The 72,089-nt window shown below is 40.2% G+C and overlaps 1 protein-coding gene across 1 annotated transcript; it reads right to left on the reverse strand.

Annotated features, from left to right (window-relative positions):
- Window positions 1-25,248: 25,248 nt before the first annotated feature.
- On the reverse strand, window positions 25,249-31,327 carry LOC124595403 (porphobilinogen deaminase). The gene is made up of 7 exons (XM_047134132.1): window positions 30,965-31,327; window positions 29,899-29,971; window positions 29,581-29,764; window positions 29,398-29,483; window positions 28,696-28,877; window positions 26,926-27,260; window positions 25,249-26,628 (listed from the first exon to the last, which is right to left on the reverse strand). The coding sequence occupies exons 1-7, from the start codon at window positions 31,007-31,009 to the stop codon at window positions 26,451-26,453; spliced, it is 1,083 nt and encodes a 360-aa protein (XP_046990088.1). The 5' UTR covers window positions 31,010-31,327; the 3' UTR covers window positions 25,249-26,450.
- Window positions 31,328-72,089: the final 40,762 nt, after the last annotated feature.

The raw sequence follows: 72,089 nt of genomic DNA on the forward strand, positions 1-72,089 counted from the left end.
AAAAGTCAGTATAACTTTGAAAACTGAATAAATCACAGAATAATGTAGATAGATAGGTACGAATTGACACACATGCTTGGAATGACATGGGGTTTCATTAGAACCAAAAAATACAATTGTTCAAAAAATGTCCGACAGATGGCGCTTCATCTGATCAGAATAGCAATAATTAGCATAACAAAGTACGACAAAGCAAAGATGATGTTCTTTACAGGAAATGCTCAGTATGTCCACCATCATTCCTCAATGATAGCTGTAGTTGAGGAATAATGTTGTGAACAGCACTGTAAAGCATGTCCGGAGTTATGGTGAGGCATTGGCGTCAGATGTTGTCTTTCAGCATCCCTAGAGATGTCGGTTGATCACGATACACTTGCGACTTCAGGTAACCCCAAAGCGAATAATCGCATGGACTGAGGTCTGGGGACCTGGGAGGCCAGGCATGATGAAAGTGGTGGCTGAGCACACAATCATCACTAAATGGTGAGCGCAAGAGATCTTTCACGCATCTAGCAATACTTTTTGTTTTCTTGTTCTAATAAAACCCCATGTCATTCCAAGCATGTGTGTCAATTTTTACATCTCTATCTACATTATTCTGTGACTTATTAAATTTTCAAATTTATACTGACTTTTTGATCACCCGGTACATCCTGCAAATAATTGAGGATATAGGCTGCAGTTACTACTCTGAGATGAAAAGGTTGGCACAAGAGAGGAATATGTGGTGGACTGCATCAAATCAGTCCTAAGATTGATGGGAGAGAGAGAAGTAAAATGGCCAAGGAAAGAGTACACTGATCAGCCAGAACATGATGACCACCGACCTACTATTGATACAGACCTGTCCAGGGGATAGCAGCCTGACCTGGCGAGAAATGACTGCTAGTCAGACACATGCACAGGGCATGTAGTATCAGATGAGTGTGCTGTCCGTGTGTAGAATGGGGAAAGTGCACCATCTATCTATCTGAGTTTGTCCAGGGGCAGATTGTGATGGCCCAGAGGCTTAGCACAAGCGTTTCAGAAAACTGCATGACTTCTCACATGTTTGAGGAGTGGTGTGGTGAGTGTCTTCAACATATGGCAAAACCAAGGTGAAACCACATGTAGACATCATGAGGTTGGTGGCCACCCACCACTACAGATGTCAGACACCACAGGCTGGGCAGACTGGTAAAACAGGACAGGCAGCTAACTGTGGCAGAACTAACATCAGACTTTAATGCTGGGTGGAGTACAAGTGTGTCTGAGCTCACAATGCACTGGACACTCTTAATAATGGGCCTCTGTAGCCGATGACCCATGCATGTGCCAATGTTAATACCACAACATCGGCAACTGTGACTGAAGTGCGCATACGATCATCGGCACTGGACACTGGTGCCATCGCAGAGTGTTGCATGGTCTGATGAAGCCTGATATCTTCATCATCCCACAGTGAGGGCATGAATCCATCTTCTTTCATGGGAACAACTCCTTGACACCTGTGCTGTGGGATGGAGACAAGCTGGTGGGTGCTCCATTATGCTGTGGGGAACATACACGTGAGCATCCATCGGTCCATTGGAGCTCATGCAAGGCACCATGAAGGCCAAGGAGTATCATAAACTGGTTGTAGTTCACATGCAATCTCTACCTTCCTCTACGGTTTGTACCCTCTACAGCTCCCTCTAGTACCATGGATGTTATTCCCTGATGTCTTAACAGATGTCCTGTCATCCTGTTTCCAACAAGATAATGCACCATTTTACACCGCTACGGATGTGACTGAGTGTTTCAAGGAACACACTGGTGAGTTCCAATTGACGTGCTGGCACCACAGCTCACAAGATCTGAACTCGATTAAACACATCTGGGAAGTGATTGAACATGATGTCAGTTCTCATTGCCTCCTCTGGAATTTATGGGAATTAGGTGATGTGTGTGCGCATGTGCATGTAAGTTTGGTGCCCTCTCCCTCCGGCAACCTGCCAAGGCCTCATTGCTTCCATGCCACAATGTGTCAATACTGTTATCCACGCCAAAGGTGGACCCAATGGGAACCCCAAATCTGTTGGGCAGCACTCCCAATAACCCCAAATCTGTTGGGCAGCACTCCCAGTAAGTTTCAGTGCTACAGAGTGTATGCAGATGCAGGATGTTGCTTAATCTGAATAGTGAATGGTTGACTACACAAGTTGTTATTAGACATAAATACTCACATGCCAACAGTGCGTCTGCACATCTTGGATAAGAGGCGATTGAACACCCCTTGTTATAGGCTACATTGATTAGCAAATGATGATGTGGAGTCACTAGATTCAACAGTATTAAGTTTTCAGGTTCGACGGAAAAAAGAAATGCTGTGTGGTACAAGGGCTGGATTTCTTGAAAATGTATAATGCAAAATTGACCTTCACAACACATAGTGGATAGTAAAACATTGTTTTGACTGGGGGAGGGGACAAGGAAGCTGTTGCCAACCACAGGTTCAGCGATCAAGAAGAACTAAACAATTAAACTGCATACAAAGTCATAAAGACTCGATTCGTGTCATAAAGTGCTGCAAGTCGTAAGGAAATTACTTGGGTGTACTACCTGTCAGCATATTTTGTGGGGTGGACCCAATAAAGGAGAATGATGAATTAGGTATGTCACAATGTTTTATATGCAGGAACATATACCTACAAGAGTAGTGAGCATGTGGTTCCCATCAGTGACGATAATTTTGGCACTGGTGAAGTAAGTGTGGCAAAAGGATTGTTAGCAGCTGATTTAACATTCTAGCTGAAGCTGATACAGGTAGATAGAATGTGGACCTTAGCCAAAAACAAACCATCAGTGTAGGTGGATTATATGTGAAAGAAGGCCATTTGAGAGGAGAAGAGAGGGTATCCATGGACAAGCAGCTGGTAGAGTTCTAGTACAAATTTCATCCTCATGGCCCATGGCAAAAGCTGCAGCACTGCACAGGATTCCAATAGGATGTGAGTGAGTCATCTGTGTGTTGGAAACCAATGGGGGTACCCCATCAATTAGAACTGATAATAGAAAAGTTTATTAGCCAGCAGTTGAACACCGGCATAATAGAAGAAAGTAATAGTTTCTTGGAGCACTGGTGATTAATGTACCCAAAAGTCATTGACAGTACAAAGAAATATAGATTCTGTTGCAGTTATCACTGTTTGAACAAACAACAATTACAAATGCTTATTCAATACTGAATATTATGGAGAGACTGGCTAGTAAATACTTCTATGCAATAGACCTAGAATGTATACCATTAATTGAAAGTAGTGCCAGTAGACAGACCACAGATCCCTTGGGGCCATTACTAGTATTGGGAAATACTGTTTGGTTAATGTGTTAAGGGGTTGAAAGTCGTGATAATGCATGGTCTACCTCTATGACATTATTGTATTCGCAAAGGATATTGAGGAGCATGTGCAGCCATTAAGAGAAGTTCTTAGGAGACAGTATTCCACACACCTGGCCATACAGGCTGAGAAATGCCATTTTGCATTAAAGAAAGTAAACTACTTGGGAAATGCGGTTACCCATGATGGTGTGAAAATTGATCCCAATTGATATAGGTAGTGCAAAGTTTCTTGGCACCACACATATGTTAAGAGTTAAGTCTTTTTAGGATTAGCTAATTATTATAGAAAATCTGTGATGTGATTTCGGATACTGCGTGACCACTTACGCATTTGTTGTAGGTTATGAAGTTCCAACGGTCAGCAAAATGTTTAGCCATATTTGGAAAACTGAAGCAGGCACTTGGGCACTAACAACTAGCATTGCGTTAATCTTCCTATATTTATTATACTGTGTGGTGATGGTAGGAAACAGGTGGTGGGTTGTGTTATGAATCGAGAAGAAGAGGGTAAATAACATCCTGTTGCTTACACCTCACTGCAATTGAACAAGGTAGAGAAGAATTACTGGAGCACTGAGAAGGAACCATTGCTATATGTTATCCATATAGCAAAAAAAAAATTAATTGTTGGCAGATCACTCAACCTTAAAATGGTTGTCAGGGTTAAAAGGTCCATTGATTTGACGTATGTGGTGAGCATTGAAGTTAAGTGAGTTTGACTTTGAAGCAGTTCATGAAACAGGTAAGAATCATAGCAACATGAACGGGCTGAGCAGAAAGATTGGACACTGGGGCATACCCTTGCTGAGTGGCAGGTGGCACAAGCCATTGATGCAGATTGCAAACTATTCAAAACATAGCTGCAGTTCTCTGTTCACACAGTTTCTTGTGTAGGTTAATGAAACAGCACATCATAAGGTCTGCTGTGAAATGGGAAAAGGTGGTAAAAGCACATGAAGTTCCTTTTAGTTGGCGTGGAGGACATAGGATGACAGACAGATGAGTAGCTGAGCGTCAGTTGTAGAGAAGATGGAAGCAATATGTGGATGAGTTTGCAAGAAACTGTGTACCACGTGCATAACATGCAAACTTATGTCAACAGCAAGTGCTGCTGCAAAGATCTGCAGAGGACCCAAACAGAGGTGACTGGAATTTATATTTTAGGACCACTTAACCAGACAGTGATACTAAACCACTACACTCTATCATAGATAATTTCTCATGATATATTGCAATGGTCACCATCTCCAGTTGACAGGTGAGCACAGTAACACATGTGATGGTAAATAACTGGTTGCTGAAGTTTGGTGTCCCTGAGACAATCGTGACCAATGCACCAATTTCATGTCAGAGCACATGAAACAGTTGTCACTCATTACATATTCATAAACTAAGAACTGGTCTATTATATCCAAAGCTAACTGCAGAACAGAAATGTTACTTAAATGATCATACTGATGCTGTGGTATTATGTCATTAGCCACCATAATGACTGGGATGTTTATTTATCAAATGAAGGAGTTATGCAGAATTGTAAATCTTGGTGGCCAGTGAATGAATGTGTGATGTTGCAATGCGATTTCATTATGCAGATGGCAAGGATCATAAATGGGGGACAAGTCGATACCATGGCATAAAGGCTTTTGCAAATTTCATTCTGTACTGTTGGACAGTAACTCAAGATACCCAGAAATCAAGATTTGGGAAAGGACGTGCAGTTGGGTTCAAGGAATCCATTAGAGTAATTGATGAATTGATCGACATTGGAATAGGAGTGATGCTACTATTTGATGACGGTGACAGGAATGAGTGAACCGTGGCTGAACACAGCATCAAGAAGGAAGCGATCAACCTAGAGCGATGACAGAATAAGAGTACTGAGCAATCATCAGAGGGGCCCAGATTTATCACTATCATTGATCTGACATTTAACTGGTGCTTCAGTGACCACAAGGACCATTAATAGGCAGCTCACAGGAAGGGCACTGAGCTCACGGCATCCCTAGTGATGAATACCATTGACCTCTGCACTCCAAAAAGCCTGTTTGCCGCATGGTGGGCACATTTGCCTGGAATCTCATTGACTCGAGTAGAATTGTCTTCAGTGATGAGTCCCACTTCAAACTGAGCCCCGATAACCAGCAAAGAATTGTCTGGAGACACTCCAGACAGTGCTGGAATACCAACCTCACTTTTGCCCACCATATTGCTTGACAACCCTCGTCTGGGGTGCCATTTCATTTCATAGCAGGATCCTTTTGGTTATCTACGGCACCCCTAGGGCGCAGCGATATGTTGACAATATTCTATGCCCCATTTTGTTGCCCTTCATGGTAAGCCATCCTGGGCTTACATTTCAGAAGGATAAAGCCAGCCTGCATACATCCAAATTTCTTACTACTTTTTTCTCTCTCGTGCTTGCCAAACTATACCTTGACCAGCAAGATCACCGGATCTCTCCTCAGTTGAGAACATTTCAAGCTTTATGGGCAGAGCCCTCCAACCAGTCCAGGATTTTGATGACCTAATGCACCCTTTGGACAGAATGCCACACAGTATCCCTCAAGAGGACAACCAACAACTCTGTCGATAAATGTCAAGCAAAATAATTGCTTGTGTAAGGACCAGAGGGGGCCAATGCATTATTGACTTGCTCAATGAAGTTCTTTCTCTCGAATAAATCATCCAATTTTTCTGAAATTTTAATGATATGGTGTTTTTTTTCTCCTCAGAATGTAAATTACAAACCTGTGATAGTACTGGAAAATCAGAAGGAATGGGGAACCAGTATGGAATTTTGCTAGCACACTGAAGGATGAGACTGAGCAAGATAGTGCAGAGTGTAGCACACTGGGTTCACATTTGAGGTGACAATGGTTCAAATCCCCATCCATCCATCCATCCATCCATTTAGGTATAGGTTTTCTGTGATTTTCCTAAATTTCTCAACGCAAATTCAAGGAGGTTTCCTTTGAAAACAGCACAGCTTATTCCGATCCCCAGCCTTTCATAATCTGAGCTTGTGCTCCGTCTGCAAAGACCTCACTCGAATCTTCCTTCTTTCTTTTTGAAGAGTTTGTGGTAGTGGATGCAAAAACCAAACACCAAGGCTACTGAACATCAGGAAACAATAGGACAGCAATGAGGCAAAAATACCATCGTCTAGGTAGGTCAATGTTTTATGTTAATAAGGTCATAAACCCTGAATGGTGCGACAAAGTAGTTTAGAACACAGTACCAGGGACTATAACAAGTAGCTGGAATGGTATCATTGATGGATGTCAAATAGACAACTGTTTAGTCAAGTCAAATGATCATTTTCCCCTAACAAAATTGTAAAAGTTTTATTTTCTCAGCAGTTCTGTCTGTTCCTTGGGGTGCTGAATCTGAATTCTATACCTGCTGCCTTGTAGGAGGTCAGGTTCACAACAAAAAACGCAAAAAAAACTCAATTTTTTTCACATTTTTCAGTTTTTCACCTACTTCTTAAAAACTGTGTGGACAATCTTAATTACATTAAAGTAGACAAAGTTTCCTACAGAAAGCACTAGTCTGGTTTGGTTTTATGATGAGTGGTATCGGTGCTAGAGCATGCTGAAAAGCATCCATTTATTGGCCATTTTTTGAAAACAAAAAACGCCATCTCCCATCCCCTACAACTCAAAAAACATACATCTTAACAAAAATCTACCACATGAAAAAGACATTAAATTTCTGCAACACCCAGTTTTCTCATGAGGGGGACGGAGCAAAATGAAAATTATCCTTCTGCGCCTTTCGCATAAAAGACCCCTCCCACGTATCTCTCTCTCTCTCTCTCTCTCTCTCTCTCTCTCTCTCTCTCTCTCTCATCAGCACTAATTTTCAGCATACCACACTTAAGAAGCTGCTTTGAATGAACTGATGGGAAAACGTGTTCAACGACAACTTGAGCAAATTATATTTACAATGTATTAAGTACATGACACTGAATAAAAACATGAATGTGTCATCTGTCTGTGGTAGTGCATGTGCCACGGAGTGAGTGAACATTGAGCCCAGGATTAGATCATCACTTTGAGTAGGTTCTCCATCTGGAGAAGAAAGGAGGCATTTATTAACAGAATATGTGTATAAAAGAGAGATAAGGTGTACATCTGTGCATAACAAAATATCTCTACTAATGCCATGACAACAAATTTTTTTTACTTGTCTCCATTTGGTTGTTTTGTCAATGTCAATGTTTCTTGGGCACTAGAAGGTCCACTTGAAGGGTCTTGGGCACTGGGAGATCCGGGCAAAGTGTGAGTGGCTGTCGAAAGTTCAGACTGGCAAATGACTTGTTGCTGTTCTTCAACTGAAAAATCTGTGCCTTAACTGAATGGTTAAGATGCACAATGCTGCAAAGTATTACATAAGTTAATATCTACTGTCGCCTCAGCTACTTCAGGCAGTGGTATTGTGAGGAGGCCTTCGAGATAACCTACGTCTTCAATATCAAAATTGTAATTGAGTGTGACCCATTACATCACTGGCACTGTTTCATGCAGAATAATCCTGCTTGCCTATAGCCACACTGATCTTGGCAATCCGTCTTGCATTTGGATGAGAGAAGATGTAGAATTCTCATGGGAGCCAGTGGCTTCAGTGTGGTAAGGGAAGCCAATCTAATTTTTGTTAACTTCCACCCTCACTTCATTGGAACTCTGTAGTTCCCGACCCACTGCTGCACCTGATGAAAAACGCTGAAGGAAGGTTGTTGAGATGCAGCTTCAGTGTGAGGTAGGGAAGCTATGTTTTCTGTTTTCTTATAGAGTGATGTCAAGTATCAGAACTCGGGGTGAATCGAGATATGTAATATTTAAGAATGCTTGTAAAATAAATGACCACAAGACAACACTTCTTAAAGGTATAAAAAATTACCTTATAGCATAACCTAATGTGCCTTACTTGAAAATCACTTAAAACTATGTATTAGGCACTTTTTTCAAAGAAATGCTTGCCTATTTCCCGTTCTACTCCACCCATGGGGCAGAATGACAAGGAAATCTTTTTGTGAAATTGTTTGATAAACATTGTAATTATTAGGAATGTCATCTTAAAACCAAGACATAAACTTGTTTAGTGAAGAGCTTAGACTAAGGAATATGGAATTTTTTTAAAAAAATTGTTAACACTAAGAAAATATTGTAATGTCACTTTGAAAATTGTACTTCATTTTTAATGCTTAATACTAACTTACTGTTACTTTGTTTCCCACTGTCGTGCACCAGATGTATTTTCTGACTTGTGAGTAGACAATGTAGAACTGCTTAGAAATAAATCCTATAACCCCAGCTAGAGAAGTTTCTTTATTGAATCTGTGTGGTAAGCTATTTTTCTCTTCTTGTTGACAGTCTAATTATCTCACAGTGTGATGGTTGAGCATTGTCTGTTCGCCATTGACTACAGGTATCTTACAAACTACCGAGCGAGGTGGCACAGTGGTTAGACACTGGACTCGCATTCGGGAGGACGACGGTTCAGTCCCGCATCCGGCCATCCTGAGGTTTTCCGTGATTTCCCTAAATCGCTCCAGGCAAATGCCGGGATGGTTCCTTTCAAAGGGCACGGCCGACTTCCTTCCCTAATCCGATGAGACCGATGACCTCGCTGTCTGATCTCCTTCCCCAAAATAACCAACCAACCTATCTTACAAACTCATCTTCAGGAACATATTTTTTAAACTTTCCATCTGATTTGTCAACTGTTTATTGGGATTATTCTTAGCTTTAATGTGGTATCTGAGCAACATTTATTTGTGCACATCTGTCTCTTTAGATACCTTTAATGATCCCATTTCAGAAGATAAAATGGTTGAAACTGCCATTTCCTTTGATTTAATATCCCATTGTAGTCTATTGGTTTTTGTAGGACATGTTTACACCACCTGGAAAAGAAATATTTACTTTGAAATGTACTTGCATAAAGAAAATGATTAGACAAAATAGGCACTATCCCATTCTGCTCCAAGAATGCACTTCAGGTTAACAATTTTTATGCAGCATAACAACTAACTTATTTAAACGTGTTATGTAACTAACATATAGCGAATGGCGCACATTTTAAGATTACATATCACTTAATGGCATACAATTAACAGCCTATCTTGCGTTGAAATTCACCAAAAGTTATAAAAACACAACTGGAAATGTGAAGGACAATGGTTCACTTACGAATCACACTCCACACCAAGCAAAAATGCCTGTCACACGCCCGCTTCCATTCAGCTACACAGTTACATGTCATTACGATAGACTGCGGCACTCTCCTGATTAGAAAACAGTACAATACTGTTGTGACCCAATTTACTATTCTTCCCTGAGTTCCTTGCTGCTCATAGCTCAGTTTGTTGAATTTTGTGGATGGATAACCTCGTCAGAAATTTCTCGACCAGCAGCTGTTATTTCCTTGGTTAGTTATTTATAATTTGAGATGTAGACTTTTGGCGGTGGTCTTGAGAAATTTAACTTTGTGTTAGTTGAATCATGCACATGTGGACTTCTATTTCACAGAGAAGCGTGTGTGGTTGGCAACACACTTCTCCACTGCATTTCGCAGATGGTGGAGGAGCTGAAGGGCTGTACCTCTCTCTGACTTCCGAAAATTACATTGGGTGGTTTCTGGAGACCCATCATTATGAGCAGAACTTCAACATCTTCCCCCTCAATTGCAACACACTTGTGAACTGAAGCCAGGGATTCTGCCATCTGTTCTATCAGTGTGTCTGCATCATCATCTGCCTGCTTAGAGTCGATGCCACTATCATTGCATTTTTTCATCAGCTTGGTGATTAGTCTATCGCTGTTTTTCACGTTTGACAGAAAAGCTGTTCGTGTCAAGTTGCTGCTAAATTACTTCTCCATAGACTATGTTTTGGTCAATCACTTGCAGTACTTCATAGACTTGGTAGTCTTCTGTCCATCATAGTAACCATTGAATATGATTGTCACACTTTGGTTGCACTTTTAAAGGTGCACAGGATTGAATAGTTCAAGAAGCCTCACCACCAATTCCTGAGAATGGAGTAGGATAGGAAGCTGGAGATACTGGCACTAGCCACACGCAAAGTGCCACAAGCATTAATATTGCAAAAGTAGAGGCGTAGACTAACACATCTTATTTTAAATGCATTCTTTGTTTACTTTTTATTTTCAGGAGTGAATTTTTGTCGATAATGGTAATTAGAGAATTTTTTGCTATATTGTGCATGAACATTTATCATTATTAATAGTAGGGGCACAACTTGACCAGAAGAAGGGATCGGTTGGTAGGACATGTTCTGAGGCATCAAGGGATCACCAATTTAGTATTGGAGGGCAGCGTGGAGGGTAAAAAATCGTAGAGGGAGACCAAGAGATGAATACACTAAGCAGATTCAGAAGGATGTAGGTTGCAGTAGGTACTGGGAGATGAAAAAGCTTGCACAGGATAGAGTAGCATGGAGAGCTGCATCAAACCAGTCTCAGGACTGAAGACCACAACAACAACAACAACAACAACAATAGTAGGAACATATTCTGCAATGGTTGTTTAATGGATTATGTGTAAATTCATAGGAGTTTCATTGTTGTGATTATGTGTAGAGGAAACATAGTATTCTTAGGAATCCTTGCTAACAATTGTATCTTGTTCATGTAAGCTTTAGTTAGTGGGGAGCATGGGGTGGAATTTTATTGTAGTAATTTATTGTCTCAGACAAGCGTATGGCAACATATCACGAGTTAACTATGGGCATAGATCATGAGCATTGGATATTTCTAAAGGGGATGGTACAGTGATTGCAGCCTCCTTTTTTGAGGTAGTGTCGCTACCAAGGATGACGATGAGATGCATCATAATACTGCCAGTGCTGCACCTCTTCTGGACAAAGGGGCAGGAACATTACATAATCAACTGTTGGAAGGAGGGGTACTGTTCTCTGGGCAAGATGTGTCACCCTCTCCAATCACCACTGGGTGCTGAAATTAACATAAAATGCCTGTGAAGTATGGAGGCTGGATGAGGCACTCCCAAAGCTACATCATGAGGCAGAGAAAATGGTAGTGTCATAGGAAGTATGAGAGGAGTACGTAAGGGATCCATGCTGCAATGATTTAAGCTGAATTAGTATTTTAAAAAATCCTGAATTTATTGTACACACTTTTCAAATGATAAGCTGGGTGCCAAGTCTTTCCAGTATTACTATGAACTGGATCTTCCGAAACGGGGAGGCGTGTCATGCCATGCCACAGTTATTTTACTGGGCACAAAAATGTGAAAGGGGATCAGACAGGGGCCAACCAGGTGTGGTTACAGCAGGGACCATTCGCTGGTACTGCAAGTATTGCTACCGAGATGGCGGAGCAGTTACCACATATCCAGTCCCAAACAACAGACTCAGAGCCCTTATATCATTGACACAGCAGAAAGGTGGAAGCTGCCGTGGCATTGGTGACCTGTTTGCCATGTGACTGAGCCACATCTTTGCTGTGGCAAAAGAGATGAGCTACAGTCATATAAATACTATACATTTTAGACAGTGATCAGTTCACCAGCTACGAGGGGATGTCCACAACAGTCAACAAGTCAACATGGGACCACCAGCAGCCACTGTGATACTCTGTCTCCATAGCTGTGGGCCTGGCACCTGCGCAAATCTAGTTGCTGCTGACTTCTGCCCAACGGGCCACCTCCGATTACTGCTGGTTGTCTACCCTGGCAATCTGAGGTTCAAGACTTGGCCATGAAGCTATCAAGCCTGTGCAGGCAAATGCTGTTGTTGATCACTGCGAGGCAGCATACCACACAGTAATTCACAACCAATGTTCCAAGTCCATGGACTGCATCACGGACTTAATATCACTTCCAACAAGAAGTTCTCATGTGTCCTTGGAGCCTTTTGTGGTGGCAGGAGTGAATAAAATCTTTTTGGTTTTCAAGCCACACCAATTTGAATAAAATTCTTGAGCTTTCGATGGCTAACTCTGCCTTTGTTGTCAGGAGTACTACTGACTCGAGAATTTTATTCAATTGACATGGCTTGAAAACTGAGAATATTTTATTAAGGAAGTTCTCATGATTGCAAACAAAATCAAATCAACTATCATGAACATAATTGCACCATTACCTATGGAACAAATAATGAAAGTGAAGGAGTCACAGTTTATTTCAGTGATGATAAATTCTTCCAGCTGTGCAGATTTCAAGCTGATTGCTGTCCATATTTATGCTGCACATGTTGAAAACCTAAAATTATTCTATGAGTGCACTGCAGTAGAGTACAAGATACTTTTAGGTTTAAATAAAACAAGTAGTTTCTCTTTTGCACCAGCTGCTGAAAGATTCATTGATGTTTTCCAAGCATTAAAATCCTACTTCCTGTCCCTTGACAAGTGTCCCATTACCCTAAAGAATTTTTTTTTTTTTTGAAAAACAGCTCTCCATCCTTCAGTTTCTTTCAGGACAATTATGAGTAAGTATTTTGTCCGGTAGACTCTATGGATTGGAACAATGAGGCTGCAAACAAAATAAATACTATGCTCTACAAATTAGAAACAAGAATACCTTAAAGATTTTTGACATCTGCAGTAAAATAGCAGTTACATAAGTTGGAAAGTGAAGGGCTAGTGACAGATGATTAGTTAAACTGTATCACTACAGCTTTCTATGATACCTACACAGAATTTTTTTCTTAATGGTGAGAACCCTTCTGGAAGCACTTTAGTCAAAGAAATGGATTGTACCAAATAAACCATCCGGAGGATTCATGTTCTAGAAATGTACAGTTTTGCAAAATCTAGTGCCTTGCACACACATCTGGAACTTGTGGGCACCTGGGAATGGTGAGTCTATCAGTGCCCTTACCCTCATTAAAGCAAAAGAATGTGAATAAAATTGGTAAAACTGTTGCACACAGTGAGGAGGAAATCTATAAAATGACACTCATTCACTCACTCCCACCTGCCTTATACTTCATCGTGGATGAGGGACAACATTTTGATGAGTGCTGTTGTATAAATAAATACTGTGATGGTAAACTGCTGGACTGTAATATCAAATCAATGAAAGGCATCGGTGAAGTAATATGATATGTCCACTTTTGGCTGAAAATAAGATTTTACTACCATTCTGTGGTTTGAAAATTTCCAGATCTTTTGGTGCTAGAATGAGACCTGTCCATCTGACCATTTCAGAATAACAAAGAGTGTACTTGCTGACCTGGCATGTGAAATACACACAAGAAGTCCACTGTGACTGATGTTACACAAGATAAATTTTTAGACTTCTTGTCCCAGCTACAAAGGCCATTTTGGTGTAACATTTAAAGTGCTGACAGTAAGAAATTTACCATTTTCAAGTACAGGTTCTTTGGCTACTCCACTGAACACAAACATGTAGTGCATCATTGTTGTTGTGGTCTTCAGTCCTGAGACTGGTTTGATGCAGCTCTCCATGTTACTCTATCCTGTGCGAGCTTCTTCATCTCCCAGTAACTACTGCAACATACATCCTTCTGAATCTGCTTACTGTATTCATCTCTTGGTCTCCCTCTATGATTTTTACCCTCCACGCTGCCCTCCAATACTAAATTGGTGATCCCTTGATGCCTCGGAACATGTCCTACCAACCGATCCCTTCTTCTAGTCAAGTTGTGCCACAAATTTCTCTTCTCCCCAATCCTATTCAATACCTCCTCATTAGTTATGTGATCTACCCATCTAATCTTCAGCATTCTTCTGTAGCACCACATTTCAAAAGCTTCTATTCTCTTCTTGTCCATGTTTCACTTCCATACATGGCCACACTCCATACAAATACTTTCAGAAACGACTTCCTGACACTTAAATCTATATTCGATGTTAACAAATTTCTCTTCTTCAGAAACGCTTTCCTTGCCATTGCCAGTCTACATTTTATATCCTCTCTACTTCGACCATCATCAGTTCTTTTGCTCCCCAAATAGCAAAACTCCTTTACTACTTTAAGTGTCTCATTTCCTAATCTAATTCCCTCAGCATCACCCGACTTAATTCGACTACATTCCATTATCCTCATTTTGCTTTTGTTGATGTTCATCTTATACCCACCTTTCAAGACACTGTCCATTCCGTTCAACTGCTCTTCCAAGTCCTTTGCTGTCTCTGACAGAATTACAAAGTCATCGGCAAACCTCAAAGTTTTTATTTCTTCTCATGTATTTTAATACCTACTCCGAATTTTTCTTTTGTTTCCTTCACTGCTTGCTCAATATACAGATTGAATGACATCGAGGAGAGGCTACAACCCTGTCTCACTCCCTTCCCAACCACTGCTTCCTTTTCATGTCCCTCGACTCTTATAATTGCCATCTGGTTTCTGTACAAATTGTAAATAGCCTTTCGCTCCCTGTATTTTACCCCTGCCACCTTCAGAATTTGAAAGAGAGTATTCCAGTCAACATTATCAAAAGCTTTCTCTGTCTACAAATGCTAGAAACGTAGGTTTGCTTTTCCTTAATCTAGCTTCTAAGATAAGTCGTAGGGTCAGTATTGCCTCACGTGTTCCAATATTTCTACAGAATCCAAACTGATCTTCCCCGAGGTCGGCTTCTACTAGTTTTTCCATTCATCTGTAAAGAATTCGTGTTAGTATTTTGCAGCCGTGACTTATTAAACTGATAGTTTGGTAATTTTCACATCTGTCAACACCTGCTTTCTTTGGGATTGGAATTATTATATTCTTCTTGAAGTCTGAGGGTATTTCGCCTGTCTCATACATCTTGCTCACCAGATGGTAGAATTTTGTCAGGACTGGCTCTCCCAAGGCTGTCAGTAGTTCTAATGGAATGTTGTCTACTCCCGGGGCCTTGTTTCGACTCAGGTCTTTCAGTGCCCTGTCAAAGTCTTCACGCAGTATCATATCTCCCATTTCATCTTCATCTACATCCTCTTCCATTTCCATAATATTGTCCTCAAGTACATCGCCCTTGTATAGACCCTCTATATACTCCTTCCACCTTTCTGCTTTCCCTTCTTTGCTTAGAACTGGGTTTCCATCTGAGCTCTTGATATTCATGCAAGTGGTTCTCTTTTCTCCAAAGGTCTCTTTAATTTTCCTGTAGGCAGTATCTATCTTACCCCTAGTGAGATAAGCCTCTACATCCTTACATTTATCATCTAGCCATCCCTGCTTAGCCATTTTGCACTTCCTGTTTCCTTTTTGCCTGCTTCATTCACTGCATTTTTATATTTTCTCCTTTCACCAATTAAGTTCAGTATTTCTTCTGTTACCCAAGGATTTCTAGCAGCCCTCATCTTTTTACCTACTTTATCCTCTGCTGCCTTCACTACTTCATCCCTCAAAGCTACCCATTCTTCTTCTACTGTATTTCTTCCCCCCATTCCTGTCAATTGTTCCCTTATGCTCTCCTTGAAACTCAGTGCAACCTCTGGTTCTTTCAGTTTATCCAGGTCCCATCTCCTTAAATTCCCACCTTTTTGCAGTTTCTTCAGTTTTAATCTACAGTTCATAACCAATAGATTGTGGTCAAAGTCCACATCTGCCCCTGGAAATGTCTTACAATTTAAAACCTGGTTCCTAAATCTCTGTATTACCATTATATAATCTATCTGATACCTTTTAGTACCTCCAGGGTTCTTCCATGTATACAACCTTCTTTTATGATTCTTGAACCAAGTGTTAGCTATGATTAAGTTGTGCCCTGTTCAAAATTCTACCAGGCGGCTTCCTGTTTCATTTCTTCCCCCCAATCCATATTCACCTACTACGTTTCCTTCTCTCCCTTTTCCTACTACCGAATTCCAGTCACCCATGGCTATTAAATTTTCGTCTCCCTTCACTATCTGAATAATTTCTTTTATTTCATCATACATTTCTTCAATTTCTTCATCATCTGCAGAGCTAGTTGGCATATAACTTGTATTATTGTAGTAAGCGTGGGCTTCGTGTCTATCTTGGCCACAATAATGCGTTCACTATGCTGTTTGTAGTAGCTTACCCGCACTCCTATTTTTTTAAATTCATTATTAAACCTACTCCTGCATTACCCCTATTTGATTTTGTATTTATAACCCCGTATTCGCCTGACCAAAAGTCGTGTTCCTCCTGCCACCGAACTTCACTAATTCCCACTATTCTAACTTTAACCTATCCATTTCCCTTTTTAAATTTTCTGACCTACCTGCCCGATTAAGGGATCTGACATTCCACGCTCCAATCTGTAGAACGCCAGTTTTCTTTCTCTTGATAATGACGTCCTCTTGAGTAGTCCCCGCCCGGAGATCCGAATGGGGGACTATTTTACCTCCGGAATATTTTACCCAAGAGGACGCCATCATCATTTAACCATACAGTAAAGCTGCATGCCCTCGGGAAAAATTACGGCCGTAGTTTCCTCTTGCTTTCAGCCGTTGCAGTACCAGTACAGCAAGGCCGTTTTGGTTATGTTACAAGGCCAGATCAGTCAATCATCCAGACTGTTGCCCCTGCAACTACTGAAAAGGCTGCTGCCCCTCTTCAGGAACCACCCGTTCGTCTGGCCTCTCAACAGATACCCCTCCGTTGTGATTGCACCTACGGTACGGCTATCTGTATCGCTGAGACACGCAAGCCTCCCCACCAACGGCAAGGTCCATGGTTCATGCATCATTATCACAATGAAATATAAAGATGTCATGAAAATATAAAGATGTCATGCAGTATGCACCAGCCTCAGAGATGGAATTTTGTAAGAAGTTAGTCTGTTACAGATGATACATACTGTTCATCAGAAGGAGAAGCACAATGAACTTCTTATTAACCTTCCACAGCTATGACTATGTATCCAGTTTCTTTAATTCTCAGATTACTCATGATACTCAGTAAACTGTTAAGTGCTAATGGTTGTTGATTCTTTAGTTACTCATTTATTTGACTCCATATCTAAAAAAAGTTGATTGATGTGAGATTGAGACAACCCCCCCTTTTTTTAAATTCAATAAGTGTCATAAGAAATCTTTGTTTGCTTATGAAATGAGAAATTTCGGTGTGCTGGGGGCCTAAATAAATGATGGAGAAAGACAAGACTAATTTTTTAAAAAAATGTCCAATGTGTGAACAGTTTTTTGTTTTACTATAATTTATGTAAACATGAATTACCTGTTTATCACACCAATGCTTGTGATTTTTAGCATCAGTGAAAAACAGCAGGGAATTTTTGTTTTCAGGAGTGAGTGTGATTAAAACATTAGAAGCTTGGTTGAATATGCACTAGCTGTCCGAGGTTTTAATGTATATATATAAAGACAGTTTTCAGTAATTAAAACTTTGTGGATGGGTGAAAAAAAAAAAGAAAAAAGACAGACTTACATTAGAAACAATAAAATCTCTGAGAATGATGATAACTACATTTCTTGGGCCCTCTCATATGGGCATCTACAATAAAATTCTAGAGCAAATACACACCACTAAAAGTGCTACTCAAGTACTAGTGATCCTTGCTAGCCATATCCCAGAAACACTAAAACTTACTCACACAACACAAATTGATGAAGCTGTCGAAGCACTTGTTACCACGCTCAGGGTACAATGGTTGACACCATTCCAGCCCTCACATGACACCACCATCCAACGGCCTGGTACCAGGAAGTTCTGGGCCTTATCAACATGAGAAATCATGTTAGAAGACACTGGCAGTGAATCAGGCACCCGTTGTATAAACTGCAAGTAAACAGACCAAAGGGAATTACATGGGAGGAGATGTAAAAATTTTGAAACTCAGTAGGACGAGAAACTTACTGAGCTGGATATCACACGACCAAGTGTCTGGAGTCAAGCTCGATGCTTCGAGGGACTGTATACCAACACTACGAGGGCCCAATGGACCTGCCTACTCAGCAGAGAAGGCAGAACTAATGGCCAGAACACTAGCAGTGTCTTTCACACTTAATCTTTCATAATAGAAAGAGACCAGGATGTTACACAACTTGTAGACCAGCCAACTTGTCATGAAATCTGACCACGTACAGCACGTCACCAACAAAGCACATGTGAGGCCCTTCGTGACACTTATTAGGACACTGATAACACCTGCAGCTCCAGTCTAAGGTTATGCAGTTCCAACACATCTGTGCACCATGCAGGTAATACACAAAGTATTATGAATTCCAAACAATGCTGCAAGATAAACATGCAGTGCGGACTTAAATAATGAATTTCACCTCGAGGCTCTCGTGGAGCTATTAAAAAAAAAAAAAAAAAAAACTAGCATATGACTGTACAAGAACTCGAACAGACCTTTCATCTTGAATCTGAACTATGATCATGACCACAGGTGGAAGCATAATAATCCAAAAACTCCTTTCCTTAGGGATAATTGACCAACTAAGGTAGGCTTAAACTAAGCACACAAAATCAACAAACCACTTTATCACAGTAAATATGACTGGCATTGCCACCTGTACTTGGGTAATCTACAAACCAACAAAAACAAGGAAGCTTAACACATGAAATGCAAACCCGCTCCCTAAACTACACAATGAGGACCTGATTTTATAATCAGACTGACCTCTCTGCTGATGTTTTTACCATGTTACAGATACACTGATGCTACAGCTTGCCTGCGAGATATCACCAGTGCCCTGATAAAATGGCTCTGAGCACTATGGGACTCAACATCTTAGGTCATAAGTCCCCTAGAACTACTTAAACCTAACTAACCTAAGGACATCACACACACCCATGCCCAAGGCAGGATTCGAACCTGCGACTGTAGTAGTCCCGCGGTTCCGGACTGCAGCGCCAGAACCGCTAGACCACCGCGGCCGGCCAGTGCCCTGATACAACATTTCCTAACACCCATGCATGAACTGTCGCTAGTAGCACAAATCTGCCAGTAGTAGCTCTATTACCCGTCCCAACTGCCACAAATGTTTTCTTTCCATGGCGCTTGCTGTGTCACTTACTTCACTCTCCTTTTAAAAGCACTACCCTTCAGTCACCTTTTTGTCCACTGTCTCTTTGATGGGACTGTATTAGTGTGCGATCACACCCACATGCACAAACGTCACAGTCCCACATCTTGTGACGCCTCGATTGGCACACTAACAAATTTCACATAGATGTCAGAAGAGCTTCCTGTGCTGGTCACCATGCAGGCATGGAGGGACTCCACTTAAAATTACCAGTGAGTCTATACCTTTATTGTTAATGCAAAATGCTGCTTTCATACCATCATGAATATGCCAAATTCCTTCATTCTTTTGATTCCAGCAATCCTCCTCCTGTTCATTATCTTTGAACTCAAACTCACTATTTTTAGGTATGTTCATGGCTCGCTTACAGCAGTCAGCAGTTATGAACATGCTGATACTTATGAAGAGTATACCTGAAGAGATGCACTTCACCATCTAATTTCCTTGAGACAGAAAAGCTTCTGTCCATGAAACAGCACAGTTTTAGAAAATGTGACTCATGTGAAACTCAGCTTGCCTAGGAGGGTACAAGGTGATTTAGACCAAATTTCTAGTAGGTGTGATGAATGGTAGCTTGTTCTAAATGTAGAAAAATGTAAGTTAATGCAGATGAGTAGGAAAAACAAACCCATGATGTTCGAATACAGCATTATCGGTGTGCTGCTTGAGAGAGTTACGTCCATTAAGTATCTAGGCATAATATTGCAAAGTGATATGAAGTGGAACAAGCATATAAGAATTGTAGTAGAGAAGGCGAATGGTCAACTCTGGTTTATTGGGAGAATTTTAAGAACATATCACGATGGTAGGCAATGAAAATGTTTTGAGAACATTGCAAACTTAAGAAATTCAGTAATTTTATACCATACAAGTTGCACTCACCAGCAGTTTACTCATTTACAAAGAGGAAAATCACAATTGTAGAATTCCATTATGTTAAACTTTACAGGAAAAGCAAAAACAGTTTCTTAAAAAAAGTGACACAGATAATGTTGCTATGTACTTAACTATATAGTAGAGGCCTCGTTATTGACAAAGTAGAGAAATTCATGCACTTTCAAATCTCTCTTTGATATGGAGTCATGAGGTTTTTACAGTCAGATGAAGTTATGAGGATTTCATTGTCTACCATCGGTAAGGCACTAGGACAAGCCATTCTTGAGTACTGCTCACGTGTTTGGGATTTGCACCAGGCTGACTAAAGGAAGACATAAAAACAGTTCAGAGGCTGGTAGGTTTGAACAACATGCAAATATTATGAAGGTACTTCGGGAACTGAAATGGGAATCCCTGGAGGGATGGCATCTTTTCGAGGAACACCACTGAGAAAATTTAGAGAATGAACATTTGAAGTTGACTGCAGAATGATTCTATGTTGCCTATGTACATTTCACGTCAGGAGCATGTAGAAAAGGTAAGAGAAACTATGGCTCATATAGAGGCATATAGGCAGTCATTTTCCCTCGCTCTATTTGCAAGTGGAACAGGAAAGGAAATGACTAGCAGCAGTACAGAGTACCATCCACTGCGAAAACCATACATTGGCTTACGGAACACATATGTAGATGTACCTTAATTATGTGCAAAAATCTTTATAACTTCATATTTTCTTGCTGGTATAAAACACAAATCAGATCATGGATTAGATACTAATTTGGTTAGATCAAAAATGATGATAACCAACTGGGCAGTAGATATTCAGCTTACATGATGTTTTGAGAACATTGCAAACTTAAGAAATTCAGAAATTTTACATTATACAAGATGCATTCACCAGCAGTTTACTCAATTACAAAGAGGAAAATCACAATTGTAGAATTACAAATCACGTTTGTCAAAAGCTACAAAAACAAGACGGAACTTCGGTAGCTTTCAGATGAGTCCTTTCTCAGAGCTACACAGAACGTGTGGTATTGTGTGCACAACACAAATTATAAATAACACTGCACTCAGTAGTGTCAGCTAGGACCGTCAGGAACTGTTTGCTGGACTCTGAGGTACAAGCAACCACGCTTCACCCTTCAATTCATCATTGTGCAACCTGCCTCAAACAATGTAGCAAAATCTGCAGATTGAGGGGCGACTGTTGTAAAGCTGCGGTTAGTGATGACAGTCTTGAAGTGAAAGATGGTGTTTATTGAGTGACACATTGACCACGTGAGCAGCAACTGCCAGTGTGTATCTGGTGACAACATACAGCACCACCTCCAGGCATCACTGGATTATTTCTCATGTCACGCAACTGTTGTGCAACTCGGTCATTTGTCGAAGAAGACCAGCATATCATCGTCCCATCCATTTTTTTTTTCCTGTTTGTATGATGGTGGAGGAAAGCTCTGGGTCTGCTGCACAAACTACTCACACTACCCAGGTTGTTATGAGCTCCCAGATATCTTCTACATTGAATGTGTGTGGCACTAGATCAGACGGTATCTGGCCCAGTCTGCATAATTGGCTGCATCCATTGACTATTTGTACAAAGTGAAAATATGAAGGAACAATACCTCTCAATATGAGACTTGTCATATCTATCAGCATTTCTACAGATGATGTGGACTTCATATGGTTAGATAAGACACTGAAATTGTTGTTTAAGATAGTCTTCCTTTAGGTGTATGACCTGCATTTACAGTTGTGTATAGGGTTCTACCTGTATAATGCATGGATAAAAGTTCATTCAGGTCAGACCACTGTTTGAGTGTGTTCAATTTGGCACTCTAGGATTATTAAAGAGTCGGTTCTTGCTAGGTTCAATGTGATTAGAAAAGGGGAGGTAGATCACATGGAGATAAACAGAATAAGTTTCATAACTCTAGTGGAAGCCACAAAACTAAGTACAAAAGTGTGAAAATACTTCTCTACTGAATGTTAGCTGTTCAGGTATTCAAGGAAGGTGCATTTTATCTTTCTTTTACTTATATGCTGAATTGCATAGTAGTTTGTATTAAGGATTTACTTCGTTCTTTCATTTCTTTGTCCTCTACCATTCGTGTATTGTCTACTCATAATCCTATTATGTACTTTATAACTCAATGTTCATAGTGACTTTCCCTCTCCCTCGTGTCTTGCTCCCAACTTACCAACCACAAATGAAATTTCAATGTTTTTAGCCTCTCATCCTTCTTACAGTAAAATCCCACTCTTATTTATCAGTAAATGTGTGCCTTCTGTATTGTTAAATTTTGTGTGTTCCCCGCTCTCACATTATGAAACAGACATCCTTTAGTACTGGTTCAACTTTGAAAAAGGGTGAGGGAAATTGGTAACATTGTAGCAGATAGAGACACTGAACTGTGACACTGACTTATTGGTTAAAAAGCAATAACAGTTAGTAATGGTGGCAATTAATGTGTCATTCAACAATGATTTACTGTGGTTTAGTAGTTCCAATTCTGGACACTAACATAAGAAAATTTAATTAGTACATGTAAGTTGTTGGTCCTGGAAGTCCCAGAAACAGTATCTGACATGAGCAAGTGCCATGAATTGGAGTGACATGGTCACAGGTGCTCAGGTCTCATTTCGAGCCTGTTGTTGAGGTAATCGCTTATGAGGATATTTTTAGCAAAATGTCGTATTGCTTTCAGCTATGGACCCACATTACATGAAAGTAGCTTATGAGAGTGTTAAGTTGGTTGACTTCGATGATGATGTGCTTAACTTTTCTCCTGCAAAAATAAAGTCGCCTGAATAATCTCATTGCCTTCTCTAGTTTCGCAATGTAAATGTTGTCCAACCAGAGTAAATGTGAGCAAGGGTCAAAGATCTCTGTCTGAAACAGACAGTACTGACACCAATGGAATCTTGAATTTAGTTTGATGGTATATGATACTCAATATGGAAGTCAAGGGTAAAATGGCTTTTAAAAGAAAGTATCATGAATGGAAATTCATTCGAAGTTGGTGGATGTTTATAAGAAGTCTGCTGCTGCATTTCCAGAAAAATAGATGGCAGAGAGCAGAGACTGAATGTGGCTACACTTTGCTTGAAGTTCCATCAGTACAAAATAAGATACTTAACAGCAGGTTGAATAAAAGTGTGTGAAACAGTTGAAAATACAGGCATACAAAATGAAACAGTATAGTACACTTTACTTGAAGAATTAAACAGAAGAAAGCAAAGAAAGTGTCACATTAGACGAATGTTCACCATAGCCCAATATGCATGCACATAAAGTTATTTTGGCAATGGGAAGATTTGAAATAAAAATTATTTGGAACAACACCCGTATTCATTTTTCACCCTCTGACTACTGTAGATAAGTATTTTGCAGAACTTTCAAAATAATACTCCACAGAAGAAATTTAGCTACAAAAGTGTGTTGGACATCGTGCATTGCGACAAAAGGGGATTATGTTGCAAAATAGTGCACAAAATGCCAGGCAAAGAACTTTTCACTGTCCCTACATATGTTTCACTGGGTGCATATTTCATTTGAACTCTGTGAATTCACAATCAATGAAAAAACATGGATGCCATGACATTACATCAAACCAATATGTACTTATGTTGGACATTGAGCAACAATTTTCAAGGTATTTAGATGTCCTTCTGAAACTAGTCATTGCCTCCTCAAGAATCAATCTTCTGCAATTATGATTCTGTTTCCCATATTATAGTAGCTATCTTCACTGGTGTACTCGTGATGTTTTTGTTGTTTACATTGCAAGATTTGGTTGGGACCAATTTCACAAGTGCCATTTCTTGTCGGTATGTGCAATGAACATCCCCGAGATGATAACCCTCTTAACTCTCTATTGTAATGTGCAGTACGGAGCAAGAACAGTAAACTCACTCTGTAAGAAATGACCCAATCTGCAAAATTACTTGCAGATGTTACTCTTGACACCAAGAAAGCAGTTTAAGACATACTTGTCTCTCATACCTTTCAAAGCACCATATAGTATAAAATCAATCATGGACACTGTATGTGCAATAGTTGTCTTAATATATTTACAACATACAACATGGGTTGAGCTCATTTTATTTGTGTGTTCAATAAAATGTGAACTTTCTCAGCAAGTAACTTCAATTGCTTTCTAGTTTAACGAACAATACGATAGATTTATTTTAGTAATCTGTAACCACTGCATTCTGAGCCTAGGGTCGTAAATCTTCAGATGATTCATGGAAGGTATTTACACTGTAAATACAAGACGGCTTCTTGTTAATGCATTGACTGCAACAAGGCCAACGCACGGTCACAGCAGAGCTCCACATCTGATGCTATGGCCCGACCTGCCAGTGAAATGGACGTCACTATGCTTTGCTGGTAGTCAACATATTAAAAGACAAAGAGATGACTCATGACTATTTGATTATACCAAACAGCCCTTTTAAGTGGAATGGTACACCCTTTCCAACCAATCTTGTAGAATCAGTGCTGTTCATAGGCAACAGTTTAATGTAACTGCAGAAAATTGAGCCCAAGCACTGAACTTGGTGGCAAATACATTGCTTTTTCTCAAAGAAAACTTCCACAGAGGGTAAATACAAATATACATAATTTCAACCATTTACAAATCTTTTGACAGGGTCAGGCTTTACACAAATAGCAAGTCATTCATTTTCTATTTCATTCATTATTATTGGAGGCACACTTCTCAGAATGAAAATGAAACATCACACAATTTATAACTCCATAAATATAAAAGTTTATTTACAGTTTTATAAAAATAAATGTCTTAACACACACACACACACACACACACACACACACACACACACACACCCGCGCGCGCGCGCGCGCGCGCGCGTTAAGCATTTGTTTTGTGCACACGAGATCATCCAGATGCAAATGCACATCACAACTATATTACAACACTGAAATTAAATACTTAGAACCAAGCAACTACAAAACCATTCAGTCTAATAAGGAACAATGTTGAGAAGTTAAGCATCTCTCTGCTGCAGAGCTGCTTTTTACACCTGAGTATGTATCTGTTGTCCACATCACATTTATTTAACAAACAGACATTACCAACATATGTGCAAATTTAAACCTGCTCCTGAAGTTAACACTTAGATCTTGCAGCAAGGAATTTTTTCTCTAGGTGTCTACCCCTGTCTCAAATAACAGCATTATTTCCTGACTGGCCACAATGCATCACTTAATAATGGTAACTTTACCATGCAAAAAATAAGTGAAGAATGATCTCTATGATGTCCGCTCCATGGTGTGAGACTTTAACTGCAACAGGTATTGGACATTAAGTACAGCCCAGAGTTTTTGTCTGCTCTCCAAAATCACAAAAAACCATTCTGCATTTCACTCATTACAACAAGGCAGCTTTGAATTACAATTCATTATAAATACTGACATTAGGGACTCTTAAATATGTTTCAAATTGAAGACAGCTGTAGCTGGATACAATGGAATGCATATCTGTGTTTACAGCTAATACAGAAAAAAAACATGCCTTATTAACATTTAGTTTTGACAGTTACAAATGTTCACAGTTTGAGCAGGCTCTCTACTTAAAAGGCATATTTCAAGGGCAACTTATGTCAGAAGAAAATACATGCGCTCTCCCTTTCCACTCCTACTCTCTGTCCAATGATAGTATGTAGCACTTGATCCTGGTATCAGAGTTCAGCACCTTCTGTCACATCCCTCCATTGTAAAAAAAGGCCTGACAATTTTAAAAATACAAATTGATAATTTCTGTAGCAGCTATGAATATCAAGCAGCAGCTGGTCTGTCATCAGAACTAGTATAAATCACAAATTTTCAAATCGCAGAACAGCAGCACCATTGTCATTATGATTTAACTATGGTTTTTACATCTCTTGATTTTGACTGAGCATGACACTGAATACAGGATGTGAAAGTGCCACATGGTATGAAGAAGCTTACACTATACACACCAATGCAATAATGTTGGATCTTGAAACAAAATACTTGTACTCAATACTGTGTTCAACTGCAACAAATGAACACTGCATTACATCCATCCAGGGTCAAAGAACGCTTTCCTCAAGCATAAATGCACTTAACTGCAGTTAACACAACAATCACTCCGTAGTTTTGTGTTTCAGCGAAACAACTGATGTTCCACAAATGAGAGGGCATTGTGCACATACACAACTTTACAGCAGAAAAATAATTTAACAACAGCTGACTACTTATATAAATAGTATCAACTTGGTGTTGTTTCATTTTTCTTCTTAGCCTCAGCCATAATGGTGAGGGCTCCACCTTTAATCATGCTCATTGCCAGATCTTCTCCAAGCTTCTCTGCTTCTTCAAGGTCCATATATGAGAGAGATGCTGGTGCCATGCTACAAAACAGTTTTGGCATTCGGTATGGGCATTTGCTGCAATATAAAATTCTTCCATTAGCTGGTGTATTGCTGTGGTATGTTTTACAAGAGCTACACTTATCTTCGATCACAAAACTCAGCTAATGACACACAACAAAACCCGCGTTTATACCATTCAAATACAGTAATACTGCCATACATAAAAGGAAAAAAAACTACAACCAATGAAATTTTCCATATTTTCTTTTGTCCATTTTCCTTGAAAGTTCATTATTAGTGCTGAAAACTTTATATTCCACAGCTATTCATTTGATACCTCTAATTATTACCTGTGCAGGTGCAAGTACCCACCTGGGAGGCTCACCATCATCATCTTCTTCATGATACCGTACGTGGCATACGGCTCCTCTCTTCAAAGTTTGTGAACCATCCAGGCTCCAGACGGCGCCAGTTAATGACAGTGTGGCTCTTGGTGTGCCATCTGTGTAAGAAGATACTACAGCTACAGGAGCGGAGCAACCACCTTCTAATGTACGCAGGAATGCTCGCTCTGAGAGTGCCCTCAGGGCTGTGGCACCATGATGCAATGGTTCCAATAATGAAAGTACCTCAAGGTCATCCTCACGGCACTCCACTGCTAGGGCACCTTGGCCCACAGCGTACATGAGTTCATTTGCATCTAGCATCTGTGGGAGGCAAAGCTAAGTAAGTATATGTGGGAACCACACACACACACACACACACACACACACACACACACACACACACAGAGAGAGAGAGAGAGAGAGAGAGAGAGAGAGAGAGAGAGAGAGAGAGAGAGAGAGAGAGAGAGAGTACTTAGCAGATCCCTGAAACAATATTTTACCTCATTATATTTAATTATTATTTCAAAAGTAAAAAGTTTTCACTCTACAAGTTTAAGGTTCCAACAATATATCAAAACACACTTGAAATGTGTGAATTATACACCACTAAAGTGAAACTAAAAGCTAAATGAAGGTATACCATTTAGGTTTTTGGATTAACTAAACGCTTTACCAAACTGTCATCTTTCAACCTCATCTAGTCCTCGAACTACACTGCAGATTGATATTTCACCACAGCCAAGTTTTCATATGCACATTCGTAGGCTTTACTCACTCACAACCAAATTGTCAGCATCCAACCTAACCTATACCCCAGACTATGCCAAAGATCAGTTTTTCAGCACAACTTACATTCCATCATGGTGTTGTGGACTTTTAATTTGTGTATGTCTATTGGGAGTCCTGAATGTTTTGGCTCCTGAAGGTACATACTGGGAAGAAATTCTGCCTCACAGTTTAAAGGAATATATATTTTTGGTCATGTAAGGCAGCCTCCCTTATATCTTCCCCTTTAAAATGACCAACGAGTACACATGATCACAAGTAATGTTTCCATTTTACACCATGGGCAAATAAACATTACTGGCTTTTTTAAAATAAATTCAGAGGTTAACTAACACAATAAAGTCATATCTGTTAAGAGGCACATTTCGAAGTCCAAGCTACAAGATGGGGGAATGACAAGATTGCCTTATTTATGGTGTTGTGATGGTCACAATACTGCCGTTCTGAACAGATTAGTGATGTCACTGCTCTCACAATTTTTGTAACATTAGGCATTTGTTTTTCCTAATCATCTGCATTAAATTAAATTTTTCTACATTTAGAGCTACCTGCTATTCAACATACAACCTAGAAATTTTGTGCAAGCCACCTCTTTTCTTCCCACAGCCTCCTTGCCGCTGGTCGTCAACTACACTACATGATACTTCAACTGGGCACCTCCTCGTGATCCTCAGCTGATGATGCAAGCTCGAAATTTGGCAAGTGCCAGTGATCGAAGCTGGCAGATTGTATCACGTTCTCCACTGCTTCAATTTATTTGTGTGCAGTTTACTGACACACAGTTTGTAAAGCTCACCAGGGGACATGCCTGAAGCTGACTGTTTCTCTTCATTACATCCAAGAGTAGCTGTGACCATGGTTATGAAATGACAATTGCATATATTTACATCCATTTATCACTTATGGTTCTGTTGGTAACACAAATAATTTAATATTAGTCTACTAAAAATACTTGTTATATCTTCCTTACCTCACTGATCCTCTTCTCCCAGTCCATCCTTTTTATACCAGCAGCAGCAAGCACTATGGCATCAAATGTGTCACCTTTGTCAAGTTTTGCCAGTCTTGTGTTTAGGTTTCCCCTTATATCTATGACTTTCAAGTGTGGATACTTCCTGTTTAACTGAGCCTTCCGCCTCAGTGAGCTAGTCCCTATAAAAATAAAATAAAAAATAGGTGTACCAGTATGTGTACACATAATATATTGTTATGTATTCATTAATCAATACAACAGAACATAAGAAACTCTTATCTATATCCTAGTGCCTGCAAGAGAACATACAATAACCAAGAGAGAGACTACACACAGATTCATTAAGAAATGAATCTAATCACAAGATCCTGTAACAATCAACATATAAACTAATAATTTTAATAAAAATAAAATTGTCTGTCACTGATATCACACCAAAGATGTAAATAAAGGGTCAAATAATTCACCAAATCAAATAACTACTGAAAATCATGGGGACATTCTGATGACACAAAGAGGAAAATAAACATAATTGAAAGTAAAATAGTAACATCACAACGAATCCAGATTTCCAACACTGTTTCCTATCTCACTCAGATATTGAGAAATTCAACAGAAATCATGCCAAAATCTCTCTACATAATCTGCCTCACTTCCATTGTTCCTTTAAAGATCATTTAAAACTTTATAGGCTCTTACCTATAACGCTTCCTTCTGGCAATGTTGATAACGTCTTATTACTGTGCTTTTCGTGCATAACTACTGCATCCCTCGGATCTTCTCGACTGAAAAAAAAAATAAAAAAAATATTTGAAGTATTAAAAAATATAATCTTAGCATAATTATTAGAATGATGATCTTATAAGATGCATTGAGACATACCTTAAGACCGCACCTATACACATTCCATATGGCAGAGTTGTTGGAAGATCTTTCAAAGAGTGAACAACAAAATCTACCAATTCATCCGCTAAAGCTGTTTCTAACTCCTTCGTAAATAAACTTTTTTCTCCTATTTTTGTTAAAGGTTTGTCTAATATTTTATCGCCAGTTGTGCTCATAGTGACTGGAAATAATAATGTACATTTTGAATGCCTTCATAATGATGCAACTGCTAAACATATCTTATAAAACCAACTGCAAATATTGATTTGAAACTTATTGTCGATAACATATCAACACAAAAAAATAGTATCTTACTGATTTCGAACTTCTTTTCTGGGTACCTCTCCTTTAGGCACGATACAACATATCTTGTCTGAATGAGGGCCAGCTGGAGGAAAAGAAAAGAAATGTATTAAAACATGTTTGCTGGGCTGTTCATGGTATTTTCTGAATATATATCCACACTTACATAGTAACTTTATAGTAAGCTAAAATACCGCACAGAAATTTAATGAAGCCCATAGGCTCTACGGAGAAATGCTTTCTGTAAGTGATGCTTACTTTGACATTAGGATAGGCAATTCTGCTACAAATGACACGAGTTGCGAAAGGTGTTAGACAAAGAATTTACTGCGATCTTACAATGCGATAGGTGTAACTAGTGAAATTATCAGTGACTCCATGGAAACAAATTCATATATCAGTGATGTAGAGGGACTTCGTACTTTCACCTGAGGTGGCTCTTTTTTTCCTGGTATGAAATAGCACACTGCAGTTTCAATTTAAGGTGACATTGGCGTTGTCGAAGTATTTCTACTTACGCATGGTAGAATAAACGAGGAAATAGAACAGACGTGTATCAAATTATAACCAGGTCGAGGCAACCTCTCACCGTGATTCGATTCCCTTAGAATTTTGAATTGACGCTACATTATCGTCCGGTATTAAACGAAACTAATGTTCCACTCGTTGGCCTTGCTCTAATACTTGATTAGGCCCTAATTAAGGATCTCAGTTCCAGATTTGCTCTCTCACCAGATCATGACACAAGAAACTCGTCCTGCGAGAAAATCAGTTAGTAACGGTTGACATTCCACGTGAAGACTTTCCTCCATTTTTAGTCTAATGGACATCACTACTGTCATCTGAGGGTGGGGGTGGGATGGTTGCTAAAAAATCGTGGTCATTCGTTCACAGCGAATCTAGCCCAAAAAAGCAAATCAGTTGCTACGACGGGACGCTTGTCAGTAATGAGTATTAATATAATTGCTAATGGCTACTAGAATACACACTTTAGTCTGGTAACAGTTAAGTTTTGGACACCCTCCGTATTTTTCATACTTCAAGTATGTTAATACTTAAACCACTATTAAAAACTCACCTCACTCTTCCTTGATCCGACACGGATGCAGTTGTCTCCCCTCATTTTGTACTATCTTTTAATGTAGTATATACAGCGGTTTTACTTTCGAAAGCTGCTCTAAACGAAGTAGGTCACACTTCCAGGCGATGTAATCACAACTAAGCACCAGATACACTATCACTAATTTTTATTCACATTCACCTTAAATCCACAATTACTGACACTGCAGTAGATTGTGGAAGCTAATATTATACGATTTGGGATTTCAAGTACGTCCTCATCAGTAAGCCATGGTCATTCATAAACATTTACTATACACAACCACACTCCAACCACTTCACTCCGCTCCTGTAGTGCTACTGGCGGACACTCACTGTTTCAAGGATATTTACGTCGATCTCACTCCTTATCGATATGTTGTGTCGACGCTGACTTGCTTTGTAGCTTCGGCCCCCTCCATGTTCGGCCCCACAGTACCGAACTCGCACGGAATCACCCGAAGCTGCTCGATAACTGCAGAGCAGCGAGCTCATTGTTACAGAACACAGACCCAACATCGTCAAATGATGAGGCTTACCTTTGCGCTGAGAAGACGGAAGAGAGAAGAAGGCAGTTGAGAAGAAGGGGCATTATATAAAGTCGGCAAAAACAATTCGTGGAAAAGTTGAAGCATCACTTGCAGAACTTTTATTCTTTATTTATCTGTAACTAATACTTGCAGCTCGCGTCAGATAATCATTTCTGCTCTCCTCGAATACACTGCTGGTACCAATACACTGGTTCAGTCCAATATTACCGGATCTGTTAAAATTGCATATAAACTAGGAAAGGAATACCTACTTGGACTGAAAACTCAGTTGTTCTAAATGGGAGGTTAGTAATATCTCTGTACATTGCGTACCGTACAGTAAGCTTTTTTCAGTAATAATCATAATACCAATGTCACTTCATTCGTATTCTAGCTAGAGAATCTAATTAACACATGTATGCAATGCAAACTTGCAACAGTTATTTTATCATCAGCGCTTTAAGTTTGTACACAAATAGGTGATTTGAGCTTGACAAATATTTCTTTTGCTTATTCTACACAAGTTCGTTTTATTCTTATTGACATCGTCACATGGGTATAACTTGCAGTTATACTGTTATTCCTGTTGTTGTTGTCTCTGACACTGAAATAATTTTTTTCAGGTTGTTGGATATTCTTGACGGTCCTCACTTTTCGTCTGATCTTGCAAGATTTCTTCTTGACACAATATTATAATATGAGCGATTTCCCAAGTTGTTACAAGAATATCCCTTTCTTGTCTGTCAGTTACATTCCAACTATTGTGTACAGAAGTCCACAGAATGTAAGTGTTGCAAACAGAAACATCAAGACTGTTGTAGAAAGAAATCTTTTGCCACCAAATTGTCTTTCGTTTGCAGCAGCCACTGTTCCAGTTTGTAGGAAATAAAAAGTCACGTTCTGATTTGTTAGTTCAGTGATGAAATTAAACGCAATCATGATATCTTGATAGTTTTTTGGGTGGTGAGGAGGGGGGGGGGGGGGGGTCTGGATGTATTTACTTTTCCAGTATACAGGGTGAAGAAAAATTCCGCAGTTGGAGAGTGGCATGCGATTCGTCTTACAGATTCAAGGTAAAATTTTATCTAGCAAAATCAAAAGGAAAATATAAAGGCTGTAAGACTGGGATGAACGTCCTGTCGACGTCGAAGTCATTAGAGATGGAGCACTAGCTCGGATTGTTTCAAGGATGGGGAAGGAAATCGGCCGTGTCCTTTCAGAGAAAGGATCCCAGCATTTGCCTGGAGCGATTTAGGGAAATCACAGGAAACCTAAATCTGGATGGCCGGACATGGGTTTGAACCGCCGTCCTCCCGAATACGGGTCCAGTGTGCTAACCACTGCTCCACCTCGCTCAGTCTAGCAAAATCAGATTGGGTGAATTTCGAAAACAGATGTATGAAAACGAGGAGCTGGCAACACTGTCACACTGTGCAGCACATCGGAATGTATAGTGGAATGTGTATCACCCTATTTTACTGTACTAGCAGTCGTAGCTCACAGAGTAAACTACTGGGACATCAACCATCATTGTTCGAATCCTCTTCAGGTTCCTTTTTATTTTTAGATGTCCATTCCTTAGTTCTCGTCGTTTGTAAGTAGGAAATCATTTTGTCACATGACAGTAGCCTATCACACGACAGTGCGATCCATCAAACTGCATGCATATGTCTACCAGCTGTGAAGTGCACAACCATAACTGCTCCTGTGACGTTCATGTAGGGCAGCTTCACGATAGAGTACACGATAAGTATGTTGATAGGCTTTTGGTGCTGGATGCATCCGATAACAAAGCTACTGCTACTGCTCGTGCGTACGCTGCACGATACCCTCAAAAATCGCGATAAGAATGGTTTTCGTCGCCTGGAGCAATGCCTTCGGGATATCGGTAATCTTCGTCCACAAGTAACAGACAGAGATCGTCCAAGAGCTAGACATACTCCACAAACAAAGGACGCACGTATTGAAACAGTTCACCAGTCACCTCGGCGAAGAACCTGTGATAGTCCAAGATAGTTCCAGATACTTCAAAGATCGGTCGCTGAGCCGCGCGGTCTAGGGCGTCTTGCACGGTCCGCCCGGCTGCCCCCGGCGGAGGTTCGAGTCCTTCCTCTGACTTGGGTGTGTGTGTCGTCCTTAGCATAAATAGCTTAAGTTAGATTAAAATAGTGTGTAACCTTAGGGGCCGATGACCTTAGCAGTTTGGTCCGATAAACTTTACCACAAATTAAAAAAAAAAAAAAAACAAAAAAAAACAAGTTACTGAAGTGTTACACGATGAAGAACAGCATCTATATCATTACACATGAACTCAACACCAGTGGCCAGAAGACTGCACTCGACGAGTACAGTTTCGTGAATGGCTTTTGCACCAAGTGGAAGCTAACGAACATTTTATGTAAAACATAATGTGGACTGACGAATCTAACTTCACTCGTGAAGGTATTTTCGACCTCCACAACAGACATTATTGGTCGGAACACCGCCCACATGTCGCCCATGAACGTGGCTTTCAGGCACGCTTTGGCATAAACCTGTGGGCTGTAATTGTGGGTGGAGTGATTTTGGGCCCTTACCTATTGCCAGACAAGTTGAATGCGCCTCCATATCCTACATTTTTTTGCAGTACTTTGACACATTAGAAAGTGCTCCACTGGATGTTCAGTGACATCTATAGTTTTAGCATGACGGTGCATTGCCACACTTCGGAATGAATGTACGTGATAAATATTTAAATGAACAATTTCCAGGGAAATGTACTGTTCGCGGACGTCCAAAGCTCTGGTCTTCTCGTTCTCAGGACTTTAATTCACTAGAACTTTATTTTTGGGAACACTTAAAGGAACAATTTTATAGTACCCAGCCATGGGTGTACCAGCCAGTTCAGCAATGGGGATGCAGGTGTGTTGTGTAAGGTCCAGCAAAGTATGATCCAACGAGTGGTGAAGTGTTTGCAAATGCAAGGTGGTTACTTTGAACATCATCTCCAAAGTGAACATTGCTCATACGTTTACATACCGGCTCTGTGAAGATAAACCTGAACTCAAACATACAGAATGGAATTATTTATATGTAGCATAATGTGCAGTCTAGTGTAGCCTACCTATTGTGTTTTTTGTACCTCATAGGTTACAGACGATGTTACTGTATCCACTGCTAATTTCTACTGGCTTTATTTGTGCCATGAACAAAACAAAATCTCAGGTAACTGAAGCCAGCCTTCACTTGCCTGAGATTGCAGTCGTCAGTGTGTGTGTCTATTTTTGACGAAGGCCTTATCGGGCAAAAGCTTTATTTGTGACAGTCTTTCTGTTGTGCCTATCTGCGACTCAGCATCTCCGCTATACGGTGAGTAGCAACTTTCCTTTTCATAATATTGTTACATTCCATCCTGGATTTTCGATTGTTTGAACAAAATGAAGTGGTAGTTTACGTATTTAAGATGTTCGTGCTATGTCTTAATGTTTAAATAAAGGTAACAGCAACAGAAGGAAATACAAAGACACAACATCGTGGAAATGTAAATTGAATACAAATTGATGCTTTAACTGAAAAAAGGATGTTTGGCGCACACACCAATCGAACATCAGCGAGTCTACATATCGTTCCCGCGACATTGATTGCCTCATCTCACTGAGTTTTTAAAATTTTTGTATTGGTCGTCGTATCTGTTCAGAATGGACGTCCCATGATGCTTGTTCAAGTTCATCATTGATCCATTCACTTAGTTTGTTTTTTATTACAGAGGGCAGCTAACCTTCTGACCGAACACGGGCTGAGCTACCGTGCCGGCCGGCGCTAATGGGACAGCTCCGGCACAATGTACAGTTTATGCTACCTGTTCTTGACCACACTGCACGCAGTTATAACGTTGCCAGAACCTCGTTTCTTAATACATATTTCTACTAAACATATTGGCAGGACTTGGTTTTGCTAGATACACTTTTATATCGAACTGGGGAGAGGAATCGTCACAGAGTGCTCATGCTTTTATCCTGTATTTTACTGACTTACTTCGAATATACTGTCTGAACAATTTGGGAATAACGTTTGACCATTTTACTCAAATACTGAAAAATGCCCAAAGATTGTTAGAGTGCTGCTTTTTTCTGTGGTAACTTTTTTTATCAATACACAAAATGTGGTATTTTACAAAATATTTCCAGTGATATTGTTGTCAGAAATATATTCAAGTGCATTTCCTAATCCCACAAGTGTTTTGTAGACTGGCTATGAAATCGATATGCAACAGCAATGAACAACAACCTGAGATATACTTAGTAGAGAAAACTGACAAGAGTCATCCAGTGTTGGCCATAACAATGCTTGTACTCGATGTTTGTCACATCAATAAATTCATTTTAAAGTGCAGTATAGGATATTGATCCTAAATAATATTTCAGTCATTTTGGTAGTTGCAGGCACTTTAATTCGAAGTGTGGTCTTCATGATGTTGAGCCTATAAAGCTGTCTGAGCTGTAGAAATGGACATATAATTCAAAATCATGATTTCGCAAATGACAAGTTTGTGTTGCATTGGCTGTAGGGTTCATCAGAATCCTCACTCTTAGAACCATTACTTATATGATTTTAATATTGAGAGACTGCATTTCGACTATCAGAAGCCTTTACAATCTCTTCTGTCTCGCAAGAACTTAAATAACTGTTTGTGATGGTGATTAATCACAAACTGTGTGTTAACAGTATAGCGTTCAAGTAAGTTATAGAAGCCCCTGTCTGTGGAGTCCTCAATACAAGTCATTGTTCATAATACTTACATTATTGTATGTAATAAAATCTTTGGCAAAATAACAATATTGGAGAGAGTTGGACCTAGAAGATAGTATACCTAGGAACACATGATGTTTTTGAGTGCTACTTAAGTTTAGTGTCTGATTTTAGAATCACATAAAGGAATCCGCACTAGAGTCTGCCATACACAGTTTCTGCCGTTTTCTACAGTTTTTGTTGTTGTTAGACATGATAATGTGTTTTGTGCACATTTGTAAACGATTTTCCATTCTACACATGTAAATCTTGTATAATATATTAAAGCTATTAGGAATATGTTTTAACTCTCTAGGTACAGAATTTTATGTTGAGTAAAACGTTATATATTTTTAAAACTATTTATGTAACAAGAGGATAGCTAAGTCATACTTCATCTGTCATAAACCATATTGTACCTTGAAACAGAAGAAGGTGTTTTACTATGAAACATGTGATACTTGCAAATGAACCTAATTTCTTTAATGTATTAACAATTTTACCTATCCTGAAAATGGAAATTTATGTTAGTTTCCAATAGCTTCTACTTCAAAATATTGTTAACTAGTTACTAGTTTTTGATAATACTTCTGTTTAATTTGAGTTCACTTACTGATTAATGATGTGAAGTAGACTAATAGTGCAAAAGGTAGACTATTACATACAATACTGACAAAATTTGCTCGACTGCAAGGCTTTTAAATTTCAATTGAATACTTGTTTCTAGGTACACAACCAAGTTGTACCTTGAAACACGTTTTCACATTTGGAAAAATCTTAATTATCTGGAGTAATTTTTGTAATTTCAGAAAGAGAGAGAGAGAGAGAGAGAGAGAGAGAGAGAGAGAGAGAGAGAGAGAGAGCACAATTTACATTTTTAACAATTAAGGGAAATAACATTTTCGTAACTACACTTTAACATTTTCTTAATTACACATTACATATTTTGTCTTCTTTTCACATGAAATATGAAAAAATCTAGGTTTACACAAAGGTTTATTAAAAAATCCTATACGGGAAATAACATTTTCTTAATTACACTTTAACATTTTCATAATTACTCTTTACATATTTTGTCTTCTTTTTACATGCAAGATCAAAAATGGAGGTTTACACAAAAAATCAAAATATGAACACTATCTGTTTGGATAGCAAAGAAATCATCAACATTATAGAAACTCTGACTTAATAGTAGCCTCTTTAATTCTATTTTAAATATATGTGAGTTTTGTGTGTTTTTTGGTGAGGTTTTGAACATTATTTTGGGTAGATATATCACACTATTTTGGTACAGGGCTTTTGATTGTATGTTCCTATGGAAATAATGCCTGTTTCTGGTTTGATGGAGGCAGAAGTCTGAAAAGTATACCAAAGTACAAAATTCTGTCCTGCAAAAAGACCCTAACGTCTGACAGTCAATTGAAAAGATTTCTTGTTGTGTCACACTGATATGAACACAATGTGCATTAATATTACCATTTGGGGTAAAACTTTTTTACCATCAGAAAAGAATTACCAACAGTTCTTTGTAAGTCTGTAGGTCTTCCAAATTTCTCATTGTATATAAAAAATGATTTCAACAAAGAGATACTTGTTCCAGGTCATATAGACCTGAGCAGAACAGTAGGGCTTGTAAGCAAGACACAAATTGCCGTCCTGACTTTGTAGCTTTGTTGTTCAAAGAGGAGTTTTGTATCATCCCACTCTAGATTTTAACACCTTTACTGCAACTGCAGTGCAGGCACAAATCCAGTCCAGAAATTAAAAGATCATTTTGAACACTACAAAAAGAAGAAGTGAATAGCCATGCAAGTCTTTCCGCTTCTTTTAATTCCAGATAATTGACAACACTCCTCATCATCTATTAAAGCAAGTCTCCACTTTGAACTACTATTTTACAGATAAATAAAATTCATAGATCTAATAATTTAGAACACATAGCATTGAACAGTTTCTCAATATGTAAGAGACCCAACCAACAAATATTTTAATTTTTGTTATTTATTACAATATTACAGATATTTGAGAAGTAAATGCAGCACAGACATTTTCCAATTTCGATGATAACTTAGATATGTGTGGAAACTGAATAAATATTGTGAATTCTGACAACCAAATGGTATCCACTGTAGCCAGATTCAAATTTTTTGAAAAGATAAAATAAGTTTAAAATTGTGGGAAATAGAATATAGTGAAAAATTTAGCATACACAAGTGGCAGACTTAAAAATGACAAGAAATGCTCTCTGTTATGCGATTCCTAGCTGTGCAGATAGGGTGCTGCATCTTCTCCATGAGGAAAGTTTTCGACTTTGCTCATCTTGTAGATTTACCACATTGGTATTGTAGTTGTACATTGTTTTGTAGGGTTTAAAAGATAAAGTAAAACAATTGTAAGTGTCAGTCGCTTTTACCTTCTCCCATCTCTCATCTTCAGGCGACTCAACATATTTTTGTTTGTAGGTTATAGCCATTTGTCTGTTTTGAGTGTCAGAAACTACTGGCTACATCCATCAAAGAAAAATATAACGTACTCCATTGATTCACTTGAATGTGTGTCTTAAACACTCGAAATGTGGCATAGGAGAAAATAAAAGTGACTTGCGCAGGTAATTGTTTTCATTTATCTTTTATGTCATAAACAGTCACAGTTTTTAAACCACAGTCCAACATGGACGGCATAAGATTTGTTACGTAAGGTTTATCCCAAATGCAGATTGATGCTTGAGTTCTCATGGGGTGGGGTGAAGTCACAGTTTATTACTGTCTATTACACCTCCCTTATGCCAAATGCAACTTGCAGTTACTCTCACTTTTAAAGTGCCACATATACTACACATCTACACATCTACATTTATACTCCGCAAGCCACCCAACGGTGTGTGGCAGGACTTTAATAATAATAACAATAAAGTATATAAGACTAGTGACCTGCTCCAGTTTCGCGCAGATAGCACAGGTGAATGACTTGTCTGACATAGCAGCAATCTGGTGTAAGGCCACTGTGTGGAGTTACGATTAAAATTCAGGAAGCATTACGTAACTGAGTATTACAATTTTCATTCAACTAAAAAAAAGAAGAGGAAATACAGTTAAAGCAGTGCACACCAGGAAAGTTCTCAGGAGTCACGAATGTTATGTGTTCCACATTTAATTGGCGTTTGGAGTGGCATCTTATATAATGATGGGAAATGCGGTCCGCCAGAATTCAGTGCAAGCTATGGCTTTTTGCCGGTCTCCCGACTGCAGTGCCAGTACAGCGCAACCATAACGGAGTTCAGTGCAAGCTACAGCCATTTTCCAGCTGTACAACTGAAGCGCCTGTCTGGCATGAGGTACATTTTCCGCATGACCACATTTCTCTTCACATTACCCCCCCCCCCCCCCCCCCATGAACCATGGACCTTGCCGTTGGTGGGGAGGCTTGCGTGCCTCAACGATACAAATGGCCCCGTACTGTAGGTGCAACCACAACGGAGGGGTATCTGTTGAGAGGCCAGACAAACGTGTGGTTCCTGAAGAGGGGCAGCAGCCTTTTCAGTAGTTGCAGGGGCAACAGTCTGGATGATTAACTGATCTGGCCTTGTAACATTAACCAAAACGGCCTTGCTGTGCTGGTACTGTGAACGGCTGAAAGCAGGGGGAAACTACAGCCCTAATTTTTCCTGAGGGCATGCAGCTTTACTGTATGGTTAAATGATGATGGCGTCCTCCTGGGTAAAATATTCCGGAGGTAAAATAGTACCCCATTCGGATCTCCGGGTGGGGACTACTCAAGAGGACGTCATTATCAGGAAAAAGAAAACTGGCGTTCTATGGATCGGAGCATGGAATGTCAGATCCCTTAATTGGGCAGGTAGGTTAGAAAATATAAAAAGGGAAATGGATAGGTTAAGGTTAGATATAGTGGGAATTAGTGAAGTTCGGTGGCAGGAGGAACAAGACTTTTGCTTAGGTGATTACAGGGTTATAAATACAAAATCAAATAAGGGTAATGCAGGAATAGGTTTAATAATGAATAAAAAAATAGGAGTGCAAGTAAGCTACTACAAACAGCATAGTCAATGCATTATTGTGGCCAAGCTAGACACAAAGCACACGCCTACTACAGTAGTACAAGTTTATATGCCAACTAGCTCTGCAAATGATGAAGAAATTGATGAAATGTATGATGAGATAAAAGAAATTATTCAGGTAGTGAAGGGAGACGAAAATTTAATAGTCATGGGTGACTGGAATTCGTCAGTAGGAAAAGGGAGAGAAGGAAACATAGTAGGTGAATATGGACTGGGGGGAAGAAATGAAAGAGGAAGCCGTCTGGTAGAATTTTGCACAGAGCATAACTTAATCATAGCTAACACTCCGTTCAAGAATCATAAAAGAAGGTTGTATACATGGAAGAATCCTAGAGATACCAAAAGGTATCAGATAGATTATATAATAGTAAGATAGGGGTTTAGGAAGCAGGTTTTAAATTATAAGACATTTCCAGGGGCAGATGTGGACTCTGACCACAATCTATTGGTTATGAACTGTAGATTAAAACTGAAGAAACTACAAAAAGGTGCTAATTTAAGGAGATGGGACCAGGATAAACTGACTAAATCAGAGGTTGTAGAGAGTTTCAGGAAGAGCATAAGGGAACAATTGACAGTAATGCGGGAAAGAAATACAGTAGAAGAAGAATGGGTAGCTCTGAGGGATGCAGTAGTGAAGGCAGCAGAAGATCAAGTAGGTAAAAAGACGAGGGCTAATAGAAATCCTTGGGTAACAGAAGAAATATTGAATTTAATTGATGAAAGGAGAATATATAAAAACGCAGTAAATGAAGCAGGCAAAAAGGAATACAAACGTCTCAAAAATGAGATCGACAGCAAGTTCAAAATGACTAAGCAGGGATGGCTAGAGGACAAATGTAAGGATGTAGAGGCTTATCTCATTAGGGGTAAGATAGATACTGCCTACAGGAAAATTAAAGAGACCTTTGGAGAAAAGAGAACCACTTGTATGAATATCAAGAGCTCAGATGGAAATCCAGTTCTAAGCAAAGAATGGAAGGCAGAAAGGTGGAAGGAGTATATAGAGGGTCTATACAAGGGCGATGTACTTGAGGACAGTATTATGGAAATGGAAGAGGATGTAGATGAAGATGAAATGGGAGATATTATACTGCGTGAAGAGTTTGACAGAGCACTGAAAGACCTGAGTCGAAACAAGGCCCCGGGAGTAGACAACATTCCATTAGAACTACTGACGGCCTTGGGAGAGCCAGTCATGACAAAACTCTACCATCTGATGAGCAAGATGTATGAGACAGGCGAAATACCCTCAGACTTGAAGAAGAATATAATAATTTCAATCCCAAAGAAAGCAGGTGTTGACAGATGTGAAAATACCTGAACTATCAGTTTAATAAGGCACAGCTGCAAAATACTAACGTGAATTCTTTACAGACGAGTGGAAAAACTGGTAGAAGCGGACCTCGGGAAAGATCAGCATAGAAATGTTGGAAAACGTGAGGCATTACGACTTATCTAAGAAGAAAGATTAAGAAAAGGCAAACCTACGTTTCTAGCATTTGTAGACTGAGAGAAAGCTTTTGACAATGTTGACTGGAATACTCTCTTTCAAATTCTGAAGGTGGCAGGAGTAAAATACAGGGAGAGAAAAGCTATTTACAATTTGTACAGAAACCAGATGGCAGTTATAAGAGTCGAGGGACACGAAAGGGAAGCAGTGGTTGGGAAGGGAGTGAGACAGGGTTGCAGCCTCTCCCCGATGTTATTCAATCTGTATATTGAGCAAGCAGTGAAGGAAACAAAAGAAAAATATGGAGTAGATATTAAAATCCATGGAGAAGAAATAAAAACTTTGAGGTTCTCCGATGACATTGTAATTCTGTCAGAGACAGCAAAGGACTTGGAAGAGCAGTTGAACGGAATGGATAGTGTCTTGAAAGGAGGATATAAGATGAACATCAACAAAAGCAAAACGAGGATGATGGAATGTAGTCAAATTAAATCGGGCGACGCTGAGGGAATCAGATTAGGAAATGACACACTTAAAGTAGTACAGGAGTTTTGCTATTTAGGGAGTAAAATAACTGATGATGGTCGAAGTAGAGAGGATATAAAATGTAGACTGGCAATGGCAAGGAAATCATTTCTGAAGAAGAGATATTTGTTAACATCGAGTATAGATTTAAGTGTCGGGAAGTCGTTTCTGAAAGTATTTGTATGGAGTGTAGCCATGTATGGAAGTGAAACATGGACGATAAATAGTTTGGACAAGAAGAGAATAGAAGTTTTCGAAATGTGGTGCTACAGAAGAATGCTGAAGATTAGATGGGTAGATCACATAACTAATGAGGAGGTATTGAATAGAATTGGGGAGAAGAGAAGTTTGTGGCACAACTTGACAAAAAGAAGTGATCGGTTGGTAGGACATGTTTTGAGGCATCAAGCGATCACAAATTTAGCTTTGGAGGGCAGCGTAGAAGGAGACCAAGAGATGAATACACTAAGCAGATTCAGAAGGATGTAGGTTGCAGTAAGTACTGGGAGATGAAGAAGCTTGCACAGGATAGAGTAGCATAGATAGGACTGAAGGCCACAACAACAACAACAAACTGAAACATTAAATCTGTTTAAAATATCTGTTCTTATCAGCTTAATATCCGATATATCCGGCACTGCAGTTCGTTTAGGTTGCAGTGAGGTGGCCTTATGTCTATCTCCCGTGCCCAAAAAACCTTCCTTGTGTATCAGTCTATCTATAAGTGAAAACTGTACCAAAAGCCCTACAGTAGTTTCTGAGATTAGTCTTCACATACGTTCGGAGAATGAGTTCTGCCATTCACCATTAGAGGGAATGACATCATTTTCAGAATGGCAGAGGCCATATACACACAAACTTCAGATCAGTCTATCTATCAGTGAAAACCGTATCAAAACTCCTACAGTAGTTCCCAAGACTAGTCTGAACATAAAGACTGAAACTTTGGCAAGGGGACTATTATTATGTATGTGTTGAAGAAGATAGAAGAAGAAGACATAACATAACTTCATAGTATAACGATAAATTGGTTACAGCAGTGCTTAGTACTTCAGTTTATCATAACTTCCAAAAAATTACAGTCCACAGATATATATAATTTGAAAAGCATTTGTCCGAAAATTTGTTTGTACTATCGGGGAAATAGATCGTTATCTGTTGGTATCAATGCTCTGAAGCTGACAGAAAATCTTGTTATTCTTGTATTCTTTTGTTTAAGTTGTGAAGCCATGGCTACTGTTGCACTGTTAAGGGGCGATTAGTGGTGATCATATCCGTGTGTTTGTGTGTGTGTGTGTGTGTGTGTGTGTGTCCACGAGCATCTATGGGCAGGGAAAGCAAAAGTAATGACCGAGATAATGAGTGTGTTTAGATATGTAGATTTGGCAATCTATATATCTAAACACACTCATTATCTCGGTCATAGCTTTTGCTTTCCCTGCCCATAGACGCTGGTGGACACACACACACACACACACACACACACACACACACGAGCGTCTATGGGCAGGGAAAGCAAAAGCAATGACCGAGATAATGAGTGTGTTTAGATATATAGATTGCCAAATCTACATATCTAAACACACTCATTATCTCGGTCACTGCTTTTGCTTTCCCTGCCCATAGACGCTCGTGGACACACACACACACACACACACACACACACACACACACACACACACACACACACACACACAGACACACGGATATGAGCATCACTAATCGCCCCTTAACAGCGCAACATTAGCCATGGCTTCACAACTTAAACAAAAGAATACAAGAATAACAAGATTTTCTGTCAGCTTCAGAGCATTGATACCAACAGATAATGATCTATTTCCCCGATAGTACAAATTCAATAGGAATGTGGGGACTTCTTGGACTCCCTGTACGTCTCAAATTTTCGAACAAATGCTTTTCAAATTGGCACCACCTCGTAAAGCAACTTTACTTGATTGAGAGAAAAGTACTATCGTTTCAAGCAGTGTCTAGGCAAGCCGGATATTGGATTTACAAAAATGTGAGAGGAGACCTGTGCCACTGGCATTCAATCAACTCAGTCGCTTCTAGTGATATCTCTCTAATGATATCCATTCGCATAACGGCAGCTGAACTTTGTGTACTGAGGTCAACGAAGCTTGACCACATTAAAAAAAGATTGCAAAATGAAAGGAATTTGGTAGAAGACTATGTATAAATTATCTGACAACGGTATGGAGCAACGTGTTGTGATTTTTATTGGCATAATTTGCAAATGCTTCAACTCGCTTAAGATTGATATTTTCTGATGAATGAATGGCGTATCACAGTTGACACAGGAGGAATGTGGTTTTCTGCTCGAGGGAAAATCCCCATTATGTGCAAGAGTTGGAACACATTCCATATTACGGTATGGGCCAGGTTATCCATATTACGGTATGGGCCAGGTTATCATCACTATACCTTTTCAGACCATATTTTTTTAAGGGTGCGTGAATGGAAATTCTTACTAGGAGCCACACGGTGTAGGCGTGCAAGAATCTCATGCAGAGCTTGTGGTGGAAAATCAACAACAGTATCAAATTTTACGAGAATGACAGCGATGAAGATAGCAGAAATATTCTTTATAATTGGGCCAAAAACTGCCAATCTAGGTATTCTTAAAGACAGACTGCCCATGGCACTAACATTTCCAACACCAGCTAAGTTTATTCTATTTAATATTTGATAAAGTTACAGTAATTACTATGAAATAACATTACATTTATTTTATCATGGCACCCAAATACGTTCAAAGGCCATTTATGACAGATGGCTTGAACCATTTGTGGACATACATTATTTGAACTTTCCTACTGATATTAGCTTAAGGAACCACTCATAAATTCCCAGTCCTGAAAATCTGTTTTTCAACACACAATATAGTAATATAATTAATAAATACCACAACAAATAAAATTATAGATACAATAGCATAACTTGAAGTTAAATGGGAATTTTGTGAGTTCCAAAAATATTACTTTCAAGTAGAACTTCACTTGTTTCCCTATCTTAATTAATCTATGTGTATCTGTTTCTTCCTCGTCGCATATTTCTTCAGTTTACATCTGTTCTTTTTCTAAGAAGGGATGTCATGAAAAGAGGCCAATGATTTTTACCAGATGATCCCATGAAAGGTCTAGTAGTTGGATATTGGATTTCTGAATTAGTGATTGTAATAAAATTTAGCTCAAATGGGAGGATCAAATACAAAGAAGCACCTTACTAATGCAATGGCTTAAGTGCATGGTACTGAATGGAAAACCTATAATCTTATAGCGAAAATATTAGCTGTTGTGCCATTGCTTGTTTAACAAAGGGATGCCATGACCATGTTATTTGAAACTGATACAATGACAGAATAATTTGAAGGCATCGGACTTTGTAATCCACAAACTAAAGTTTGAGAAGACGTGGCTCTCAGATACCTTGGCTGTGAAATTTGCACTAACAGCATTGACAATTTCTACTGGCCAAATGCATCTCTTTGTTATTGCTATCCAGCGACAGTCCCACAGGAAATCTAAAGCTGTAATAACAAGCATGGATAATTGTTTGATATAATGATGATTAATGTTAATTAAATCATTAGAACAACTGATTGAATTAACTTTACCTGATTTCTTGAATTATGGGTATTCTGATAAATTCCTTCCGTGGAGATGTTAAAAGCGGTAGCTATTTCAGCCAGCAAACTTCGCTTCTTATCTCAGTTTCTGCAGTCCAGTAACTGCACATTCCATAAAGCTGCCTTTCCTTGAATAAACTAATTAAACGCACAACTTCATCCTAAGCCAATTTCCTGGCACAGGGTTTTGCCATCACGTCGTCCCAGCTCTAATCAAGCGACCTACAAAAAACCAGAACTGGAAGGCCAATGGGAAAGTGCTGTGTTTCATGCGCGTGCATTTAAACTGAGATAACTTCGTGATTGGAAACAAGTAATTGTTGTTGCCCATCTAAAGCACCGCCGCTTCTTTGAAAATTTGCCTATTTCTGTGAGAAAAATGTTTCCCCTGGAAACTTTATTTATTTGCGATAACTGTACTTACTTGTGAAAATTATGTTTAGTGTTTTTTTCGTATTACTGTTTTACACAATGAAATTAGATGAACTATTTGTGTATGAAGTGAAATCTGCACTTTTTAGAATAGTTTCTACCACAAATGTTTGGTGCACTTTACAGCTGAATGTTTGTTAGCGCAGTGGTAAAAACAAGCACTGTATCGTGAATGCTATCAAATGGGCGCCAAATAAATTATTTGAAATGCAGTCATTTACACAGTGTGGAAACGCATAGCATTATATAGAAAACTGGTATTTCTCATAATAATGTCTGATACTGTATTCAACACAGCATATAAATCAAATGGTTCAAATGGCTCTGAGCACTATGGGACTTAACATCTGAGGTCATCAGTCCCCTAGAACTTAGAACTACTTAAACATAACTAACCTAAGGACATCACACACATCCATGCCCAAGGGCAGGATTCGAACCTGCGACCGTAGCGGTCGTGCGGTTCCAGAGTGAAGTGCCTAGAATAGCATATATATTGTAATTTGACACATTTGTTGTATCAAATACTTTTACATTTTGATGTAGATATTTGGTAAAAAAAATTATTCTGTTACAAAATGTAGGCTTTAGTTACGAAAACTAGATCTCCTGATGTTGTTTCAACTGGATCCCTTACATTTTACGTTTAAGGTCTTCAGGTATTAGAACATCCTCTTACTCTCTTGGAATTCTCTTACTGATTCCAACAGGGAAATAGGGAGGATTGATCAAAGAAAGTGGAGTCTGTCTCACATGACTAAAGCTGCTGATATAGTTCAGAAACAGGTGAACAGGAAGAAGACCAGTGAACTGTTTAATGTTGCAAAAAAAACTTTTAATGGGATGTCCAACAAGAAGTACAGTATACCTGACGAAGCAGCAAAAACGAAAAGAGGCAAACCAACACTTTTGCATAAAGATAATAAAGAAAACTGGTTTAGTGTTGTCTTGCCATGGGAACTTCTTTCTCCATGCTTACTCGCAATGACTTGTGAAGAACTGCCACACAACTGGCAAAGAGAAATAACACTGAACACTCATTCATAGACGAAATTGCCGGAAAATGTGGGGTAGTTTTTAAACGAGACCAAGCCAGATTGTCAGAAACAAATCCTATAGGAACATCCTATAATAGGGCTCCTGGGTTAAGTCAGGAAAACACACATAAATTCTGTAGCTTTCTAGAACATATTATGGTTGTTCTTGCTTTGAAACTAGGTTTTTTTCTCCGGTTTAATACCTACTAATGTTGTTTAGTCTTATTTTGATTATTTGTATAGGGAGTCCGATTTTGATAGCTATTTTTGAGACTCGCTAAATTTAAAGCTTTTAAGAATATTTTTTTCATAATAACTTTTTGTTTATTAAAATGTAAATGGTGCATAACATTATAAAGTTATATTACATCCTTTTAAAACTATTGTTAGTATTTACAGTTTCTTTAAAATAAACTAAATGGGGTCAGCTTTTAGGGATTTTCCTGTCTAAATATCATTGTTGCTCGTTTACTCACGACAGATTAAGCTGCAGTCTTAGGTTTCTGCCTAACGACGTTCATGGAAATAGCAACGTAGTCGAAAAAAAAAAACAGCCAAATATGTCTGACAAGTAAGAATACAAATATCATTGCTGATCTCAGAATCCAACACAAACGCGAAGATGAAAAAAAGACAAAATCTTTCCATTGAACAAGCAGCGAACCTGAGACCTTTGTCACGGCAATACGATGCCTCAAACCATACAACCGAAGCAAACGTTGAATACGATAAACAAATTTATTTTTCCGTCGATGCATCGTTAATTGATAATTGGGTGAGATGTCTGTGATAAATCTTCTATGCGGTAAAAACAAATTTTATAAGAAAACGAAAATAAACCTGCCCGCGGGTGGAACATTGCGCTTGCCAACTTGCCTTCCAGTACTGGCTTCTTATTGATCACCTGGGTAGGACTGGGACGACATGGTGAGTACAGCGCAAAAAACTGTCGTTTCCATTTTCGTAGTCATAATGCATTTCCAACACCATAATTGTCTAAAATGTCCTGATGGTACTATTCCAGGTCTGTAAAGCCGCTTGATGGATGTGGTGCTGTTGGCAGCGTGCTAGTGTCACATTCACGTTTTCGTGTTAATTTTGGATCGAGTCTCTTCAGTAACAACTGTCGTTTGTTAATTCTATGCAATACATCTGTGGTGTTTTTATATGTTATTTGCTGCGTAACACTGTTTAAGTCTTATAACTTTTGAAATTTGCTAACTGTTCGTGCTGTTCACGTAGAAGGTAAAACGGGTGAGTTCTTAGTTTCGAAACATGCAAAGACCACACATTACGACCTAAAACACGCAGTTTCGTGGGTATTTCTAGTTAATGAGTGCTTGGGAACAGCAAAATGTATTACCAAGTCGTGGTAGTGCACAAACTGTGAAATACGGCACAAATCTGGGACGCAGTATGGCCGCTCAGAACTCTTATCTAACCGATTTTTAACATTCCATTGTGTTCTGTGGGCCAAATGCTCCTCAAATTGCTACCGCAGATGCAGAACGATGCGCCAGAGACATACGCCAAACACGGTGGTCTTCCCTTTCCGTAGTGCCATGTGGCCACTGTGGTGACCGCAAATTCGCGTGGTCACCGCTGCCAGCGATCATGTCTTATGCGACTGGCGTGAAATTTGAATAGACATCATATCTCAGATGTAGAAACACGCCTACCAACCTTCGTTTATGTCGCACAACTCCTTCTTGTTTTTCTTCCGTCAGTGTACTACTTCTCAAAGTTTCCACTGGTTTCTCACAGTCTTCGTGTGATCTTCATCCTCCAATCGTGATACGTGGATATTCTCTTCTCTTATGAATACAGTTTATTAAGAAAGTTTCTCAGTCTTCTTCTCGCTCTTGCTTCTGTTCTTCTACTTGTCAATCTCCCCGTTCCTCTTCCTGATGCCATACGATTCCCATATAGCTAATGTCCCGCGTTATTCACATCTGAACTGCTTCTGTTGTATAACATCTAGCGGAGTGTACAGCAAGAGGTGTACTCCTCCACCAAAAATCTCCCTATACTTCTTGACCATGATTTAATTTCGTTCCTTCCGACATGCCTGCCTGTCAAAGCTGAAACTCTAACGGCCAATTTGAAAGTGTTAACTTGGCACGGACATATACAGTCCCATCATACGTTCATAACATGAATAATACACCCCAGGAGGTAAGTGTCTCCAAATTGAACAGTACATCACCGAATATATGCAGTAGGAAGTATCAGTTGACCTCCGTGGAGGAAGCAAATAAAGCAGCTATATCTCTGGACACCGATAACGTTTTAATCACAGGTGGGCATGACAATGTCATGACATAAGAGTGTCATCTAGTATACCAACATCGTTTACTGAATAATACATACTCCAGTCAAATAGTATATCCTTCACCAGGAAGATAACATTTGGATTTATTTAAAGTATTATGTTTCGCATTCGGTCTCTTCGACAGATCCGACGTCACAGAAAGCCTTACCCAGTTGCCACGAAGAATCAACGTCTGTAGTTAGTAAGGTCATTCTTAGAACTCCAAGAATTCCTTGATAAAATTACCATTAGTCTGCTGGAAAATCAAAATTGGAGGTGATAAATGTCAGTAAATTATACCTGTTATGTTGAATCTGTTACAAATGCTAACAGAAAAGAAAAGCTATGAGGACGGGTCGCGAGTCGTGCTATAAAACTAACTTTTCTCACCGGATTTTGGATCGTCCTCTGCAGACTTCCAAGCGATATTGCTCCCAATCGCCTTGAAGCAGTCGTGGGAAATTTCGCTACATTCCTTCTTATCTTCAATTGTGCTGACGGAATACGTTCACTGTACCATTACTAAGATGTTTCATAATTCTTGGGTGGATTTCTAGGCGCGTGCAGAATCAGATCTATCAGTTTCTGAACATTTCCTTGTGTGATCCCAGCCGAGTGCCGACAGGAACGATCGGCATTATCGATCGATATTCGCCTGTTTTTGGAACGCTTACAGTAGTCGTTAAGTCTGCTCTGAAAGCTTGCTTCAACATGAGATACGTTTCTGCAGCGGTTTTCCCAAGTTTAAAACAAAATTTTATACTGTACAGACACGTTGTTCTTTCGCGTCAGCTGCAAAGTCACTGTAATACTACAGTGAAAATATGCTCACCCACAACTAACCAAACCACTATGGTGTACTTTAAGCTCAATTTGTTTTCTTATGTAAATATGTTGTTTTGATAGTTTTTGTACATAAATGTGTGTTTCTGTTTGTTTCATGCCGTGAGGACGAGTGTCTCAATGCGGCATCTTCGTGGCTGGCGCCAGAGATAATAATACACCGACCACTGCCACACAATAACCGATAGCCAGCACGGAGAAGAAAATCTACTGTTGCCGATCTCTGCCCTCAGTTGAATTACTTACGAAAAATAACTGTAACTGAAAAATAAACGAATGTCGTTGCGTTAACTGACCAACGTGTAATGAGACTATGTATCAGTAAGCTGACTGAGGTCTTGCTGTCAAGAACTGTTATGAATTTGTGTGTAAATAAAGTCCCTCAAGACGTGAACATTAGTTGCTCGACTTATCATCCAAGAAGAGTACAGCGGTTAATCACTTATAATATTAGACAGAAAGTTGTCTTAACTATACTGATTCAGAAGAACTATGGAAAACTGAAAAAGGTTGAGTTTTATATTTACGTAAATATGACAGTTCAGCCAGAGATTATTTACAGCACTGAAATTCAAATTCAAAAATGGTTCAAATGGCTCTGAGCACTATGCGACTTAACTTCTGAGGTCATCAGTCACCTAGAACTTAGAACTAATTAAACCTAACTAACCTAAGGACATCACACATATCTATGCCCAAGGCAGGATTTGAACCTGCGACCGTAGCGGTAGCTCGGTCCCAGACTGTAGCGCCTAGAACCGCACGGCCACTCCGGCCGGCACTGAAATTCCAGAGATAGGCTTTATCATTGACAATTTTCGGCGAAGTTAACATTTTTTCACCAGGACAGTTGAAAGTGCTTTTTCTCAAGATAGTCTTTCGAAGTTCGAATCTGGTGAATTGTTTATCAGAAAGCTCCGAAAACTGAGTTGTGTCTTACACCCTGGGGTAACAGAAAACCCAACTCGGTCAAAAAAGATTAAATCAAATATTTAGTTGAGTGCAAGTATGGTCAATTGAGAATCGAGCTTTTCTTGTAGTTACACATCGGAAACAGGCGCCATAACGCGGCACCACTCATTTCGTAGTTAGCAGTAGTGTCTGCAAGTCACAAGTGGAAACGTCACTGATAAGGAAAATTTGTGTCAGGCCTGAGGCGTGCTCGGTTAACATAATGGTTAAGGCATCCTCATGTGATAAGCAAGAAATCCGTTTTCGAGTCCCTGTCTAGTTCAAATTTTCCTTAGTAACGATATGTATTGTCCCTGACAGCTTCCTCATTCCATCCTAGCCAACACTGAACTAGTTCACCATGTGTTACGACCACATCATCAACGAGTCAATAGATTCCAACCTTCCGCTAACTATTTTAAGTACTTACATTAAATCACTGTTATCCAATCAATAAATGTATGTTGTAAAATCTCAGACATTTGGCCACACACTATATTTACATTTGTATCCATACTCTGCAAGACATGTTGTATGGGGAAGGGTATTCTGTGTACCATTGACACTTCTCCCTTTTCCTGTTCCAGTAAGCTTCCATGTGGGCTCGAATCTTTTTATGTTTATCTTCTCAGTCTCTACACGAGATATACGTAGGAGCAAGCAATGTATTCGTTGACTCTTCTAGGAAATTACGCTTTGTGAATTGTAACACTAGACCATGTCGTGATTCAGAATGGCTCTCTTGCAGCGTCTGCCACTGTAGTTGGTTGACCATCTCTGTGACACTTCCATGCTTCCTAAATAAACCAGTCAGCTCTCCTTTGGATCTTCTCTATTTCCTCTATCAATCCTGTATGGTTCAAATGGCTCTGAGCACTATGGGACTTAACTTCTGAGGTCATCAGTCCCAATCCAATCTGGTACAGATCCCATACTGACGAGTAATCTCAAGTATTGGTCGAACGAGAGTTTTTTTAGGCTAACTTATTTGTTGACAGAACACATACTTCCCATGAATCTATCTGGCACCTGCCTTTACAGCAACTAGTTTTATATGGTCGTTCCACTTCAAAGCACTCCATACACATACTCCTACATATTTTATGGAAGAAACCGCTTCCGGTGATGTTCTGTAATCGTGTTATCATACAATAATGGGTCTTTCTGCCTATGCATTCACAATACGTTACATTTTATGTGTTGAGGGTCAATTCACACTCCCTGCACCAAGTGTCGACTCTCTGCAGATCGTCGGGCATTTCGCTACAATTTCCTAGCTTCGCGACTTCTCTGTATACAACAGCATAATCCGCAAAAAGTCTCATGGAACTTCAAACGTTATCTGCTAGGTCGTTTATATATATTGAGAAAACTAATCGTTCTATAGCACGTCCGAAGTTACGTGTACGTCTGCAGATTTCTCATCCTTCAGTATGACATCCTGTGTTCTGTTTGCTACAAACTCTTCGATAAAATCACAATGTCTGTCCAATATTCCGCATGCTCATATTTTTTTTCACTATGCAGCAGTGCGGAACTGTACTGGACACCTTATGAAGTCAAGAAATATGGCAGCTACCTGTGAGCCTGTGTCTACTGCTTCTGTTTTCGGAACCCAAGTTGATTCCTACAGTGGAGGTTTTCGGTCTGCAGAAGGTCATAAAAAAGCTAGCACAAAACATGTTCCAAAATTCTACAACAGACTGAAGTCAGTGAAATGGGTACATAGTTTTATGCGTCTCTTCGATGACCCTTCCTGAAAACGGGAGCAATCTGAACTTTTTTCCTATCATAAGGAACATGAACACTTCCGTCCTCCAGAGGCCTACGACACGCTGCTGCTAGAAGAGGGGCAAGTGCTTGCACATGCTCTATATAGAACTGTATTCATATCCCTTTCCTCTGTTGAGTGATTTCAGTTGCTTTTATTTGCCAAGTCCACTGCGATGTTTCTGCTTCTGGTTCCGATGTATAAGTATAGGAGAAGATCGATTTTCAGCTGATCAGCCTTGCACTCAACTAAACATTTGACTTAATATCGCTTGACCGTGTTGGCATTTCTGTTACTCCAGGGTGTAAGACAGAACTAAATTTTTTAAGTTTTCTGATCATCAATCACCAGACCCAAACTTCAAAAGACTCTGTCTTTAGCAAAAGCACTTTCAACTGTCATTGTGAAAAATATTAATTTCACTGAAAATTGCAAACGATAATGCTTTTTCTGGAACGGACAGCGCCATCAATACGAGAGGCATTCAATAAGTAATGTGCCGTAACTAGCTCATGCTATGCGCTAGATTAAACCTTCGTTGTGATTCTGCGTTTAGACTCCCAGTTATCGTCATTATGCTGTTATCCTCTCCTTCCACGGGTGGAAGCAGCGGTGTGTATTGCTATGCGCACCTTGGACTATCTTTGACCTGGCGCTTATAGTTTCCAACTGGGTGGTGTGCAAGCAGTTGGTCAGTTGGTGTGGAGCAGCGAGGAATTCTCGGCAGGGCGTAGTTTCACTGGGCCCGCTGGCACTCTCTACGCAGTGTAGGAGTGTGTGGCGCTGTTCCCATTGCTACGAGGACCGGTGGCTTACCGACCCTGGACACGAAAGCTTAGTTTTGATTTAACCTACCAGCAAGTCAAGACTGTTGACATTGTGTCATTTGGAGTTCATTGTCGGCAGTTGGAATATTCCCGCTAGCAATAACATGGTTTTAAGTTGAAAAATTCTAGCCACCCTCCAGTGGCATTTAAAAAATTTTAATGTTCTTGAATTTTTTAAGTCTTGGGCCTTCAGGCGATTTTGAGTTTGAGTTGCTGTGCTTTTAAGGCCTTCAGCCTAGTTTAAAGTACTGTTTCGTGTAAGCCCTTTGGCATTTTAAAACTTTTAATGTTGTTGAGTTTTAAGTCTTGGGCCTTCAGCCGATTTTGAGTTTCATTTCTTTTGCTCTTAAGACTTTCAGCCTAAATTAAAGAACTGTTTCACACAAGGCCTTTGGTATTTAAAAAAAATAATGTTATGGAGTTTTTAGTATTAGACCTTCAGCCGATTTGAATTTTACTTGTTTACTTCAGTCCAACTAAAGAAATTTTAACATAAGGTTAGCCTGTTAAATTTCTGATTATGCTTGCATTTTAAGTTATTGGCCTTCAGCCTTTTTAAAATTAAAGTGGCTTGCAGCTGGTAATTAAGTCCCAAGAATTAAAGCTGTGTTTTTAAAATTTTTTTGTGATTCTGCAATGTTTGATCAAAAAATCAAGTTGTATGTAAAGTGTAGCTGACAGCCCTTATTTTGGATCCTTTCCACAATTTATACTGTCTGTCCTGTCCTGCAGTATTAGCAGTCAACAATGTTACAAAATGGTTGGTGAATGATGCAACCAGCCACAAATAATTTTTAAATGTCATTTCTAAGAAGCTGAAAAGCTTAATGATTTCCTTGGCACCTTTTATGCATTTGAAGACAACTTCTCAATCAGAAATCCCCCACAATTTATTAATGATGTAAGTGATGTATACATGGCAGACAGTGCCATATTTGCATTCCTGGACATTGTGAACCCATACAGAAATATGCATGTCCATGAAAGTATTGAATTAATTACGTACAACTTTGCAAAGCACAGATATACAAACTCATGCAGATGTTGGAATTAAGTCTAGCATGTAACTACTTCTCATTTGAAAATCTAAATGCAGCTAGATGGTTTACATGTTAGCAATGGGAAGCAGCCTCACAGGTCTTTTAGCTGATAGTTACATTGCCTGTTTGTAAAATAAATTTTTCAAGGTCAGTATCCATTTAAAAGATATACTGATTTATTACAAATCGTATGTTGATGACACAATCATCTTGTTCAGTAGTACAGTGGATTAAATAGAATCATTTGCAAATGTCATGAGCAACATGCATCCCAATATCAAATTCATTGTTGAACATCAGACAGAAGAGGGTACCAATTTTCTTCATCTTACAATTAGAACAAAAAAGATGTAATTATAAATAATTCTTCATGGCATCCTACACAGCACAAAACGGGTTATTTCAGATAAATGTTAAACTATATACATAAATTTCCCCTTATTTCATCTCCCAAGGAGAAAGAAATGAATATTATCAAATAATTGACTGTCTCTACAATAAAATAAAGATAATAAACCACCTGCAGTAGCTCTAGACTAAAAAAATAAATAAATCAGCAAAAAATCTGAATTAAATAAATCTATACTCTGACTCAATATGATCGCTCTGTTTCTAACATTAAAGACATGTTACTGACATCACATAGCACTAACAAAAGCAACAAATGGACCTCTTGGAGAAACTAGGAATATATATCCACACTCTCAGTTCACCCCAATAAACTCTAAAAGAGCAGTTAGAAGGAGCCAATAAACAATTTTATTGGGCTGTTTACAGAAATGAAACACAAGCTGTATCCCCAACAGTCACACCACTGAAAAAAATTCTGTTTAAGATATCAGTATAAAATTTTATGAATGTTAAGTATCAGTATGAACAAATGTGTTGCTCTCATCCCACCCTCCTACTTTTTAATTTTGGGTTTCTTTCAACTAACTTATAAACTGTAGTTATAATTAAATGTTTATATACATAAATGTGTGTTCATATATGGCTAATTTATTGTATGTAATCAATTGGCTCTGAAGTATTTCATCACAATTTGCACTGACAGTTCCATTAAAAAACACATTAAAGCAATTTGTACCATTGTTTGTAGAAAATAAATTTACTCCTGGAATTCAAAATATTTCTATTATTAACATGCTGCATTTTGCACATCCCACACATCAGGTTTGCACTGTTTACATCCTTGATCAATAGAAAATGAATAATATCTTTATATCTTTCCTTAGTGATATCTGTGATTTGTAAACAAATCATCATCTGCCTAGCACATGTGTGATGCTCAACCCAGATGTTAAGAATGTTAAGAAGTGTGCCACAGTAATTTATTTACAATATTTGTGCTTTGTTAAATTTAACAACACATGTATCGACCTGGAAAACCACTTGGCCCACAAGAAAACAAGTCGGTATCTATTGGAACATATCTAAGAGAACACAACTATTTCACATCATACCTAGAGAAATGCAAGCACTTAAGCGTATTTTTGTTAATGAAACAACTTATAAAGTGGCACTAAATACTCAAATATTCTTGTGCAGTGTGGGAGCAGATGACATACTGCTGATCAAAACATCCATTTAACTGAAAATATTAGCCAACTGAAGATGTGACTGGTAGCCAGAGGCCAGTTATGGTTCTAAAACAAAACATTTAAAAAGTGTATGTCTTGTTGTGTCATTCATCAATTATCGTTAACACAATCAAACATGGATAAAATAACAGTTAAAACAACTTATACCTGACTGTAAGTGATTAACCACTGTATGCTTCTTGACTGATAAGTCGAACAACAAACTTTCACTTCTTGAGGGCATTATTACACACAAATGCGTAACAGTTCCCGACAGTAAGACCTTACCCAGCATACTGATCCGTAACCTCCTTACATGTTAGCCAGTTCACACAATGATATTTCCTTATTTTTGAATTACGATATTTTCCATAAGTACTGTCATTGATGGCGGAATCATCAACAGTCGCTGGTAGGATTTGCTCCTGTGCTGGCCACCGGTTGTTGTGTGGCAGTGGTGAGCTTATTATATCTGATGGCAGCAAAGAAGATGCTGCCATTGGTGCATTGCGACACTCTTCCTCGCGGAGCGAAATGACAGAAACAAAGATTGATGTAGAAAAATTATCAGACCAACATATTTAAATGAGAAAACATATTCGGAATCCAGTAACTTAATAGTTATTCTACCATTAACATGTCTTCTCACCTGCACACACTAAAGCGGTAAGAATACTTGTGTAACTGCCCCTAATTTCCGTTGCATCGCATCACTTATTTCGATCTCGGTGATTTTGTTGTTAGTATCACGCTTTAAAGAAGGTTCTACAATGCAATCTCCTCAGTGAAACAGTTTTGGAAAAAGACGTTTAGCATTTCGATTTTTTCAGTGTCATCCTCCGTTACAGTATCATTATGCTCGTCGAGTGCCTGTACAGATGGCTTCGGTTCGTTTACTGACTTAACATAGGACCAAAACTCGTTAGGATTTTCTGTCAAGTCGGCAGACAGAATTTTACTCTTGAATTCGTTGAACCCTTCACGAATGTTCCTGCTTATGCCAATTTTGGCTTCGTTTAGCTTTGTTTATCTGTGAGGCTTTGGTTACGTTTAAATTGGAGATGAAGCTTTCTTTCTTTTGCTAGCAGCTTTCTAACACTGTAGTAGAACCACACCAGGTCTTTTTCATCCCTCACAACTTTGCTCATCACGTAGCGTATTGTGCAGGGCTACAATAAATGATTCAATAGTTTTAAAATCTCTATAATTTTCTTAGTGTTATATTATGTACATGATGGATACCTCATCATTAACTCACTAAGCTTACATTTTCACTCTGCAAATCGTAATGCTGCCTTATATTTGTACATGTGAGGATTTTATAAATGTTGAGAAGAGAAAGTAAAATGTTTGCGAAAAGAAGGCCACATCACATTGACAACAGCAAGAGAACAATATAATCGAGGAAAAGATCATAGGCTTTGAAATTAACTGATGTAATCAAACTTCTCCTGCTTCGTCGAACTGTCTGTAGATCAATAAATACATCTGTAACTATGTATGATTTTCATGACGGACAAAAGTCATTGTTTCAAAGTGGGGAAGCTTGGTTACACTGAACAGTGATAATGTTAAATTACAATAAAACAAATAATTTGATGATAATAACGATGATAATCAGACTTTGATTGCAGGCTTGTCTTGTAAAAGTGAACTGATGGCGTGTGATCATTGTGGCACAAAACCAACCACTTCCAACTTATTTACCTAGCTGAAACATAGATACAAACTTTAAATATAATTAGTAGATGGAATTAACAACTGTATTATTAAATGAAGACATAGTTAAGCTTAGTTATTCTTATTATTCAAATCAAGTTACAAGTAATGAAAGACATACGACACTACAGCGTAGTGGTCTGGATACGAAAGGTAGCAACAAGAAGGCTTACCATATTTCATTTTTTGCAAAAACGTAAGATGAACAAAGAGGCAAATAAGATATTATTTGGTTTCAAAGCTACAAGTTCTGCTTTAACATAATTATTCGATCGTTAACATTGCGAAACATACGGATTCCTTACAAAATGTTCTTTGAGTGCTCCTCTGGTCACACGAAACATGCCTAAATGGTAGTCAAGTTAGCTACATATATTGTATGGCCATCACTGCAGCACTGATGCATTCTCTGAGCTGTTCCAGTGCTCTTAGCAGGGGGTAAGTAAGTACTGACCTTAGTGAACGCTAATTCACCACTATGCACAATCCAGCAATGTTGAAGTATGCAGTTTACTTAATGATGAACATTGATGCTCTAGTGAGGATGTGCTCCATCTAGTTGGAAGATGAAACTCTCGGAATCAGCAGTCAGTTGTGGAAACAATCACAACTGCAATATATCAAGGTAAGAACTAGTAGGTAGACAGTGGCAGTTCATGCATGCTCTGCATTGTTGCCAATTTTCCCCACTCCCCCCCTATGACGTTATGCACTGTTGCTAGATATCCCCCTCCTAACCCTCAGACATATAAATTGATGGGAAATTCAAAATTTGGATGGAAATACAAAAAATCCAAGATCGTGCATTGTCATGTTTGAAATCAAGATGACTGACGAGCGATACTGGCCCACACTGCATTGTTGCCAGACTCCTGGGTTGTCCCCTGACATCACTCACCTGAGAGAAAGGATGTTTGTTTCCTCTGCATGACTGCTTGTTATGCAAAAGGTGTCAGTCTGAGCCTGAGGTTCAGGGACAAAGGCCATTGTCTCACAAGGAGACTCATCCCCCCACCCCACTCATACTAGATCAAGGACAAAGGGTCTTTGTTTCTCCTGCAGGTCCAAGCCCATATGTGAGACAGAGCATACCACTCGGGACCTGTGGATATGTAAACACATTTTTCGCCCTACAAGTAGTAACCTACCTTCAACAATATGAAAAACCACTTATTATGTTTTCCCCGAAGCTATTATTCACTCAGGCATATTGGTTCCTGCAATCATGGTTGTCAGATGACTTATTTAAGTGTATAATTCAAGGTGGCCATCGGTATTCCCCTGACATTGGACACCACCTCCCTTGAGTTAAATTCCAGCTGCTTAAAATTTGAACTGTTCTCTTCTGACATCACCCTTTGTTTTGTATCTTTTGACTTGCACAATTTTTATGTCTTTAGCATCACTCTGGAGGAAAAAGGGCCGACCCAGAGCCGCCACTAGTACCAAAGTTCATTGTCAACCATGCACTGACTTCCAGGGCCATCCACGAGCCTCTGTGGAAACATGCAGAAGCCATATTGGACCGCCACCAGCAGCTGGAAATAGCCATAGGGTTGTAAGCCACCAAGCTGCAGTACTCACTGCACCACATAAGGTTTTAGGAGACGTATAACTCTGGCACAATACCAACCATGTAACCGTGAGTCGGAACCCCGTCTGCCACATAGACGCACAGAGATGTATGCTACCGTTTCAGCTGTGTAATATGAAGTGAAGGATAGTTGTTTCGATTTTTGTCACTAGTATGGTGTTTGTAATGACACTACAGTCACAACCCGATGTGCTCTGAGACAAATTTTGGCATGAAAAATGCAAACAGCACATTTGTACTTTAATCCCTATTGAAAAATGACAGGGGAATTCAACAGTCGAAAATGACCTAAGCTACTTCGCTTGTAAAATTCAAAGCTATGATGGAAGCTATGATCATAGCCTGCTGCCACCAGCACCATCCAACACTCATCAAAATATATATATCCGCCATGCATTAACTATATTTGCGAATCACACATGCTTATACTTATTTGCAAGTCGAATCATAACTGTCAGAAATGCAATAAAAACATAAGATAGAAAAACAACTACATTTTACGGGAATATTGGTCTGTAACATTGTTGTGTTCAACATTTCAACACGAAACACCGTCAACAGCTGCGGGTGCAGGGTCCAGACACCTCCTATAGGAAGAGAAATATAACTGTTTGGCCCAGTCCTGCATTCCTCCATAGTAGCACAGCTCACTCATATACATTCAAAAGACAATAATGGGGCTCAGGTATATTGCCGAAAGGTTGGCACATTTACAGTCTGTTTTTGTGACTGTAAACAATTTGCTATCAATGTAGAACGTATGCACAGAATAGAGCATACATATAACAGAAGTGTAAATTCACTCTCCACCTGTGGGTCTTCTGCCTTTTTAAAACGAATATTGTACCAACAACACTGAATTTTACGGTGAAAACACTGAATATCCGGGAGAATTGTCAGATTAAGGTCTACCCAGGTTTTTCAATCATTCACAAAGAACGCATAATAGCTTTCAAAAGTTCGAGAATGGTTGTCAGTAAAATATATTTCTTGATGAGCAACACAGCAAACAGAACAGGTGGACATTAGTGTGTATAGTTCAAATATGTGGCAGTGCTATCCACTGAATTATCATGTTCAGGTGTTCCCATTTCTGCTACAGACTCAAAATCACAACAACCAGGAAACAGAGAGTTCCACACACACACATCTCTGGCGAACACTGGTACCAATGATAAAACAGTTTGTTTATGTTTCGTATAAAGCTAAGTACTTATTCCGCTCCTCCTGTACTTGACGAAGCCGAAGAACAACTTAACCGTAACTGTGAAGGGTTTTCATTATCATAATCGTAGCAAAAGTTTCGCTCAGTTTCACATACTTAGGAGTACTACATCTTTCAAGTAGGCTACATTATGTTTACGTATTTAACTTCTGAAATACCTTTCAGTTCTCTGAAAGTCTCGAGGATGATACTATTCACAGTGTTCACACATTTCAAGCTTCATATCTCACAGTACATTTTACATTTCTACTATGACTCAGAACTCACAGAACAGGTGGAAATTAATAGGTGAGCTGTGACATATTGTAGTGCTGTCCGCTGAATTATCGCATTAAGATTCCCACATTTCTATTACGAAGTCAAAACCCCCACAACTTGGAAGTTGGAGTTCCATACATATTCCTGATGAACATTGTTGTTAGCTGCTTTGGCCAGCTGGACATACATCTATAAACGCTTTATAGATACTTGACGTTTTTCCTCAGAACATACCGTAGATGGAGCTACTTGACAGAGTATATGCAATTGGATCTGATGGCTACAATAATTTTTCACCACTGCTAAGTTTACTTCATGTTACAAAATGCACAGTTCATTCTTAATAGCTATAACCCAAGAAATATTTTAACGAGTGAAGTGATATAACGATTTGCTACTGCATTTCTCAAATGAAAGTTCTTGGAAAATGAGATGTCTAATATGACAGTTTCAGCATCTGTTACCCTATAAATATAACTTGATGGACTTTCTAACGATACAATCGTACGAACAAAAGGCATTGAACCAGTTCAGAAATGTGTGGCCTTTCTTTTCCAAAACATTAATGCAAAAGTGGTAAACTATTATCTTAGCCTTTTGTCACAGTTCGTTACCATTACAAAAACGAGTATTATGATTACACATCTCACTGACGAATGCAATAAAAACGGACAGACACACAAAAACGGAAATAGACACATGCAGGACAGCAGCGTTTGAGGTTTGAACTTATGTAGCTTCGCCTCGAACGGAACAGATCACCTCGGCCTCTCTTATAATAGCTGTCAAGCATATGGTTACAGAAATGTGTGCATAATACCAGCAGAATCTCACCAATTCCTGTCACTGACTAAGAATCGCGATTTCGAAGTTTGGTATAACCATCCAAACGGAGATATCCCCCTGTCGTTCATCAACACATAACTGCAACACCCTACAAGAACAAGCACATAGTGAAGGTTGCTGGTAGTAGAAGTGTCATGGGTGTATCTGTTAGACTACCATCACAGTGAACTATATACACCATCAAACTAATGTAGCATGGTTCAGCACTTGTACCACAGACATCGGTCCTGCTCGAAGACAGAACACAGTTCGTTGTACTGGACAGCAAATGTCCAATATCTCAATGTACATAAGCGAGAGACATAAATATCAAATGTTTCGAAGGGATATCTAAATCTTTTGTGATAAACACTGGTGTTTGTCGCATTGAATCTTATACCACAGTCAATTATAGCGTGAAAGTCTTATACTTGCAATTGTTGCAAATAGTTCTACACGCAGCAGAGTAGCCCTTTTGATTTGGACTGTGAACGTCACACATCTCAGTACACATAAATGACTGACATCAAGCGTTTAAAATGGATTTCTAAATCATTTCTGATGAATTATAACGGATTTTGTTCAGGAATAAGTTCTATAACAGTTCATAAAGCTGTATGGTTGGTGTAGCGCATTTGGTAGAGTACTAGCGGTTCCTGTTCCACAGATTCAAATAGTAGGCCCAACAGCGAATTCAGTAAGGCAGATTTCCATGTTCCTGTAGTGGGTACATAGCCACAGTTCTCACCCAGGTGTACCACAGTGACCACAAAATCTTTTGATATGTGACGGTATTGTTTTTTAACTAACACAGATTTTTCGTTGTAGGTAGGCCTTGGTGTGATGGAAGTGTGACGATGTAGATGAAACGTTAAACTCAATCATTCTAACTACAAACAGAAGTGATCTAATTTTCAGGCTAGCACTGCATTTTCAGGTGATTCCTCACATAAATCGTGTTTTACATTACACGTAAGACATACAACATTTCTACTGGATTTCTAAATGGTGACAGATGGGCGTACTGAAGATGTGAGTGATATGTGAAACATGTTCGTAATAGATTGGTCGGGTGGTGGTACTTCGATTATACATGTTCCTGTACGACATCTAAATCATTTTCCAATGATTGCCTGTATCATTGCTCCAACAAAGGCGCTGCTATATAAGATCTTTCTCCAGGCTATGATAGTGGGTGTTGGAAGATGTTAACTGAAACACCGGTGTGTGTGATATTGGTGAAATTCTACAAGCCTGCTAGGTTTGAGGACACTGAAATATGTCCAACTATGATGAACTGCTTCTGGCAATCGTCTAGCCTAGAGTTATTCAAGGTGATTAGGATTTTAATTTTATGTAGGATGTTCTGAAATGTTTCGGACGACATTTGGACTTTGAATATTCCATATGAAGCAGGAATGTGATGGGAAATTAAACGAATTCTACACTGCACAGTGGAGACTAGATAACACTTCGCCCATACATACACTCCTGGAAATGGAAAAAAGAACACATTGACACCGGTGTGTCAGACCCACCATACTTGCTCCGGACACTGCGAGAGGGCTGTACAAGCAATGATCACACGCACGGCACAGCGGACACACCAGGAACCGCGGTGTTGGCCGTCGAATGGCGCTAGCTGCGCAGCATTTGTGCACCGCCGCCGTCAGTGTCAGCCAGTTTGCCGTGGCATACGGAGCTCCATCGCAGTCTTTAACACTGGTAGCATGCCGCGACAGCGTGGACGTGAACCGTATGTGCAGTTGACGGACTTTGGGCGAGGGCGTATAGTGGGCATGCGGGAGGCCGGGTGGACGTACCGCCGAATTGCTCAACACGTGGGGCGTGAGGTCTCCACAGTACATCGATGTTGTCGCCAGTGGTCGGCGGAATGTGCACGTGCCCGTCGACCTGGGACCGGACCGCAGCGACGCACGGATGCACGCCAAGACCGTAGGATCCTACGCAGTGCCGTAGGGGACCGCACCGCCACTTCCCAGCAAATTAGGGACACTGTTGCTCCTGGGGTATCGGCGAGGACCATTCGCAACCGTCTCCATGAAGCTGGGCTACGGTCCCGCACACCGTTAGGCCGTCTTCCGCTCACGCCCCAACATCGTGCAGCCCGCCTCCAGTGGTGTCGCGACAGGCGTGAATGGAGGGACGAATGGAGACGTGTCGTCTTCAGCGATGAGAGTCGCTTCTGCCTTGGTGCCAATGATGGTCGTATGCGTGTTTGACGCCGTGCAGGTGAGCGCCACAATCAGGACTGCATACGACCGAGGCACACAGGGCCAACACCCGGCATCATGGTGTGGGGAGCGATCTCCTACACTGGCCGTACACCACTGGTGATCGTCGAGGGGACACTGAATAGTGCACGGTACATCCAAACCGTCATCGAACCCATCGTTCTACCATTCCTAGACCGGCAAGGGAACGTGCTGTTCCAACAGGACAATGCACGTCCGCATGTATCCCGTGCCACCCAACGTGCTCTAGAAGGTGTAAGTCAACTACCCTGGCCAGCAAGATCTCCGGATCTGTCCCCCATTGAGCATGTTTGGGACTGGATGAAGCGTCGTCTCACGCGGTCTGCACGTCCAGCACGAACGCTGGTCCAACTGAGGCGCCAGGTGGAAATGGCATGGCAAGCCGTTCCACAGGACTACATCCAGCATCTCTACGATCGTCTCCATGGGAGAATAGCAGCCTGCATTGCTGCGAAAGGTGGATATACACTGTACTAGTGCCGACGTTGTGCATGCTCTGTTGCCTGTGTCTATGTGCCTGTGGTTCTGTCAGTGTGATCATGTGATGTATCTGACCCCAGGAATGTGTCAATAAAGTTTCCCCTTCCTAGGGCAATGAATTCACGGTGTTCTTATTTCAATTTCCAGGAGTGTATGTATGTTTCAGTAAAATTTATAAAAAAAATGCCCTTCAAAACTTAACAAAAGATGACAAAGCTTGATAGAGTCTGCATGATGAGCAATCCATGATAGCGATCCTAAGGGTATTGGTGCAGTCTGTATGGTTCTAAGCCTAGAATCGCCATCCTGAGTTCTAAACTTAGAACCATACAGACTGCACCACTTCCCTCAGGACCACTGACATGGATTGCTTATCAAGCAGAGTCCATCAATCTTAGTCAACTTTTTTTTAAGTTTTGAAGGGCATTTTGTTACAAATTTTACTTAAACATACAGATGTATGGGCGAAGTGTTATCTAGTCTCCACTGTGCAGTGTAGAATTCGTTAAATTTCCCATCACATTCCTGCTTCATATGGAATACTCAAAGTCCAAATGTCGTCCGAAACATTTCAGAACAGCCTACATAAAATTAAAATCCTCATCACCTTGAATAACTCTAGGCTAGACGATTGCCAGAAGCAGTTCATCATAGTTGGACATACACTCCTGGAAATTGAAATAAGAACACCGTGAATTCATTGTCCCAGGAAAGGGAAACTTTATTGACACATTCCTGGGGTCAGATACATCACATGATCACACTGACAGAACCACAGGCACATAGACACAGGCAACAGAGCATGCACAATGTCGGCACTAGTACAGTGTATATCCACCTTTCGCAGCAATGCAGGCTGCTATTCTCCCATGGAGACGATCGTAGATATGCTGGATGTAGTCCTGTGGAACGGCTTGCCATGCCATTTCCACCTGGCGCCTCAGTTGGACCAGCGTTCGTGCTGGACGTGCAGACCGCGTGAGACGACGCTTCATCCAGTCCCAAACATGCTCAATGGGGGACAGATCCGGAGATCTTGCTGGCCAGGGTAGTTGACTTACACCTTCTAGAGCACGTTGGGTGGCACGGGATACATGCGGACGTGCATTGTCCTGTTGGAACAGCAAGTTCCCTTGCCGGTCTAGGAATGGTAGAACGATGGGTTCGATGACGGTTTGGATGTACCGTGCACTATTCAGTGTCCCCTCGACGATCACCAGTGGTGTACGGCCAGTGTAGGAGATCGCTCCCCACACCATGATGCCGGGTGTTGGCCCTGTGTGCCTCGGTCGTATGCAGTCCTGATTGTGGCGCTCACCTGCACGGCGCCAAACACGCATACGACCATCATTGGCACCAAGGCAGAAGCGACTCTCATCGCTGAAGACGACACGTCTCCATTCGTCCCTCCGTTCACGCCTGTCGCGACACCACTGGAGGCGGGCTGCACGATGTTGGGGCGTGAGCGGAAGACGGCCTAACGGTGTGCGGGACCGTATCCCAGCTTCATGGAGACGGTTGCGAATGGTCCTCGCCGATACCCCAGGAGCAACAGTGTCCCTAATTTGGTGGGAAGTGGCGGTGCGGTCCCCTACGGCACTGCGTAGGATCCTACGGTCTTGGCGTGCATCCGTGCGTCGCTGCGGTCCGGTGCCAGGTCGACGGGCACGTGCACCTTCCGCCGACCACTGGCGACAATATCGATGTACTGTGGAGACCTCACGCCCCACGTGTTGAGCAATTCGGCGGTACGTCCACCCGGCCTCCCGCATGCCCACTATACGCCCTCGCTCAAAGTCCGTCAACTGCACATACGGTTCACGTCCAGGCTGTCGCGGCATGCTACCAGTGTTAAAGACTGCGATGGAGCTCCATATGCCACGGCAAACTGGCTGACACTGACGGCGGCGGTGCACAAATGCTGCGCAGCTAGCGCCATTCGACGGCCAACACCGCGGTTCCTGGTGTGTCCGCTGTGCCGTGCATGTGATCATTGCTTGTACAGCCCTCTCGCAGTGTCCGGAGCAAGTATGGTGGGTCTGACACACCGGTGTCAATGTGTTCTTTTTTCCATTCCCAGGAGTGTATTTCAGTATCCTCAAACCTAGCAGGCTTGTAGAATTTCACCAAAATCACACACACAGGTGTTTCACTTAACATCTTCCAACACCCACTGTCATGGCCTGGAGAAAGATCTTATATAGTAGCGCCTTTGTTGGAGCAATGATACAGGCAATCATCGGAAAATGATTTACAAATCCTATGGGAGCGTGTATGCTTGCTAATAGAAGTACCACTACCTGACCAGTCGATTACGAGCATGTTTCACGTATCATTCATATCCTCAGTTCGCCCATCTGTCACCATTTATAAATCCAGTAAAAATTTGTAGATCTTATATAAAATGTAAAACACTTTATGTGAGGAATCACCTGAAAATGCAGTGCTAGCCTGAAAATTAGATCACTTCTGTTTGTAGATAGAATGATTGAGTTTAACGTTTCATCTACATCGTGACACATCCATCACACCAAGGCCTACCTACAAAGAAAAATCTGTGTTAGTTAAAAAATAATACTGTCATATATCAAAAGATTGTGTGGTCACTGTGGTACGTCTGAGTGAGAACTTTGGTTATGAATCTACTACAGCAACATGGTAATCTATTTGAATCTATATTGTGAATCTGCCTTTCTGAGTTCGCTATTGGACCAACCATTTGAAACTGTGGAATTAGTGTACTGCTACAGGAGTCGCTAGTACTTCACCAAACGCACTAGACCAACCACATGAACTGTTATACCACATATTTCTGCACAAAATACATTATAATTCATGATAAGTGATCCACTGGAAGCGTTGGATGTCTATATCAGTCAATTATGTGCTCTCAGATGTGTGACATTCATATTCCAAATCAAAAGCGCTACTCTACACTGGTCAGTGAGATGCGTATCGATAATCGTTCTCATCCTCCCACACACAATTTTTTTGTGGTGTATTTTACAAGCGTAGTAGCTTAGCTCATTTTCAATCTAGGTGAATGTTGAATTCCTCTGTCATTTTTCAATATGGGTTAAAGTACAAGACATCTATGTGCACAAAGCTATCATCAGCAGATGTTGGTCCGACTCCTGGTTACCTGGCCGGTGTTGTGCCAAGCTCTTACAAAGTACAGCGACCCCTGCGTCTTGGCAGTTGATGGCCTAGTGGCTCACTCTCATTGCTAGCAGTAGTCCAACATGGCTCTTTGAATGTTACTGCAGAGGCTTGTGAATGGCCCTGCATGTTAGTCCATGGTTGACAGTGAACTTTGCTACCACAGATATCCTGAGGATGGCCCAGTATGGTGTTAAAGACAGAAACATACTGCAATGCAAGCAGGGAGATCCAAAACTTATGGTGGTGTCAGAGGGGAAGAGCTTAACCTTTGAACAACTACAATTTAACTTGAGGGAGGTGGGGTGTAATGTCATGGGGAAAGTCCGGTGACCATCTTGAATTCTATACTTAGAACAAGTGATCTGACATCCTTGATTGCAGATACCTATGCGTCTGAGTGAATAATAGATCAGCACGCTGGTTACTAGCTAAGGTGAAAGACATGTTTGTCATGGAGTGTGCCGCTGGTCCCGGCGGAGGTTCGAGTCCTCCCTCGGGCATGGGTGTGTGTGTTTGTCCTTAGGATATTTTAGGTTAAGTAGTGGGTAAGCTTAGGGACTGATGACCTTACCAGTTAAGTCCTGTAAGATTTCATACACATTTGAAAGACATGTTTACGCATCTAGAGGCTCAGACTGATATCATGCAGGGTAAACAAACACTCTTAGCGGCAGTAGTGGTATAGGAGAGGGGATCAGGGTAGCCTTTGTCTCAGAATCCCAGGCTCAGACTGGCATATTTTGTCTAACAGGCATGCTTGTAACTGCAGGGGAAACAAACATCCTTTGTTTCAGGTGAGTGACATCAGGGGAAAACCTAGGAATTCTGGGAACTATGCAGGTAGAACCAGTATACCTGGTGAACCATCTTGAACTCCAGTATGATGACACATTTGTGGATTGCCCGCCATTTTATACTTCAGAAAATAACCCTACATTCACAGTGATAGCATAGGAGTGGGGGCTAACGCTTTAGCACAATTTGGCTATTTTGAATTACTTGCTAATTTATACATGTCAATTGGCCTATGTCAGAGCATGGGGGAGGGGGAGCGAGAAACAGCATGTGATGTCATAATGAGCAGAGGGGTGGGAGGGCGTTTGAATCTGGCAACAATGGGAGCACACCCGAACTGTCACTATCTATCTACTAGAGTTTCCTCTCAGTCTTCATTGAGGGGAAGAATGGCCCATACTGCTTCGTCAGTTACGCTGCGCAGAAAATATTAACCTTTGGCGAATCTCATTCATGCACATTTTCAATGCCCCATACTCTCTTACATCATGGCGACTACCGTTTACAAGAAAATGAAACGTTTCTTCGTCGCTGAATATCAGCTAGGAGACGAAATGTTCATCCTCATGCGTTTACTGATTTATGACGCAAAATTGAAGGCGCCGACCATAGTCTTCCTGTTTTAATAGTTGCACGAGCTGTAGACGGTACTATCTGAAGTGTAAACGACGTCGCAAGATCTTCCACACAGTTTGCTGCGGTATTCCAAGTTCGTGCCTTGTGCGGGCCGTTGATTTTTTTGGACAGCGTACGAATATTTCCCTCACCTTATCCGCGAATGCACCTGGCACACTTGGTCGACCGGTACCTCTTTTACAAAGACAGCCTGTGTCCCTAAGCTGTCAATACTAGCGCGCCAACGCTCTGTTTACATGGTTGCTCTTTCCCCTAATTCCTTCTGAATACACGCTGCACACAGCACTGTTATAATAGCTAACCATCTCGTGTACTCCAACACACAAAACTCTTTTCTTGCTTTGTTGCCATTTTGTCAAGGCACTGCATTCGGAATCTGTACTAATCTCACTAGATATTATCATACATTTTATGGCTACAAATACATCTGAACCGCCAGCGTTCAATCTATCTTTTCGGTATACAGTACAACCGGACTTCAGAATTTCACTGATATTAACATGAGGTTTCAGCCTGTCTTATGTCCCTAGTACTATGTAGAAATTGTTATACACTTGATCAGCGATACCAGTTCCGGAATACTTACATAGACGCTCACGCAGTTAACTAATACTGTATTACAATTTTCTTCCTCTGAATTGCTATTGCGAATGTTTCCCTGTCTGGAATCAGAACGCATCTCATTGGGCCTGTGGAAGGATTTCTCTATCGTAAAAAAACCCATGTGTGCAAGTGACACATCCTACATTACCTTAGTAGCCACTTCCTGCACGTAGTGTACGCCTGATCTATTAAGGTGGGCCCTACAATTCACCACCCGACAGGAGAGGTAGAGAAATCCAAGACCAAGATCGCCACAGGAACGTCTCTGTTTAAGATTTCCACTTGGCTCCAAGTCAGAGGAGTGCTTTCCGCTCTGGGAACGATGCTGCAAAACGGTAGCTCTGCTTCCAATCCGTGGGCGAGGCTAGCTATCTTCACCAAACCTGCCAGCCCCCTGTAGGACCCGAGGATGGCTCCTGAAGTCAGGCGGCAGGCGTCATGAGCCGTCTGCATGAGCCGCGATTTGCAGCGAGATACATCCAGCGCACTCAGTTCCTGCCGGCAACGCCTCCTCCACATTTCGGATGATATCCCGCCCCCCTTCACCCAGTAAGCAAAGTGGACACTGGTCTTCCTTTCCGACCTACCCTTTATCTTCCTCCGGTGTTCCATCACCTGCCTAACAATGAAGTTCCCAATGGCAAGCAATCCAATCCTCTGCACTTTTCCAGTCCTCTAAGGAAGATCGGCCACATTCGCAACAGGCGCGGCGTCCTGTGCTGACTCAGAAGTACTTTCAACAGAGAGCAATACCTCGAACCTGTTTTTAAGACGTAAGGGGACAGATGTCTGGGTAGTACTCACTTTGGCCTTCCGTTCAGATATTTGCGACCCCGCCACTCTTCGGCAATCACCGTCGGGTAAGTGTTAAGAGGCTAGCACGGTCAAATCAGAAGGTCTAGCGGCATCAGGCGTCTCAGGCGACAATATTGACTGCAGAGGTGCCAAGTCTGCTGTACTCCGGCACCACTGTAGCCCAGGGCAGCAGTATGAAGCCTGTCGACAGTGGTCAACACAGCGCTCAGCTGTTTATGGACAGTGGCCAATCCCCCCCTGCTACCGTAAATAACGACGTAGTCGCTATCCAGTTTAATCAATTATTGTTTGTACCACAAGGAATGTAACACTAACCCACGACGTCGCTTGTGCAATCTAACTTCTTCTGCTGCGCTACTTTCGATTTTTTTTCTACACTCCAAAACAAATGCACTTATATTTATGCAAAAAACCTTGGAGTAAATTAGGATACACTAGTGTACACAGTAAAATACACCGATTCAATTCGCTTCTCTGCTGAAGCTTGAGAAATATTGAAACTAGACTAGATACTGTGTAACAACAGAAACCTCTGCTACTGCACTAGGCACTTCCACTCGGATCCTCGACAGCCGAGAAACAGTTTGGCGACATTTACAAACATAAAGTTAAATTTCAAAAATTCTCATGTTGATGTAAGTATTTATGTCCACAGTGGCTATCAGTATCACGTGCCAGAATATTGCGCATTCCTATAATAAGTGAGAAAACTTAAGCAACTGACACTCGAGAAATCTGTTTTGAGAGGTTCCTCCTAGTATTGTTTCCCAAACAGAGCACGAATCGAGAAACAAATATCTTTCCTGTTTTGTTGAAAGAATGTTATAGATTTTTCAAAAAAGGTTCAAATGGCTCTGAGCACTGTGGGACTTAACATCTGAGGTCATCAGTCCCCTAGAACTTAGAACTACTTAAACCGAACTAACCT

This window comes from Schistocerca americana, chromosome 2, assembly GCF_021461395.2.
Source record: "Schistocerca americana isolate TAMUIC-IGC-003095 chromosome 2, iqSchAmer2.1, whole genome shotgun sequence".
NCBI lineage: Eukaryota > Metazoa > Arthropoda > Insecta > Orthoptera > Acrididae > Schistocerca > Schistocerca americana.

Bases quoted from the DNA above. Each gene is read 5' to 3' on its own strand.
- LOC124595403 (XM_047134132.1), bottom strand. From the start codon at position 31,009: ATGAGGGGAGACAACTGCATCCGTGTCGGATCAAGGAAGAGTGAG. The intron at 29,484-29,580 runs GTATGTCTCAAT...TTTTTTTTTCAG, and splicing joins TGTATAGGTGCGGTCTTAAG to TCGAGAAGATCCGAGGGATG. The intron at 28,878-29,397 runs GTAAGAGCCTAT...TTATTTTTATAG, and splicing joins GCCAGAAGGAAGCGTTATAG to GGACTAGCTCACTGAGGCGG.